Consider the following 72,089-nt stretch of genomic DNA (forward strand, 5'->3'; position numbering starts at 1 on the left):
ATCCTTTCGACCTGTTAGAGTTTGAGAAAGGTGAATTATTAACAAAACCAAAATGAACCTTCATATTTTACAACTTTATGGAAACTTTGACTTTTCTTTATACTATGTTTTATTGACAAATAATGCGACTTTTGAAAATGTAGATAATTAGCATTGTTTTAAATATCACTTTTAAGTTTGCTAACTAACAATGAGGAGGACCACCTTACCTTTCTCTGTGAAATAATCCTAACACCAAACATAACTGATCAATTAATGATGATCACATGAATGTGTGAATCTGCATAGACATTCTGAAAACAGAGATCACTAATCAGTTGAATTAGCTAAATTCAACCAATTCATATACACTGAGTGGCCAGACTATTATGATCTCTGAATGCATAATAATCTGGCCACTCAGTGTGTGTGTGTGTGTGTGTGTGTGTGTGTGTGTGTGTATTATAGGCCCGGTGCATGAATTCGTGCATGGGTGGGGTCCGGCCAGCCTGGCCAGGGGGAGGGGACATGGGCAGTTGGCAGGCCTGCCTGCTGGTTGAACTCCTGGTCTAGGGGACAATTTGCATATTAGCCTTTTGTTATATAGGATGTACACTGAGTGGCCAGATTATTATGCGTTCAGAGATCATAATAATCTGGCCACTCAGTGTATTATGCTTGACAGAGTCCTTTTAAAATTAGAGTCAGAAAGAATTTCAATAGCAAATGTTTTTCTGTAACATTAGAATATATAGTGATGCACAGCTTCTTTCTCCTCATGGCACCAGATAGCTGGACCTGAGGCTACAGGGACAGGTTGCACTGTTTTCCACAATCCCCAACGCTTCCTTTAGTGTCCTATTGGGTCTAGTTCACACACATATGCTAATTTCCTGGCAACAGTCTTCATGACTCTCTGAGTTAAGTTTTAATGTATTATATTTGAATGCAAGGTCTTCCCTATCACCAGCAACCAACCCCAACACTAAAGTGCCTGATAAATGCTGAATCATCCTTGAAAACATAGCTCAGCTGACACTTTCATTTAAAGACTTTCCTCATACCAATAGGCACGGATAAATCCCTATTTATTGGTAGTTGTACATCTAGTGTAAAGTGTTATAACTTCAGGTTCACTTGGATTCCCCACGAAATTATGAGTTTTCCAAGAGCATACTGTCATCTTTATCTCTGTCATCTCAGGACCTACCACATTAACTGAAGGATCTGTGGGTCTCAAATGTTAGTCAGGGATTAAATGGCTAGAAACTCATAGAACTGGTACTATATCCAAGTTCCCCGACTTGTGGTCCAGGTCACTTCACCTCTTATATTTTATTTCATTTTGATATTATTGGTTCCTAAATATTCGATTATGTAACCTTATGCAGAATAGCAAAGAACCCCTGTTGTGTCTCTGATCCTCTACTTTTCTCACAATATTTATGTTGTCTTTGCCTGATTCTCTGTCTTTCTTTCCCATCAGAACTGTGATTTCCTTAATGAAAATGGCCATGAAATGTTTGTCTCTACATCCCTATATTCTAGCACAATGCTTAACACAGGGTAGGGATTCAGAAATATTGGTAGAATTTAGTTTAGTTAAACTGCATTCACATTTGGAGTCCACGTATTCGACCGAATTGTGGCTATAACGTAATCAAGTGAGATAATTGTTCTTGCTGTTCACAGGGGCTGGATAGATTTTAGAAACCTCCAACAGAAGGTCTCAACAAACAGGTATAGTGAAATTCAGACAGATGGCCAGCAGTCATGCCAAGTCCATCCTTGTTTTCACTTCTTAGGTAATTATTATGGTGAGCCCTGGCATGGGTGAAGTTTGATAGCCAAAATAATCATCATTCACTAGGTTCATTTTTAGGAGAGCCAAGAAGTCAATGAATGTGATGGTTTAGCTAGTTTATAATGGGCAGTTTTATGTTGGTTGAATCAGTCAAGTGAGTTGGAGGATTTTAAAATTATTAATTTTGCTATGTTATGAATAACATTTTAGGAAAACGCATACTTTATCTGTAGAAGTACGATATACTTTGCTTTTCCCTGGCCACCATTGACACAGAAAGATGTGGTCTTGTCTGTAGAAACCAGGTACAATTTTATGCCTGTCATTTAAATGACTTTTCTATTATCTTTCAAATAATTGTAAGCATTCTGTACTTCCATCTGACTTTGTAGTTATAGAAACATTAAGAAATGTAACAACTCCTGGGGAGCTTTTAAATAAAACAGCAATACTCAGATTCCTACCCAAAAACAATTAAACCAGAGTTTCTTCAGAGTAGATTTAAAAAAACAAACAAACACAGATTTTCTGTATTAACAATAGATATGACCAGACTCTACTCTCATTTAAGCATTTTTATGCTGTTCTGTGTATGCTTTATAAATTTTGAGTTAAAGTGCTACTGGTAACACCAGATACCAGGTGTTTAATACTTTTTCTTTTTTAAAGTGATTCATGAAAAATGATAGGTTAGCTCTGCTGGTGTGGCTCAGTGGTTGGGTGCGGACCTATGAATGAGGAGGTCATGGTTGTATTCCAGATCAGGGCAAATGCAAGGGTTGAGGGCTTGATCCCCAGTGGGGGGTGTGCAGGAGACAGCCAATCAATGATTCTCTCTCATCATTGATGGTTCTGTCTCTCTCCCCCTCTCCCTTCCTCTCTGGCATCGATAAAATAAATATTTTTTAAATGATAGTTTAGGATTATACTACTGATACGTATTCAAAAACCTTCTCTATAGCCTAGATTCCTGCTAATAATTGGCACTTTTAGGTACTCCTACCTGAAAATGTTTTAAAATAGGGAAACAGCATGTCCTATTGATAATATGAAAAGACAATCAGACATTCCATCTTGTTATTTAATAATGTTAGCTTTATTATTATAATAGAATACAGTATGACATAAAATTAAGAGCTTTTGCTAAACGCTGTAAAGCAATACATGCATCTGCGATAAACAACCTCAATTCATCTTAGGTTTTATTGCCACTTCACTGCACTAATGTGCAATAAACATTCAGTGTCATCTTTAAAAATATTCCTGGTGATAAACAGGAACTGTCCTGTGTAACCGCGTAACTTTATATTCAAGGAAGACTCAACTAGTATTACATGGTTTAGCAAAGCACTGTAGAAAAGCTACATAGAATTATTTGTCTTCCATAAACTGTGTAATCAATTAATACAATAGAATATTATCCACATATACTAACAAACTAAGAAATGAGAGAAATGCCATCATTGCATAGCAGGAAGCTGACTAATAAGAAATATTCACATCTAATGAGCAAAATACAAGACCAAACGTTAGTCATGATGAGTCTGGAAGATAAAATACTTTTAATAAACACAGTAGATCGACACAGAAAAATAACGAGATAAACAGTAACACAGAAGTTAGAGCCATATTTTACTTTATTTTCTATACATGATATCTACACACGATACCAGAGGATGAACACCCTTGCTTCAGCCTTTATTGGCCTAGCTCATGGAATTCTGGCAGGACCAAATCAAACAATAAAGCACATTTAAAAAGAAAACCAGAGTTTGTTCAGGAAAACACAGTGTATTTTCCTACATCGTTGGGTAGCAGCTTTTTGAGAAAGACATAGCTCCAAACCTAGGTGTGGATCCCGACGATCTCACTTGGCAACCAGCCTGGCAGGCCTCTGCTGTGGTACCCTAATGTGGTGCTCAGACCGTGACCTGTGGATTCTGGATGCTAATTTTAAATACACCTGAAACCCTACCGGACAAAAAGGAGACTTCAAAAATACCTTCTGCATAAATATTTATCTCTAAAACATCTGGGAAGTAATGAAACCGCCTAGAACTTTCATAGGGAGTATTAATGGACCTCTTGTCGTTAAAGCCCTTACATAGTATACCTACAAATATATTGCTACAGTATAAATGAAATGTAATAACGTTACTCAATAAAAGCTATTTCCTGTACATTCTTTCATGAATTTTTATAGTTGGTGCTACATATGGGATAGCACATCGAAATAGTTGATATCAGCAAAGATAGCGATAATATACAGTTGATTTTCTCGCTCTCACTAATGCTTTTCCATTTCATTTCTATATTACAAGAGCCTAATTTAGGGAACTGTGGCAGGACTGGAGCAGATAGCAACTGATTTACTACTGTACGCCAGACAGCAGTTTGCAGTTATAAGCTTTCTCTACGTAAATAAACTTTATGCCCATATATTTGAAGTTCCACCTGATTCCTGCAAGCTGTTCTGATCTTGAATGCAGGCTCTAAAGGTATTTCCATAGCACTTAAAACATTCTAACAGCTAAGAGCGGTGAGTCTTACACACTATTTTAAGAACACAACCTTTAAAAAAAAGTAAAAAATGTACAATCTCATGCTGTATATTTACATAGATAATTTATATATTCTATTTTTGTTCACTAGTCATAAATTTCAATCTAAAGCTTTTAATGTACTGTATATAAAATACATTCAACAATTCTAGAGCTTGCAAAATATTTTTGCCCCTCTAAAACATCTTTATAATGGGAATGAAGTGATTCATGGGGCCCATGTGCTATCTGTAAATAGGCATGATGAGAAAGGGAATATTTTTTAATTATTTTATTTAATTTTCAAAATGTTTGGCTGTTATTGAGTATCTGTGTTTTTGTTAAAATGATTCTTCACCAAGTCCAGTGATGACAGCGCAGATGATAGTGAAAATAGCCTTTGTAGAGCATTTCTCTCTGTGGACAAAATGTGCTCTACAAGAAGGGACTGCTCCTCTTTGAATTTTAAAATAGCACTTAGCAACAAAATAGCATGTTAGGCATTTATAACAGGAGAATGAATGGGGGTCCTTAGCTTTGGAAACAAAAATATTGAAGTTATCCATCAGTTTAAAAAGCAACACAAAAATGTAAGCACGCCATAGTTTGTGCAATAAAGATATAGATTCTTTGAAAATTTTCTCCATTAAACATTTATAATTTTTTCTTTTAAACACCTTCACATAAAAATATTTTTGACATATATAGTATCTTCTTCGTTTAGAATATTTGGAAATATATATCTACAAATTATCTAGAGTTACAGTTGTTTTACTTTTCTTCTACTTTACCTCCTATCTCGGGAACTATGCCCCCCTTCTTCCCTTTCTCTCTTTCGTTCTGTCTCCTTCCGTTGTGATTGTGTTTGCTCTCTCGTTCTCTCTCTCAGAATCCTGTCTCTTAGCTGTATTCTCTGCTCTGCTCTGCACTGCTGGACAGGGGTCTGTTCTTGTAGGAATTATGGAGATAAGGGGACCCTCAAATTCTTTAAGACAGAGGCAATAAAGCAGATGGGAATTACTGCGTTAAGAACAGAAAGCAATTTCCATTGCAGAGGACTGAACAGCAGAATATGAATAAAAGGACCTACTTGTGTGGGGTGGGGGCTTTGAGCTGAGGCTCTCTGTTTAAATAGGTAGCCCAGTAAACCAGGTTGAAGATTCCAAATAGCAGCGGGAAGGCTATTCTTGACAGGCGGTCAATTTTGCTGACACTGTTAAAGGTTTTCTTGGGTTCTGGAGGTTTGACTTCTGGCTTCACTTCTTTGGGTTCTATGGTCGCACTTTTAGCAATGGTGGCTAAGCCAGGGTCACCCCTGGCCATGTTAGGGGTGTAGCTGGTTGCTGTTGGAGCGTAAGTGTTATTTTTCTTCATAAGAGGATCCTTCACTTTCTTTGGCTATAAAAGAAAGAGTAAAAACATTTTGGTCAGTAAACGGTGAGATAAGCACGTTTGTAAGTTGCTGAGTAAAAGTGACCTTCACTTTGGAACCTAAATCTGTGCTTTACTTAAAATCTAAGAAATGTAATTTATGACTGTATTATTGGGATAAATTAAAATTGCAGACACGCATATTCAGTCATTAGATTAACACGTTGGGAGATAAAATGTGCAGCATGCTGATTATAGCTTATAATACTATATCATATATTTGAATATTGCTAAGAGAATAGATGTTAAATGCTTTACTACAGAAAGAAATGGTAACTATGCAACAGGTGGAGATGATAGCTAATGCCACAGTGGTAATCCATTCACAATATGTATATGTATCAAAGCAATCACACTGTACACCTCAATCTTCCCCAATGACATGTGTCAACTATATCTTGATAAAGCTGGAACAATGCCGACACAGTATTTCCCCCACTTTCCTATCCAGAGCTGCGCTCTATTTCCCCGCCCGCTGAATCTAGAATGGACTTGTGACTCTGGACAGAGTAATGCTGTTGCAGTGTAGGAGCCTAATGTCCAAACGCTTTGCACCCTCAGCCTTTACCTTCCACAAACATGCCACTGCCGCACGAGGAAGGCTGGAGCAGACTACTGAGTCACAGAGAGTGTGTGAGAGGCCCAGCCAGCATCAGGCCCCAGACGTGTGAGAGAGGCCCTGCAGACGTGTGAGTGAGGCCCTGCAGACGTGTGAGCGAGGCCCTGCAGACGTGTGGGAGAGGCCCTGCAGGCGTGTGGGAGGGGCCCTGCAGACGTGTGGGAGAGGCCCTGCAGACGTGTGGGAGAGGCCCTGCAGACGTGTGAGCGAGGCCCTGCAGACGTGTGAGCGAGGCCCTGCAGACGTGTGAGCGAGGCCCTGCAGACGTGTGGGAGAGGCCCTGCAGACGTGTGGGAGAGGCCCTGCAGACGTGTGAGAGAGGCCCTGCAGACGTGTGGGAGAGGCCCTGCAGACGTGTGGGAGGGGCCCTGCAGACGTGTGAGAGAGGCCCTGCAGACGTGTGGGAGAGGCCCTGCAGACGTGTGAGCGAGGCCCTGCAGACGTGTGGGAGAGGCCCTGCAGACGTGTGGGAGAGGCCCTGCAGACGTGTGAGCGAGGCCCTGCAGACGTGTGGGAGAGGCCCTGCAGACGTGTGAGCGAGGCCCTGCAGACGTGTGGGAGAGGCCCTGCAGACGTGTGGGAGAGGCCCTGCAGACGTGTGGGAGAGGCCCTGCAGACGTGTGAGCGAGGCCCTGCAGACGTGTGGGAGAGGCCCTGCAGACGTGTGGGAGAGGCCCTGCAGACGTGTGGGAGAGGCCCTGCAGACGTGTGGGAGAGGCCCTGCAGACGTGTGAGCGAGGCCCTGCAGACGTGTGGGAGAGGCCCTGCAGACGTGTGAGCGAGGCCCTGCAGACGTGTGAGCGAGGCCCTGCAGACGTGTGAGCGAGGCCCTGCAGACGTGTGGGAGAGGCCCTGCAGACGTGTGGGAGAGGCCCTGCAGACGTGTGGGAGGGGCCCTGCAGACGTGTGGGAGAGGCCCTGCAGACGTGTGAGCGAGGCCCTGCAGACGTGTGAGCGAGGCCCTGCAGACGTGTGGGAGAGGCCCTGCAGACGTGTGAGAGAGGCCCTGCAGACGTGTGGGAGAGGCCCTGCAGACGTGTGGGAGGGGCCCTGCAGACGTGTGAGAGAGGCCCTGCAGACGTGTGGGAGAGGCCCTGCAGACGTGTGAGCGAGGCCCTGCAGACGTGTGGGAGAGGCCCTGCAGACGTGTGGGAGAGGCCCTGCAGACGTGTGGGAGAGGCCCTGCAGACGTGTGAGCGAGGCCCTGCAGACGTGTGGGAGAGGCCCTGCAGACGTGTGGGAGAGGCCCTGCAGACGTGTGGGAGAGGCCCTGCAGACGTGTGGGAGAGGCCCTGCAGACGTGTGAGCGAGGCCCTGCAGACGTGTGGGAGAGGCCCTGCAGACGTGTGGGAGAGGCCCTGCAGACGTGTGAGCGAGGCCCTGCAGACGTGTGGGAGAGGCCCTGCAGACGTGTGGGAGAGGCCCTGCAGACGTGTGGGAGAGGCCCTGCAGACGTGTGAGCGAGGCCCTGCAGACGTGTGAGCGAGGCCCTGCAGACGTGTGGGAGAGGCCCTGCAGACGTGTGGGAGAGGCCCTGCAGACGTGTGAGCGAGGCCCTGCAGACGTGTGGGAGAGGCCCTGCAGACGTGTGAGCGAGGCCCTGCAGACGTGTGAGCGAGGCCCTGCAGACGTGTGGGAGAGGCCCTGCAGACGTGTGAGAGAGGCCCTGCAGACGTGTGGGAGGGGCCCTGCAGACGTGTGGGAGAGGCCCTGCAGACGTGTGGGAGAGGCCCTGCAGACGTGTGAGCGAGGCCCTGCAGACGTGTGGGAGAGGCCCTGCAGACGTGTGGGAGAGGCCCTGCAGACGTGTGAGCGAGGCCCTGCAGACGTGTGGGAGAGGCCCTGCAGACGTGTGAGCGAGGCCCTGCAGACGTGTGAGCGAGGCCCTGCAGACGTGTGGGAGAGGCCCTGCAGACGTGTGAGAGAGGCCCTGCAGGAGTGTGGGAGGGGCCCTGCAGACGTGTGGGAGGGGCCCTGCAGACGTGTGGGAGGGGCCCTGCGGGTCTCCTCACCCTGGTGAGCCGGCAGTTACTGCAGCCTTGTGAGTGATCCCAGGTCAGATTGATGGAATCACCCCCAGGCTGTTCTCAGCCCCAAATGCTTGGTTGTTATTTTAAGACCGGAACCTTGTTGCCCGATGGTTTCTTTTTCAGCAATAAGTTCCTGAGCCAGTTCGTATTATTTGCTCCTTCTCCCCAGGTTTCAAGTAGGCAAATGATAAAACAGAATTATTAAGAATATCCAGAATTCGATTCTTGTTCATGTTAGCTGCTCATCAATGTCGTCTATGCAACAATTGACAACTGCAGCATTTCCTAGGGTTTCTGTCATGTAGACATCGCCAGAAAATTGAGTAGATCATGGTTTATAACTGTGTGGCCCAATACGGTTGCCAATAGCCACATGTGGCTACTGAGCAATAAAATGTAGCTAGTCTGATTAGATACATGCTGTAAGTATAAAATACACATAGTATTTTGAATACCTAGTGTAAAAAAAAGAATAAAATCTATCTCCTTCATCATGTTCTGTATGGTTTCCATGTTGTAAAGATAATATTTTTTATATATGGGCTTACTAAAGTATATTATTAAACTTAATTCCACTGGCTTATACTTAAAAAATAAATCTACTAGAAAATTTCAATGCACATATTTGGCTGATGCTTGCTGTGCACTTATATATCTGCTGGACAGCGATAGTCTGGAAGAGTGGTTCTCATTCTTTTGTGTACAGTAAGTTACTAGTAACATTTTTTAAAGTGCATTGTCTTGGACACAGTCTCATATTTTGATTAGGATTCCTCAAGATTTGAACCTGGTTATTGACGTTGCAGAAACTTAGCCATCGATGAGCACCTAAACTTGAACCACCAGATGCAGTACTCTCTGAATAATTTGTATTCTTAAATTATTAAATCAGGATAAATTATTACTTCCAGAAGACCTGGTGCTTTTCACTAGACACAATAATCAGGAATTTTAACAGGTAAATTTATTTATTTTCCAGCTATGTGCCCTGTCTGCTACTTTTTTTTCTCTCCAAATCCTTAAGCTATTTTGAGACTAAAAACAAATATATTATTATTTTTTCCAGTATTCCTTCATTAAAATAAGGTCACTTTCTCTAAGTATACACTCATTTTACAGTGACGGCAGAGCTGGTTAAGCTTTATGAGGAAGAACAGAAATTTCCATGATTAAGTGAAAGTGATTCTCTCTGAGTGTAATCCAAATGACTACAGGTCAGAAAGAGATTATGATTTATTTCAACACCATTAAAGAGCCAAACTGACCTTTGTTGAGTTAATTTCTTTTAAAATGAGAGTTTTAATATTATAGATACATTAAACAGCTTGTTATGCCCTTTAGATGACATGCATAATGTACTCTGGTGTTGAAGAGAGGCCAAGGGTCCAGTCCAACCAAAACTTGTTGAGTGACAGACATCCTATTAGGTAAACTGAAATAATCTTCTAAAGAAAAAGTCCATGGAGATTTCATCTCTTCCCATGTCACTTTATTATAACTCCACTACTAAAAATTCTCAAATTAAATGTTTTGTGTGTGTTTTTTTTTTTTTTGCAACATCATGTTGAATAGAATATTTAGAAATAACTGTTTGGTTTATCAGGGAATACTAATTTCTGAAAATATTGAGCTCCCCCATATTCTTAAGAAGTTGGCATTTCTTTTAGCAATTAACCATAGAAGGATGGATTGTAAGAAGGCTGCTGTATGCTCACTGGATAATGTGATGACCCTTTAGGAAAGTTCTTTTGAATTTTAAATTGCACCTTGTTAAGAGGTTGGAAATTTAACTCTCCTAGAAATATTAACCTAGTACCAGAAAAAATATATTCTTCTTCATCTCTGAATGTCAAGATGAGACCTAGATTAGAATAAGCAAATCAAACTGTCAAAGCCTGTGGGAAGATTTTTACAGAAGCATAAATAATTTATAGAAAATATCTATTTAATGAGGATGATTGATGTAAATATAGATGTATTATTACATATAGATGTATTGCAATACATACATATATACTGACTAGTATGGACTAAAGATGGATAGAGATTAAAATATTTTCTTTGAGACAAAGCACATGAAAGACTAATGTAGGGAGTCAGACTGGGATAAATAACAATCAGAACTATGAGCTCACCAATGCCTCAACCAAAATTCCATGGTCTCTATAAAAATTCCCATTCATCCAACCACTAGTCACTAACAGCTGATACTTAGGAGCCAGAATCAGAAAAATGTTGGCCTCTCACAGCTTGTAAAGAAAGTAGTAAGCTAGGAAAGCAACTCTTCCCAATGTTTGCACCCCACTTTCACTGTATGTCACCCATGTTTGCATATCACTCATTCTGAATAATTTCAGTAGAATATGTCAGTAATCCTCAGATGTACATTTAAACATTTTTCACAGCTTTGTCTCTGAGCTCTGTCTCACAATTATCAGTGTTTTATGCTAACCTGTCTCCTGGGTTGGCTCTCTCTCCTTCAGGCTGCCCTTCTGGTCTAGGACAAAGGGAGCCATGGATGACTAAGGCACATATTTGATAATAACTTTGTCTCTACCTTCTCGGCCCTCTCTCCAGCTGGTATATGCAGTCCCTGTATCTTGTCTCTTCTCTCTACTCAACCTCAGTCAAAGTTCTTGGTTTGCAAATTCAAAGAATGTTTATACTGGGCAAGAATGTTTCAAGGCAGGCTGGATTTTCAGGGACAGCTTCTGGTACACTTTGGCTATGATAGTGCATCCTATACAGAACCCTTTTGCTTTTACTTATGTAGCTCACTGGGGTGTTGAACTGACTCATCTGTTGCCGAGGGGTAAATCTAAAAGAATTTTACCTTAGCAGCATATTTTCTTTTAATTGTGTTTAACCATAGAGCTGTATTTTCAGGGACCATCACAAGAAGATAGCATTCAATGGAGTGGAATTCGGGGAAAACTGCTGAAGAGTGAATCCTCCTCGATTACTTCTAGAGGTCTTACAACCGCTGTCTCTGACTTTGCCCTTCTTCCTACCATCCCTTCTTCCTACCATCCCAAGACTCACTTGCATTTTGATATATTTTTTCCTTCAAACCTCAGAAGTAGAAATAGCCTCTCCAACTGTTTTCAAATCCACTCTAAAATAGTTCTGAGTGATATGCGCTCTCGCGCTCTCTCTCTCTCTCTCTCTCTCTCTCTCTCTCTCTCTCTCTCTCTCTCTCTCTCTCTCTCTCTCTTTCTCATCTATCTATCTATCTATCTATCTATCTATCTATCTATCTATCTATCTGTTTTTTTTGTTATTGTTAATCCTCACCCCAGCATATTTTCCCATTGTTTTCTTAGGGAGAGTAGAAGAGAGCGGGAAAGACAGAGAGAAACATTGATGTGAGAGAAACATATCGATTGGTTGCCTTCCTAACGAGCCCCCACCAGGGCCCGGGCCAGGGAAGAGCCTGCAACCAAGGTACATGCCCTTGACCAGAATCGAACCTGGAGCCCTTTGGTCCACAGGCCAATGCTCTATCCACTGAGCCAAACTGGCTAGGGCTGAGTGATATTCTTTTTTTTTTTTTTTACTTAAGTCCCTTCATTTATTTATCTTTATTTTTTTCTTTATTGATTAAGGTATTACATATGTGTCCTTATAGCCCTATTGCCCCCCCCCCGCACCTCCCCACTCATGCCCTCACCCCCCTGTTGTCTGTGTCCATTGGTTAGGCTTCTATGCATACATACAAGTCCTTTGGTTGATCTCTCCCCCTTACCCCCACCCTCCCCTACCTCCCCTCTGAGGTTTGACAGTCTGATCGATGCTTATCTGTATTTGGATCTCTTTTTGTTCATCAGTTTATGTTGTTCATTATGTTCCATAAATGAGTGAGATCATGTGATATTTATCTTTCTCTAACTGGCTTATTTCGCTTAGCATAATGCTCTCTAGTTCCATCCTTGATAGTTTTCTACATTTTTCTGTGATTTCTGTGTGTTATGACCCTTAAAGCAAACCTCTATTTTGGAAAGAGAAAATGTTTCCTGCCCTTTGTTTCACTGATAATTGGAGATAATGCATTTTGCAAACACAGTTAAATTGAGGCATTATAGTAATGATATTTATAACCAAAGGGATTAGGTTTAAAAAGTAACCAAAAGCCTATGGTTTTCAAGTTATAAAAATTATAATGCTGTGTGCCAGTTTATTTGCTCCTAATGTCAGGATTGTTAAAACTCTTCTCAGAACAATTGAAGCCATAGAAAAGTATATTTGAGTAAAAATATTAATTTTTGTCTCCTTTATCTTTTGCATCTACTCTGCACATCTGTCCACTCAACCTTCCTTTATCAAGAATGAAATTATCATAGCACTTAATCATTGATGACACAAGAATTACAATCCTCATTAACCACTCTCTGCATTCTTCATCCATTTCCTCAAGTCCAAACATGCCATCTAATATGTTTAAAAAGACATATTAGCGCTATACCACAGGGGATATTAACGCATTTACCTTTTCTGGAACCACGCTTTTGCCATCCCAGGCATAACCCCTCTTGGTAAAATAGTTTACGGTGGCAAACTCAATCAGAGCGGAGAACACAAAGGCATAGCACACTGCGATAAACCAATCCATAGCAGTTGCATAAGCCACCTTAGGGAGTGAATTCCTGGCACTGATGCTCAAAGTTGTCATGGTGAGCACAGTTGTTACTCCTGTAAAGAAAGAAATTAAGTGAGTTTGTCAATTGCTACTACACAATGGCATCGCTGGATGTCATGCTACTTGTACAGAGGGAGAGCCCAGTACCCCAGGGTATAAGTTTTCTTGTTCATCCCATTTTGATATGGAATGGGTGAGTTTTAATTTAATCCCAGTGTAGTTTTCAGTTGATGGAATGGCAATTTGAAGGGGATCCCTTCTAGAGATAAACTACTTTGCTGTTGAGCTGTTAATAAAATCGTGAACTTTTTTAAATGGGCGTCTTGAACGTGGTGTCCTGGTTAGGAAAGGAAATAATATTCCCTCACTTTCTCTCACTCTTTGAAATAGAAAGCGTAGATCACTATCTCTGATCCACAAGAAAGCTCTGAATCCTCGGCTCTGCTTGGTATTCTCCCCGTGTACCCGAAACGTGATAAACCGAGAAGATAATAGTGTATTGATGATTGATAAGTGATGATAACTAAATTATCTTTAGATAATACTTTGTTACATTATTAACTCTTCTGCTTTTATACTATTTTTTTTTTTTTTTGCTGATTTTAAAGTAGCCACGCTTTTGAAGAAATTCCTGAAATAAGTTGCATGTAACTTGCCTGAGGTTATATATTTCAGAAGGAGCAAAGCCAAAATTTAAACACATTTTGAGATTTAAATGTCCACAATCTTTCCTTTTCTGTTACTGCTACCCCAATGCTATCTTTAAGTCCGTTGTTTTTAGTTAATTTATGTAATTATATGAGCTGGTATGTAAATAATGATATCCATTAATGTTCACATAACAAATTAATATTATCAGCCTACTAAATGTCATACACCTTATAGTTAGACTATTGCAAGGTTCCTTATAAACCATTTGAGAAGTATTTAAAAATTCACCATAATCCAGTAAGGATGACTCAGGCTGCATGATGTGGGAAAATCATGACCTGTTCCAGTGACTACTCTCAACCTGACCACTTATTAGCTCCGTAACCTGAGTAAGTGAATTAACTTCCAGGGACCTCAGTCTTCATATCTGTGGAGGCTCGATTGAAACTTTATTCTCTTGACTGTCTATATCACTGTTGAGGTTCTAAGAGAGGAAAATTTCCACACAGTCATTCACAAGATTCTTTGAGGATAAAATGTAGTAATATGTACAAGCATTTTAAAGATGTAAATAAATTATTGCCATAGAAGATGCTATCTTCCAATGGGTCTAAAATTAATATCTATACTTCCCCCATTTGATGACTTTTCAGAGAATTGGTAGGAATACAGAGATATGGGGGTGGCTAATTTTTGTGAACTGCTTTAAACCATCCAGTATTTCCTAGTTTTCCATGAGTTTCAAGGTAGATCATCTTGGCAACTATTTTAGAAAGTGATAGAATTAAGAAGGAACACTGAGACTTTTATCGAGTCATAGTTATTACTTTGAACGTTGACGGCATTACAGAAAGTTCTGGGGCCTTGTCTATATTACCTAACCGACAAATGGCTTAAAGAATATCGGCTGGAAAACAGCTCTCAAATGTACATGTCAATATTAACTCGAGCAAAGAGCAAGGCAACTAAATACCAGTATCTAGAAAACAGAGCAACCCAGTTTTAAATCTCAGTTCTGTAATTGCTGAGTGACCTTGGGAAAATTGCCTCACAATTCAGAGCTTCTGCCTCATTCTTTAAAAATAATTATTTCTTTGTAAATTCATGTCAATAAGTCTAACTCAAAGGAGTGTTGTGACTATTAAATACAATACAGTAGTAGAGTGTTTAGCACTTAGCCTGATATTTAGTTAGGGCAAGATTAATTACTTATTATTATTGACAAATACAGTCCTTTTGGATAAATTCCTGCTATAGTGAATTCATTTCTTTATTTTTGTGAATTTTGGTTTATGTAAGCAGCATAAGGAATTTGGGAGTAGGTGTTCTTAAATCAAATGCATGCATAAATTAAAAGCAGGGAAGAATAGCATAAAGAGGTGTGTGTGTATTTCTGTGTGTGTGTGTGTGTGTGTGTGTGTGTGTTCTTATAATTCCTGCTATAGGGGAGGGGAAAAGAACAAAAGTGTGTTGAGCATCTCTTAAGTTCCAAGTACTAAGCCTGAAAATTTACATATTTTATTATTATCACTTAATCTTTTAAACAGTATAATTTGACATTAATTGTATTCACATTTTATTGGCAACTGAAGCTTAGAAAAACAGATTAAAACTAAAACTTGAATCTGTCTGGCAGCAAAATGCCATGACCACATTGCCTCGAAATGTGAGCATGGAAGGTAAAAGTATGATATTTAAGACATAAAACAGGCTTCAGCTTTGTTGCAGTCTGGGTTGCCTTTTGGTAAGCTGTTATAAATTACAACCCATGACCCTCTCAGGCATCTTACACAGCTCAGAGAAATACGCGGAGTTCAGACAAAGAAAGAATAGAAACATGTAGACTAAATAAATGTTAAGAGGCTGGGTCTTAGAAAGTTGTATTTGTGATTTTATTGAGCTTGAAACATTAGAAATATAAAACTTGCTAGACAGAAATACTTGCCACAGCTAAGGTTATGTATAGGTAGTTATGTTTACCAAAAAGACATGAGTTGCCTGATTGTTGAAAGTGTTAAAAGCAAGGTTTTTAAAATAAATGGATACGTATTTTTTTAAAAAAAGCAAAGTTTTTGATTTATAAAACAGTCCAAAATGTTTTAGAAAGTTTCCAAACTGGAAGGATCAGATATGTTGGGGTAAAGTGGGGAAAATGACATTAAAAAACATTTTTCACTGTAGTGCTGGATTCATTCTACATAAAATATAATGTAAGTATCTTATGTGTTCTAATTTTTTAAAAAAATTCTTGGGGGAAAAAAGGGGCTCAAATTACATATGCACACAGAAGTGAGTGTTTTCATTTCTAACAAGTAGAGTCAAAGCTGGTTAATATTGACAAATGGTGATAAGGAATGTTTGGAGTGATCGCCTTTGCTCGGTAGCTGACTCTTTCTGGATCTTGATTTAGTTGTGTTCTTAGGTTATTGTCAGAGGAAAGATATGGTGGTTTCCCACCTGGAAGCACCTTGCAACATTCAGAAGGAAATAGTCTTTTCTGGGCACTTGGGGCAGTCTTGCTTTTTTGCTGAGATAACTGATTTTCTCATACCTTGCATATTATTGGAGGATGGCATAGGGATCTTTGCATATGAATGATCCCCAATTTAGATTTTAAGCTTCTTAAGGCTTTTATTCTATAGTTAAGAGTCTTAAATATATCATTGTGCCTAGCTGATATTTCTGGAATGAACCTTGGTAACTGCACCTTTCACCAATGAACAAACAAATGATGTTGCCCATAAGAACCCCATTCCATGTCTTGTCATTGGAACAGGGTAGGCCACTGGTGGGAGTTCAGCATGTCATTAAGGGCACAGACTGTGGATATAAGGGTTTGGGTCTTCCTCCACACTCCTTCACCTTGTAGCTTCTGACCTTGAGCAGGTTACTTAATCTCCTGTTCCTTAGCCTTCTTATTTCTAACACAAGGATAATAATAGTACACAGGCTTTTAGTGTAGGTTTTTTTTCATAGAACAGAGCCTGCAATAAAAACACTCAGTAAATAATGTGTATGATTCTATTGTTCAAATTTTAAACTCCAGGTTATAACCTTCATGAGAGGAGTGGTTTATGTTAAGGTCACTGATGTATTCTGTGTCTAGCTCATAGTAGACTTCAAATAAAAATCACTGAGTGAAGGAATGAATCAATAAGTTTATGGTTATGGACTCTTTTGTTTACATCAGTCTAAAAAGTATAATTAAGATAGTATAACACTTTTTATGAAGTACAAATTTCTTAAATAATAAATTAGGGAATGACTTTTCCTATTAGTAAAAGGTTATTACCCTTTAAGCAATTTCCATTAGCTTGCCTTAACTTGAAGAACCTAGGGCATTTTAACCATTTTAGTAGAAAAAAATGCATATTTGTAATTCTTCAGAAGTGCACACTTATAGGTAAATGAAGTATTCCTGCACTGTCATATGATACGGTCATTAATGCTTTCTCCCTATGTAAGGAAACCCTGCTTTCATATATGTAAGGAAGTAGTTCTGATATTTTCTTAAATTCTAAAACAATACACAGGTGTATGATTATGCAATCTGAAAATAAGCTTTAAATATTAATGTTTCTGTGTGTGTGTGTGTGTGTGTGTGTGTGTTTTAATCTAGTATGATGCACTTTATGCCTGCATCATTCCAGTTTGTCTCCCAAAATATCAGATCAAATGTTCATTAATCCCATCGATTTACTTTCACTGAAGCAGCTTGCTATTTAGGGCAATAATTTTTAAATAATAAACAATTTATGTTGTACTAACTTCATATTTTAACGTACAATTATTTTTTCATTCTATTTGCACTATCACCTGAATAACTTGCCCTCCAAACCCTTGCATGCATGTTTTGATTGGCACTTACCAAAGACGGTCCTTGCTGGTACAGACTCTCTGTTGAGCCAGAAGGAGACTTGGGACAGAATGACGGTCATTATACATGGCAGGTATGTTTGAATAACAAAATAGCCAATCTTTCTTTTCAGGTGGAAATGAGTGGTCATAACAACATATTCTCCTAGAGGATGAAAGAGACAGTAACTTTGAGCAATTTGACCTTGAAAAAAAAAAAGTTAATCTCTGAGGTTTTCCATCAGCAACAAAGACCTGGAGGTTAAACACATTCTTTCTCCATGTGATACCTAGTTCCTGAAGAGAAAAGCTTTTATCCAGGAAAGAGGAAAAAAGACACTTTAATAACATGACAAAATGGCTCTGAGGATGAGATTGATGTGCCAAGGATGTCGCCGATAGTCTTACATCCTTATCCTGGTACATACATCTAAGACATATTTTTCATATAATATCAGAAAGACGATATGTGTCTCTACGTATATTTCATTATCATCTTTTGTTTGTTCACAGTGTGCCATTTTGGGAAAATTCTTCAAAGAATATGATTTTGGTGTTCTGAAGAGCAATTATTTGACATTATATTTGTTTTATAAACCACCTCCTTACTAAAAAATTAGAATAGGAGCATTTCAGATCTTTTAAAATCATCTTCCTAAATTAAACAAAATCTAAGTTTTGGCATAAAATATTTTAAAAAGGAAAGAAAAAGGCAGCCAAATCAAAATCATGTTGTAATAATTAAAAAAGGAAGGAAAAACACAACAAAAATGGTCTCCTAAATTGGATTAAAAGATATGTCTAGATATCAAGTGTTTATGCACTAAGCATGTCAAATATTCTTTTCCTCTAACTCAACAGTCTAGAAGAATTGTAATTCAAATATTCTTGTACATCATGTAACCCTGAGGGAATCTTGTAAGTTAGATGTGACAATATTTCTGTTACATTACAATACAAAATTAGGGGGAGTAGAAAAATAGAAGCAGGGATTTAATTTTGTAAAGCAGAATCGAGTGTTTGTGTAGACCTGGCCTCCATTCTTTGCTTTCTCAAATGTTAGTTACTTGAAGGGTAAATACCTTGCTTAACCTCTTTGACTTTTTCTCATTTGTTCAATTAAAATGATAGTGTTTACTTCATTATTCCTGAGATGCTGTGAGGATAAAATTAATTGCTAGAAGTGAGAGTATTTTTTGAACAGTGGGAGTCACTTGTAGATTTGCAGTGCAAAGATAGAAAGAGTAGAAATGTATTCTCTCCAGCTCAAGAGATAAACCACTCACTTTTTCAACAAAATTGTAGTGAGTATTGATTCCATGTACAGCTATTATTTTTTCTTCCATGTATTCAAAAGTTAGTATTTTTCTGTAAATACTACCTTTTTAAGAGGAATGAGATATTAAAAATATCATTGGCAGAGTGGTTGGTATTTTAATATCTGCTTCAAAGTATACTGAAATAGAAATGAAACAGTGACTATAGTTTTAGGCCACTTCGCCTCTTTGGGTCCGTCTTGTTATCTGAAATAGGAGTAGGTTGACCAGATAACTATAGAAGTCTCCCTTCCCCACCCTCTAGTTTTCACATTTTATGGTTACAATTATTTCTCTGAATGTCATGCACTAGGCTGAGTGGGAGCCCTCAGGTTCCTTTGATGAAGGTTAATCACCATTGTTGCTCCCCAGTCAGGGAAGACAGTTCAGTTCCTCATTTATTTTGACTGTGTAACCCTAACTCCGCAGTCGGCAAACTGTGGCTCACGAGCCACATGCGGCTCTTTGGCCCCTTGAGTGTGGCTCTTCCACAAAATACCACGGTCTGGGCAAGTCTATTTTGAAGAAGTGGCGTTAGAAGAAGTTTAAGTTTAAAAAATTTGGCTCTCAAAAGAAATTTCAATCGTTGTTCTGTTGATATTTGGCTCTGTTGACTAATGAGTTTGCTGACCACTGGCCTAACTCAATGCATCCTTAAATCACCTCATCCACAGGAAACTGGATAGAGGACTCCACAGTTTCTCTTGGTCATCCATTATAATGATAAACAATAGTCATTCATGAGGAAAAGACATTTCTGTTCAGCAAGACTCATGTACATTTCCTTTGATTAAATCTGTGTGTTGACTTAGGTAAATACGAAGACTTTGGAGTCATTGTGTGTTTTTAAAAAAGGATTACATATTATTTCATTCTTATTCTCTTCTGGCCATGAAGTTATTCTTATGACTAATGGCAATTTAATTATTTTACTTATCTGTATGTCACATTGTCATATTCTTTAATCACTTTTATAATTTTTACATGGATTCTCCTTAAATAATTAGGAAGCATACTGTGGTATGGTAGAATGGGACAAGGGCAGTGCCTGGCCTCTATTCCAAACTGCCTTTCCAATACATAAAGCAGAAAAAAACTCTTCTTCTTTATGTCATCAGGTAGCTCTCTTGTACTAACTCTATCATTAATAGTAATAGCTAATATTTATTATATAATTTTTACATGTCAGATACCTTACTACTCAGTCTGTATGCATTTTTTTTCATTTTAGTCTCAGAGTAGCTCATGATGTACAATCTCTTATCATCTCCAAATAGTACAAAAGATAAACAGAGAAAGGCCTTGCCAAAGGTCACACAGTTAATAAGGTAAAACAGCCTTTAAACCCTGATAGTGTAACTTCGGATTCCACACTCTTAAACTGTGCCTCATCACATTGTTACATGCCACACATGCCTGTCTTGCCTGTTACCGGTGTGTCAGAGTATGTGGTTGACAGTACATAATTTGCAGCTCGACCACCCAGGTTCAGATCCCCTGCCATTAGCTGTGGAAAAATAGTTAAGCCTCTCTGGGCCTCAGTTATGTCCCATATGTAAATACGGGGATAATAATAATGTCTCCATCATTCAACTATGAACTTCTTGAGAATAGGAACTGTATGTCCTTCTCCAGGCCTAAGCACAGTACATGAGAAAATAAGTAAAGGAATAAGAGAATAAATGAATGAATAACAGATAATTGTACTGGATTTGAAAGATAATTATGTGCCTTTAAAGGTTTTGCTCTGCCAGTTGAGTAAGTACATTTAAAACTATGCCTCTGACTCATTTTTTTCCCTAAAATATGATGGCAGACTCCAAGGAAGGATTGCACCTCTAAAAAACCCAAGTATTGGATTGAGCCTCATATATTTTGCTCCTGTGTTGTAGAATTGGGTATTTTGACCTGCAAGAGGTCACTGGTAGTGTGTGTGTGAGTTTGTTCCATGTGAGTGTGGATTGCAGGCAAGTGGAACCACACCTTCTAACCTTCTGAAAGATTATCTGAATTGATTCTCTCCCCACAGAGATTTTAAGGTGGAAAAAGATGTTCTTTATTTAATCATTGTCAATGTGTGTGCTCTTTCCTGCCATCATTCCTAGTCTTCTGGCAGAATCAGGGAGGTAATAGCACAGAATGTCATTTATCTTGATGTTTTCAGGGCTCCACTAGGAGATGTGAAATATGGGATTGCAGACTTTACAAAAGATCTTTGTTTCTTCCCACAGAAGTCTATCAAGGTGAAATTTTTTGTTGTTAGTCCTCACCCCAGCATATTTTTCCAGTGATTTTAAGGGAGAGTAGAAGAGAAAGGGGAAGACAGGGAGAAACATCGATGTCAGAGAAACACATCCATTGGTTGCCTCCTGCATGAGCCCCAACCAAGGCTCCTCCACAAGCTCCGGGAGGAGCCTGCAACCAAGGTACGTGCCCTTGTCCAGAATCAAACATGGGACCTTTTGGTCTGCAGGCTGATGTTCTATCCACTGAGCCAAACCGGCTAGGGCATCAAGGTGGATTTTTGATGAGCAAAAGTAGACCCAGAGGAAGTGTAACTACACTTGAGTGTCATATTGTGGAGTTGAATATGTGCATTGTACTGAACCCCTGCGTTTGAGAATTTGGTCATTATTCTCCTCACCAATACCACCAATATACATTATGGGAATGATAAGGAAAAGCTCCAATTTTGTACAGATAAGCTTGCCCCTCTCGCACAGAATGATGACTAAATTTTAATGGACCGAATTTATGAGGTCCAGACAGCTTGGGGTTGATGAGTTGGGTCACTGTCTCTCACCTATTGCCCCTCTTTGTGACTGTGCATCTTTCTGAGTAACTAGAATGCAGCTAGGCTGAATCCTTAGAAAGCCAGAGATGGAAGTGGTCTCCAAGTTAATTGGACTAAGACATCAATTTACAGACATGAGAACTGGGGCATAGAGAAGGGATACCATGACAAGTCAGTCACTGGTGCTGGGACTAGAATAAAGGCACTCCTGCTGAGTAACGTGTGTGGCTTGTATGTACTTCTATTGCACGTGTGCTGCTGCACTTGAATTACTATTTCCCTGACATCCTCCAACTCCCATTCTAATGATAATAGATGAGCAGTTTCTTGAGGAGAAGTTCTATGTCTATTATTCTGAATGCCTCTAGAAGAGTGATTATTTGGCTCCCAACTAATACAGATTAACAAAATGAAAGTTAAATCCTGCAGTAATCCTTCCTTGATTATTCTAGGCTGGATTCATTTACTTTCTATTTACTTAGTACCTCCTATATTTCAGCTACTGTAGTAAATGCTAGGGACACAAAAAAAATAGATGTAGTCCCTGCCCTCACAAAAATGTTAACCATGGCACTTACCACTCATTTTGATGGTTATAGTTTATGTGTTTGTCTTCCCTTAGACTTCATGGCAACAAGATTTCTGCCTTGTCTATCAACGACTCCCTAGTGCTTGCCATAATATCCAGCTTATAATAGCATTCCATTTCTAAAAAGTCAACACTACTCATTTTAATATATTTTCCAACATAACTTGTGAGGAGAAAAAATTTCAGTATTTTCCATATTCTGTGATATTTTTAGGACTATAGCAACAAGTACTACATATCATTTTGAGCATTCATTATATAAACATTGTAATCGATGTTTTATATTATCTCATCTTGAATGCAAAATTATAGAAGCCCCATTCTTAGAAGAGATCAAAGTTTATAATCGGATATATGGCTTTCACAAAGTCACAAGGCTTCTTTTAAGGGACAGGACCAGAAATCCAGTCCACATCTTTCTCACTACAAAGCCTAAGACCTGTCCACTATGCTACATACATTTTTAAAATTCATTATTTTTAAAATTTGTCAATTCTATGTGCATTTTTAATGTTTTTAAAGCTGAGAAACAACTTTCTCCATTTTTCAAAAGAAGGAACACAAATATTTGAGCTTTTAGGGTACCCATAGATACTTTAAGCGAAACACAAATTCTATTAAGCAGGGATTATCCTATAATCTCAGTAAGAAATATTGACCTATTTCTTAAACAGGTTAGATTGATCAGGTCCCCAATATAAAGTCTGAAATCTAAGAAAAAAAGTTTGAGAAAGAAAAAAAAGCAATCCCACCCTTTCTTATTACTAAGTTGTCTTTAGAAATTACAAATCAAAATGAAGAAATTAATTTAAAATTTTAAAAACATCCATAAAAGTAATTGTTGAGTCTTGCTACGCTTTCAGTAATTGAACATAGTTAAAAATATTGGGATTGGAGGGGGTAAATTTTACTAATTGTTAGAACCCAAATTTTATTTATAATTATATGCCCTTATGATCACAATTAAGTTAGTCACAAAATGGATACTTGTATTATTAAACTCTTATTTCTTGATACAAGTTTAAAATTTTGGATCCAGCTGTTTATTATTATCTGATCTATTTCTGAGTATTGCATTGGTAAGGTAGTTATAACTCTAAGAAGGATGACATGCCACCTATTTTTAATTCCCAAATGGAGTTATCAGTAATGTGATTATATTTCTATAGGATGTAGCTGAGGAAGACTCTTGGCTACAGATACAAATGGATTAGTAGAATGAATTGTTTTTTGATGTCCCATGTGTAATGATCACTGCTATAATTTCACCAGGATTCATTGAATCATGGCAGTAAATGGGGACTAGATGATATTAATACCTAACCTTTATTAGAGTTTTTAAAATTATTTATTGATTTTTAGAGGGAGAGAAAAATCTATCTATTATTCCATCTATTTATGCATTCATTTTCTGATTCTTGTATGTGCCCTGACCTGGGATCAAACCCATAACCTTGATGTAATGGGACAATGTTCTAACCAACCTAGCTATCAGCCTGGGCCCACTGAGAGCTTTTTATGTGCCAGGAACTATAGTATGTATTTTTAATGGAAATTTAAAAAAGAAATTTTTTCTTTCCAACTACCTTGTGAGGTGACCACGAGCCTGGCAAGGTAGAGGAGTAAGGATTTAACCCAAACATTCTTCCTTAAGAGTTCACATACCTAAATATTGTGCTATACTGATCACATAGAATCAGTTATTTATTTTGTAGATAAACACAGGACAAAGGGCATTAAATGAAAAGTCTAAGATGACAGGTCTATAGCAATTCCACTAGTTTTCAACTCAACCGTACCCCAGTGTAGTGCAGTTTTTTCTCTTTCTCTTATTGGGATTTTGAAAGACTTGCTGAATTACCACATCCTCACAAAAAAATCTTTTATGCTCCCTTCTCCATATCTGGAGTTGTCAGATGGCGCTTACCTGTGCTGGACTGAACAATTCCAGAGTCTACGGTTTGTCCGAGAAGATCATACTGGTTGAGGCGTGACCCGTCTTCTGCTACCACCACTGAGCGTGCTGGCTCCCTGGTCCACTCATAAACAACTTCTGCTCTGGTATAAGCATCTAAAGGGAAACAATGGAAAACAGTCCATGTGTCATGCCACTTTTCTTCTCCTAAGGAGTTGGTGTGTTCTATCAGCTTCATATTTTCTAGTTCATGGTTCCAGGGGCAGGCTAGGAACAGAGAGCCCATGTCCCTTAGTTTAGAAACACTAAAACACATTTCCCTGATTCATTCAGTTATCTGTTCACTCTCATAACAAATGGTCACTAAGCATCTGCAAAGGACAAAGCACTTTTCTGAAGATATAGTAGTGAGCATTAACAAGGTTCCCTGATCTTAGGAATGGGCATTGCAGTGGTGGGGCAACACCAGATAAGCTAATCAATGTATACTTTCAAGTAGTGTTAAATACAATAAAGCCATACACAACAGGTGTGAAGGGATAGAAAATGAAGGAGATAGGGCCTGTTTTAGGGACTCAGAGAGGGTCACTGAAGAAGTGACTTTTATATAAAGACATGAGAGAATGAGTCATCCTAAGTCATGGTGAAGAGTTTCTCTGGATAGATAAACTAACAAGGTTCTTCCTCCAGGGCAGGTAAAAATGTGGCATGTGTGAGAACAGACAGGAAGACCAATGTGGCTGGAGTGAAGTGCATGAGAGATGAAATAAGGGTAAGGCAGTCGCCTGCATCCAAACTATGTCAGGCTACTATGATGTTTGATATTCCTACCTATAAGGATAATTTGTGGATTAGATGAACTGATGCATATACAAATGCTTACTGTACTGCCTGGCATACAACTAACACATAATATATAATACCATTGTTAAAAATGAAACCAATAATCAGGAGAAAACATAATAGTTCTTGACATAAAACATTCATTAAAATGGGAAAAGGATGGGGAAGAGGGATTTATCACCAAAGTTCTATTTAGCTGACAGCTTGTGAAGTTTATATCCTTGGGTTTCACTATAGAATGAGACTCATAAAAAAAGAAATTTGTCTCTCCATGACTAGTGCTGTTAGGAGCCTGAAGGCCCTTTGCTATTTTCTTTGCTTGCTGTCTTCCTACACTACCACAATTTTCTCCTATGAATCATATACCTTCACTGAAATAATTGTTTAGATTGCTTGTCTAGAGAGAACAGACAGCTGGTTAGGTAAGTCCAGGAGTTGACTCAGTCCTTGTATGTACCTCCCCTGCAGGAAACCAGGAGTGCATTGTTCCCACACACTTTCTGCCCACACACTGGTCAAAAGCAGAAGGGTAGAGGAAGACCAGAGAACCTGGCTCTGGGGCCACAGTTCTCTTGGCTCCTCTAATGTGTGCCCTCATATTTAGTAGCAGAAACCCAGAAAATTATTATGAAAGAGATTAATCTATGAGACCTTCAAAAGCATTAATATATACCTAAGTTTTATGCAGTATGCAAACAGACCTATAACATCCTGAAGACTTTGATCAGGGTACATTTTTTCCCGGCTGCATCTTTTAGGTGTAAGCTTAATTATTAGGAAACAGCTAATTGTTGTCCTTTGTCAACTACCAGTATTTCCATATGATAAACAAGCTGATTTATTCTTAAGGTCAAACAAATGTCAGTAATGATAGAAAAGAAACACAATCATCTCCATTTATTGGAAAGAAATGTTATCTATTTGGTTCAAGCATCCATACTCCAGTTGTTTTTCTGTGAATACAACTTCAACAGAAATAGAATTTTCCTCTAAATAGTTAAATCCATACTTTCTAGTCCAGTAGATAGAAAATAAGTCCTTTCTCAAATAACATTAAAAAGTGCAGTCCAAGATTATTACTTATTAGTGGGGGGTGGTGGTGTCCCTCAGCCTGGCGTGCACCCTCTCCAATCTGGGACCCCTCGAAGGATGTCCTACTGCTGGTTTACAGGGATCGGGCCTAAACCGGCAGTCAGACATCCCTCTCACAATCCGGAACTGTTGGCTCCTAACCGCTCACCTGCCTGCCTGCCTGCCTGCCTGAATGACCCTAACCATTCTGCCTGCTGGCCTGCTCGCCCCCAAATGCCCCACCCCACCAGCCTGATTTCCCCCAACTGCCCCCCATGCCAGTGTGCTTGCCCCCAACTGCCTCCCCTGCCAGCCTGCTCACCCCCAACTGCCCCCCTGGCTGGCCTACTCGCCCCCTCCTTCCCTCCCCACTGGCCTGCTTGCCCCCAACTTCCCCCCTGCTATCCTGCTCACTCCAAACTGCCCCCCCTGCTGTCCTGATCACACCAACTGACCCCCACTGACAGCCTGCTTGCCCCCAACTGGCCCCCCTGCTGGTCTGCTTACCCCCAATGGCCCCACCCCCCACAGCCTGATCACCCACAACTGCCATCGCATCCTGGCCTGATCATCCACAACTGCCCTCCCCTCTTGGCCTGTGACCGCCTCTACCTTGGGTCCGCCACCATGGCTTTGTCCAGAAGAACGTCAGGAAGGTCTCCTGAAAGGTCTCCCAGTCTAATTAGCATATCACCCTTTTATTAGTATAGATAGAGGCCTGGTGCACGGGTGGAGGCCGGCTGGTTTGCCCTGAAGGGTGTCCTGGATCAGGGTGGGGGTTCCCTTGGGGCATGGGTCAGCCTGGGTGAGGGGCCTGAGGTGGTTTGCAGGCTGGCCATGCCCCCATGGGCTGAGGGTCTCTGCTGGGGGTGGAGAGGGGGGGGCATGGCCAGCCTGGGGGAGGGGCTGAGGGCTGTTTTCAAGCTGGCCACACCCCCTACAGGGTGGGGGTCCCCGCTGGGGTGCCTGGCCAGCCTGGGTGAGGGGCTGATGGCTGCTTGCAGGCTGGTCAAGCCCCCCAGTGGGAACCCTTACCCCATGGGGGTGTGGCCAGCCTGGGTGAGGGGCTGATGGCTGTTTGCAGGCTGGCCAGGCCCCCTGGCAACCCAAGCTCCCAGCCCCTCCTTTTTTTCTTTTCTTTTTTTCTGCACCTCCTTGAGTGGAGGCCAGGGCCAGCTGGAAGCAGGTATCTTGGATTTATTTATCTTCTATAATTGAAACTTTGTAGCCTTGAGTGGAGGCCAGGGCTGGCCAGGGCAGGCAGGAAGCTTGGCTTCCTCCATCACTGGGGGTAACCCAAGCCTCCTGCTCACTCCAGTTCCGTGGCTTCCACCATCTTTGTTGGGATTTATTTATCTTCTATAATTGAAACTTTGTAGACTTGAGCAGAGGCCAGGGCCAGCCAGGGCTGGCAGGAAGCTTGGCTTCCTCCATCGCCGGGGGCAACCCAAGCCTCCTGCTCACTCCAGCTCTGAGGCTGCCACCATCTTTGTTGGGTTAATTTGCATACTCGCTCTGATTGGTTGGTAGGCGTAGTGCAGGTACGATCAATTTGCATGATTCTCTTTTATTAGTGTAGATAGGTGTGGCTCAGTGGTTGAGTGTTGACCTATGAACCCAGATGTTGAGGTGCGATTGCCAGTCAGGGTACATGCCCGGGTTGTGGGCTTGATCCCCAGTGTGGGGCGTGCAGGAGGCAGCTGATTATTGATGTTTCTATCTCTCTCTCCCTCTCCCTTCCTCCCTGAAATTAATAAAAATATAAAAGAAGATTATTACTTTTATAATGCATTGCAGCAATTCACTATTTAAACTTTCTTGATGCTTTTTATAGATCTAATAAACTTAACTAATTAGAGTTCTCTCGCTTATGTAAAGACTTAGCCCTCTCATAAAAAAAAATTAAAAATGAGAATAAATGTACTCACAGCTTCCAAATTTTAGTGGGCAGGCATGGGCATCCATAGGGAAGTCCTCCAGATGCATTGGGCATTCAGCTCTCACTGTCAGCCTTATCATTTCAGGGAAAATATGGGACACAAAGAAGAGTCCTACAGGTTAGATACTTCCTGATACATACAAATGTGATATTATTACCTATAATACATTAACAAATATATTAGCAAATATATTAACAAAGCAGGGAGACAGGCACAAACTGTAGCATTATATTGAGCCGTTAGTAATCAAATGATCTAAAAAGAATTATTTATAATTATGATGATTTTTTTCCATTTTTGTTTGTTTTGAGAAAGTAGGTGACACCTGATTCTGTATGATTGGACAAGCATTGCTAATGTTTTCCAAAACAAGTATCATCAATAATCCACCTAGCAACATTAAATCCTTCAAGGATGAGACTGGATGTAAGCAAATAAATACTTGCAAATTTACCAATTCATCCTTGGTTAAGAAGAATTCATGGATAGAAAGGAAAAAAAAGAATTTCTCCTTTCCAATGAGCAGTTCTCCCTACTGCCTCCTCTAAAATAGCATCAAATGTATAAATCAAAGGAATAAGCGAAACAAGAACTGTGTCCTCAGGCTTTGTGTACTTGAGATTAACATAAGTGTTTTGTAGAGTGAACATGTGATCTCACTATATCACAACCATTGTTTTATTTAAGAAACCACTGCCTAACTGAAGCCAGGATGATGCTGTGCTTCCCTTTAGTCCATATCTCCTGGGAATGTGAATTCCATTCACGCTTTAAAAAGAGTACTTAAGAAAGGAATTTGCTGAAATAATTTTGCTCTCCTCTGGTGGAATTTTGAGGGAATTTATGGCCCAATTCCTCACACGATCTTTAGAAAATATATTTATCCATACTGATACTATTGTAATTAGCTAGTTATTAATACTAGGAAATGAGCAAAAGGAAGGCCAGACATTATAGACATTGCCATCTGGGCAGCTACAAGGTAGATTATTTCAAATTTCAAATATCAACAGATCCTGCTTGCATGATCTGGAAAGGTCTCAACACACCTGTATCTGATCCTCTATTTTCTCTCTTTTTTGATTTTTCATTTTTTAAGTCCTATTATACTTATACTAGTTGAGTCTCACATCTAAAGTGGTTCTTGAAGCATTTTTCTGTCTTTTATATTTGAATATTTTATTTGAATATTTAGTATTTATTTGAATATTAAAAATATGAAGCTAGGAATTCTGGGAGCTCTCTCCAAAGGCAAAATATCACTCTATTTCCATGCTAAACAGAATTCTCCAAGTCTAGGATTTTGCTTGTCTTTCCATACCAAAGGAATAATTGTATGGTCTGAATTACCAAGTGCTGGCCAGATCTACAAAAACAACATTTTAACAAGTCAACTGGGTATGAAACAGCTATTTCCCTTAAAAATTAGTCTTAAACATATATAAGTATTTAAAAATATTTCTATTTTCTTAAAAATGTTCAAAGTTTTATTTGAGTCATGTTTCCTTCATTCAGCCATAAATAAATGATTGGTATCTAGATGCTAGGCTCTCTGGTAATCTCAAATTGTGGGGAATGTTTATAAAGCATAAATATATACTACTCTTCAATTTAAGCAACATTTAAAATATCTATATTCTTAATCTAACTAACAATATCATTGTGAATTCATATCCCCCTTCAAAATGTATACTTCCACATGAACCTATCATTTCTAAGAATTTTGAACCTTCCTTTGTGTTTTGCCCTTCTTCATAATTAGAAAGATTTCCATACTTACACCTTGAGGTGGCTTTTAGAAATTTGATCTAGACCTTATTGGAATGCAGGAATGTATGAAGTTAATTGTAGGGAAAGGAAGTTACTCATATTGCACTAGAGCATGTGGGAGAAATGCACTGAATTACTTAATATATACTAGTATTGTAAACACTTTTTTATTTTACCTAGTCATTTTACATAACACTTAATACTTGTGTAATAGTGTAGCTAGCTTATTTCTCATAGTTGAGTAATTATTGAAGTTGAATAATAGGGGAAAAATGAAACCAGATATCCTACCATTGCCTATCAGCTTGATGATCACCTACCCACGGAAAAAAGGAAGGACAGGAAGATTCCCAAAGGGACACGGTCCTCCTTACCTCATGGTGTACAGCAAGGTACCGTCCTCCGTGATCCTCAGGAGCTTGTTGGGCATGGTCATGTTGTGCGCCACCGACTTCTTCCCGTTGTGAAAAAAGGTATCTGGAGTCCAGATCTTGCTTGCCATTAGGTTATTTAACCGGAGAACTGTCATGGGCCCTTTAAATTTTAATCTTTCATCCTTCCAGCTTTGACGGAAAAATACATCTATGGTATATTCCTAGGTAATTATGGAAAATGGCAAAGAGTTTACTGTGCTGTAATTTGCAATGCAAATAGCTTACATTGACAATGCATAATTTTTGCAACTTTAGAAGTAAAATATGAGCTCAGTGATGTTTCTAGAAGTAAACTTGTGGTGGCCTGTACATGTCAATGTCAGGTGAATCACGGGTTGGCATAATCATTTTCTGAAATATTTCTTGGATCTAGTTATCTCCTAAGATAAATGAAAATAACACCCTGCCCCCAACCCACCTCCACTACACCAGCACCTGAAGAGATAGAATATCTTGCAAATAAAAATGGAAGTCATGTTAGAAGTTATTACATATAAGAACACTTTTTAATGAGACAATTCCAATTATAAAGATAAAGCACAGTGTTTTGGAGGTCCCTCATGGTGTCTGGAGACCTCACACTCAATCCCAAATCATTCATGATTCCAATGTGAGTGTAACAATCCTATCTCCGTTTTTTGCTAAATTGAACATTTTTTATCATAGATAATGTATGTACACTTTCAACTCTACACAATGAAGATGAATATGAAAATAAGGAATCTGTTTTGCTGATAATTTGGATCTTTTCTGAAGAAACAAAGAATACAGAATATGGGTGTGTGTGTGTGTGCATTTGTGAGTGTATGTGTGTATAGGACACATGAGAAATGTGTGAAGCTCATCATCATTCACAGCCAGGGACTCTGTCTATTTGAATAAACACAGCTTTCCTTATGGCAATACCCAGAGACAAACATCTGCTAATCTGAATACAAGCAATGTGACTTACCGGCTTCTAAAATTGAAAATGGTAATATCCATCTTCCTTGCAGGATTTGCTACACTGACACTAAATTTGGAACTCAATGGTTTGAAATAAAGATGACTGGATTCTCCATTAATCTTAGCATGCTCCAAACTAGACGGAAGGTTAACTTGAAGACATCGTCCTACATTTACTTAACTCTGATGCATCAGAAAGCTGCTTCTGTTGTTTTTTTAAGTCACATCCACACCAACTTTTCAACTTGCAAACTAATGTCCGTGTCTAGGCATTTTGTGCATGAATTTAACTACCTGTCTCTTTCTCAGACTTTAAGCAAGATTGGGTAAAGCCTGAAGGTTCATTCTTGGTGCACCGTTGGCTCTGCTGGGCCTTTACTGATCACTTTATATTGGGTAGTTTACAATGCACTAAGCATAGTGTGAAATTCTGATTGAAACAAAAAGTGTAACATGATGCTAGTCTATCTTTGTAGACAAGGGAAGTTACCTTGTTTGATGGCTGGGTTTTTCTGTGTCTGGCAGTATCAGATGAAGGCACTAAGATGCATGAGATAGGAATTTACTCACCAAGAAACATTTGTTTAAGCATCTGTTAAATTCAGCAGAGGAGAAATGGTTTGATTTGGATGCTGTAAGAAAAACTCTTGGAGGAATAGGGTGGTCATACAATGGTCTCTTTGGTGAGGAGAGAAATGGCCAGGGAGCCTGCAGATTCATTCCATCAGGAAGTGATACAAAGTAGCAGTGCTAGCGGGAACGGGGGAGAGAAGGGGAGTGAGCTGTGGGTGCATTTACTCTGGGCTGTGTATGTCCTCTTCTCTGGACAACAGGCCAGTTTATGAGATCATGATGATATTGTCATTACTCAGTAATCAGCCACATATACTCTCTTCTCTGTCCAACTGAACTACTTTAGCCTAGTCAACAGTAGAGGGAATGGCCACTTGTAAATGAAAGTTCCAAGGATGTGATATGTAAACTGTCCAAGTCCTCATGAATCTAAAAACTGGGTTCATTTGTTTGCTTGCTCCAAGGATATTTTTGAAGATAAATGTTAATGTAGAATAAACTGAAAATATATTTGTTATCAAATCTTTGACAAGATCTATACCAAAGTCAGTGATTTCTAAAATAAGTCTTGAAAAAATTCTCACATTTACATGGATATCATGTTTACCGCCAGCTTTACTTACCTGTGCTAATAACAGACAATGAAATCCCCAAGTTCATTTAAGATACTCTCTTTTCAAATGTTGTACTGGTCACACACACACACACACACACACACACAGACACACACACGTAGCAAAATTAATTGGATACGTTTTCATTTCTATTTCTCCTCTGTTAGAAGTGAAAATGAAAACTGAAATAAGAGGAGTTGATAAAGATCAGCTCCTGCCTACTCGAGGGTCAATATTTGGTCTCCTGTGTCCTGAGAACTGCCCCTGCAGTACTGACATGGTAGCAGCAGGTGATGCCAGCAGCACCTTGTAGAGCATGACCTTGCCCCCAGTAACAGTTCATTAGGCCAAGTTAGGCCAGCACCCCTTCTTCCGGAAACTGTAACAAGAGGACGGAGAGGGCAGAGCCATACTATAACGGTTACAGAAATAAATGCTAAACCTGCTAACTAGAGCTGAATTGTCTGTGCCCGCTGAAAGGCCTTAGGCCATTTTCTTACCTTCTCTAAACCTTGGTTTCCCAATCAATAATAAGGATGACAGCAGCACTTGTTTTCACTTGCTCTTTTGATAAGTTAGTTACTGTGAGTAAACAGTTTGTCTGGAACCTAGGAAGCTCTCAGTAAATGTTAGAAGTTATTATACGTCTCCTACTTTATTATTTTTTATGAACATATATTTATAATGGATTTTTATGTAGCTGGGAATGAAAAATTGCTATTTCTTTGAAATGGTGTTAGGGCGGAAAACAAGAAGGTAATCATAACCAAGCAAAGTGAGGACAGAGGCAAAAGAGAGGACTCCACAGAAGGTTGTCTGAACAAATAGGAAGCAGTGGTGAAGAATTTGTTCAGGGATCACAGTTCCAGCCCCCGCCACTCAGGTGAAAGGTCTCTCCAAGTTACCTTGTTCAACAGAGTAGGTCCCTCAAAAATGTAAGGCTTGTTCTGAAGACTGGGCAAAACGTCTTGTGTTCCTAAATAAGTACTGTAATGAAGTGTTCCCGCTTGCACCATTTATGACCATCTGTGTGTGCTTTGGCGTACTACATTGTAAGCACCGTGGAAAGCAGGGCTCTGTGGCTGTGCTGCCTGGATATTTCTGTCAGAACCTAGTGCCCTGAGAATGTGCTGTTTGATTGCTAATTAATGGTTTTTAAAACAAAGTTAAGGAGTTGTCCTAATTTTGTTTTCTATTCCAGTTGAAGTCAGATGCTTAGGGAGCTGTGGAGCCTCTAGGGACAGACAGTCTGAGGTCAAGTTGCTCCCTAGCTGGGTCACTTTCCTCCTTTGGAAAATGTGGATAATAAGAATACTTAGCTAAAATATTAAAATACTTACCTAAAATAAGAATTAGATGAGATATGGTCTATAAAACCTTTAGCATGGTGCCTACCATATCGTAAGTATCCAATAATGTTGAGTGTCATAATGGCTATTATTAATTAGATACTTCATCAGTTCCCACTTTAAAAACTAGGAAGCTTTTCCTGTCTTAAAAATAGCTTTGTCATTCTGCCTTCTAATTCTGACAGTTTCTAAATCATGCTGCTCTGTCTTATGCATAATTCTACTATAACATGATTTACATGATTAATCTTCTCAACGTGGCCGGGTACCATCTCCACTAGCAACTTAGCAGATCAGTTGCAGACCTATGGCTAGTGTGGTTACAGAACAATTCAAACGTTGTGCGGCTCCAGGTATTTAGGCAATAGGGAGTATCAGTGGCCTAGACTCTCTTCCCCTTCTTCCTATCTAATATTTGACCAAAGGCCAGGCTTGGAAAGTAATTTATGATAATCATGGGGCTAATGGTTTATTAAAAACCCTACTGTGGCCCTGACAGGTTTGGCTCAGTGGATAGAGCGTCGGCCTGCGGACTGAAGGGTCCCGGGTTCGATTCCGGTCAAGGGCATGTACCTTGGTTGCGGGCACATCCCCAGTGGGAGGTGTGCAGGAGGCAGCTGATCAATGTTTCTCTCTCATCGATGTTTCTGACTCTCTATCCCTCTCTCTTCCTCTCTGTGAAAAATCAATAAAATATATTAAAAAAAAAAACCCTACTGTGTACCTCTGGTCTAAGACCAAAAAATAGATATCATTGGTTCCTTAAGTCACAGTTAATCTGAAGCAATAACTCAAAGGCATGCCAACTATTTTTCAAGAGGAAAGTTTTTGATTCCCTAGGGCTTTATTCATTACTATGTCTTTACAACACCTATTGAGCATCTACTCTTTGTTAGGCATCATACGAGGAGCTGGAGAAAGAATAGCCATTTATTATTATTATTATTATTATTATTATTATTATTAACTAGAGGCCCGGTGCACGAAATTTGTGCACAGGTGCAGAGGTGGGGAGGATGTCCCTCAGCCCAGTCTTCACCATCTCCAATCTGGGACACCATGAGGGATGTCTGACTGCCCATGAAGGATGTCCGACTGCCTAAATGGGCCGTCGGATATCCCTCTCACAGCCCAGGACTGCTAGCTCCCAACTGCTCGCCTGCCTGCCTTCCTGATTACTCCTAACCGCTTCTGCCTGCCAGCCTGATCACCCCCTAACCACTCCCCTGCCAGCCTGATTGATGCCTAACTGCTCCCTTGCCAGCCTGTTTGCCCCTAACTGCCCTCCCCTGCAGGCCTGGTCACCCCTAACTGCCCTCCCCTGCAGGCCTGGTCACCCCTAACTGCCCTCCCCTGCAGGCTTGGTCCCCCCCAACTGCTCTCTCTTGCAGGACTGGATCCCCCCCAACTGCCCTTTCCTGCAGGCTCGGTCACCCCTAACTGCTCTCCCCTGTAGGCTTGATCGCCCCCAACTGCCCTCCCTTGCAGGCCTGGTCCCTCCCAACTGCCCTCCCCTGCTGGCCTGATTGCCCACAACTGCCCTCCCTTGCAGACCTGGTCCCTCCCAACAGCCCTCCCCTGCTGGCCATCTTGTGGTGGCCATCTTGTGTCCACATGGGGGCAGCCATCTTATGTGTTGGAGTGATGGTCAATCTGCATATTACTCTTTTATTAGATAGGATTATTGCCTGAGGATGATGTCTGTAATGTTTCACTTCCTCTCTTGATGTTTCCATTGATCAGAAGAGCACAGATCCAGTATAAATCATTTGAATGCTCTCCATTCCCTAATACTATTCTATTTGGGGAGGGGAGGAAAGAGAACTAATTTAATTTGATGGGTGAATTCGGAAGGAAAAATCAATCTTGCCAATCATAGCCTCTTCCTCTTGAATTTTCCATTTTGGATGGTGACTGTTCATAAGACTCACAAAGTTTTCTGTGCATCTCTATGCTAGAAAGTTCACATGGACAGTCTATACCCCAGCAGAGGGAGGCCAACACTGCCTGTTGACTAGGTGGGTTAATCTGGCTGGTCCTGGGGTTTACTCTCAGAAAACCCTCTTTTCAGCAGATAAAAGCCACCTTCTGCAATAGCATTGTTAGTAATAAAGGTGATTTTGTCATATTTCATATCCCTTACTCATTGTCTTATTTCTCAAAAGATTCAGAACTCAAGTTGGGAAAATGGTGATATTTATTAAGTCCTTTGAGACCTTAATTTTTAAAGATAATATATACTTTTAAACCTATTCCAATTAAGTAATAATTCAACACTTTTGGTAAGCTAGCAGCACACTGATACTGTGAGGAATGTGAAACTGTATCTTTAGTAGTTTTGCATCACTTTAGGAAAATAAGACATTTTATAAGAAAAATAACTCTACAAAGCAGTGCTCTATGTGAGGTTAAATTGTATTTTACAGTCAGTAAATGTAATTAAAATGCTGAAAAGGAAAGTTATTTTGATATTGGATTAATTAAAACATTTTTTTTCATAAAGCATTTGGGTCTTGATTTGGGCCTTTGTGGAAATACAGGATTTAGATGGGTATAGAATAGAGGAAATTTCCATGTAGGGTACATAAGGAGTTCAGAGGCAAAAATAATAATTATTATTTATTGAGTACTATCAGTAGACACTTCAGTTGCGTATCTCATTTAAAATTCCTAACAATCTGAACAATAAAGATTTATTTTAAAAAATCCTAACAATCCTATCTAATAAAAGAGTAATATGCAAATTAACCATCACTCCGCTACACCCACAAGCCATGCCCACAAGCCACGCCCACAAGCCAATCAGGGGCGAATATGCAAATAAACCCAACCAAAATGGCTATGGTCACAGAGAGCAGGAGGGAGGCTTGGGTCTCCCCAGCAATGGAGGAAGCCAAGCTTTCCGCCTGCCCTTGCCGGCCTAGGCCTCCGCTTAAGGCTACAAAGTTTCAATGATAGAAGATACATAAATCCAAACAGAAATGGCGGCAGCCACGGAGCTGGAGAGAGCAGGAGGCTAGGGTTGCCCCAGCGATGGAGGAAGCCAAGCTTTCCGCACACCCTGGCCAGCCCAGGCCTCCGCTTAAGGATACAAAGTTTTAATTATAGAAGATACATAAATCCCAATAGAAATGGCTGCCGCCACAGAGCAAGCAGAAGGCTTGGCTCCGCTCCAGGCTACAAAGTTTCAATTGTAGAAGATAAATAAACCCCAGATACCAGGGCCTCTGCTTGGGTCGCCAGGGGGCATGGCCGGCCTGAAAACCACCACAGGCCCCTCGCCCAGGCCACCCCACAGCCCAAGGGAACCCCCAACCTTATCCAGGACACCCTTCAGGGCAAACCAGCTGGCCCCCACCCATGCACCAGGCCTCTATCCTATTTAATAAAAGAGTAATATGCAGATTGACCATCACTCTAACACACAAGATGGCTGCCCCCATGTGGACACAAGATGGCCAGCAGGGGAGGGCAGTTGGGAGGGACCAGGCCTGCAAGCTAGGGCAGTTGGGGGCAATCAAGCCTGCAGGGGAGGGCAGTTAGGTGTGACCAAGCCGGCAGAGGAGGGAAGTTGGGGGCGACCAGGCCTGCAGGGAAAGGCAGTTGGGCGGGACCCAGTCCTGCAAGGGAGAGCAGTTGGGGGGGACCAGGCCTGCAGGGGAGGGCAGTTAGGAGTGACCAGGCCTGCAGGGGAGAGCAGTTGGGGGGGACCAGGCCTACAGGGGAGGGCAGTTAGGGGTGACCAGGTCTGCAGGGGAGGGCATTTAGGGGTGACCAGGCCTGCAGGGGAGGGCAGTTAGGGGCAAACAGGCTGGCAAGGGAGCAGTTAGGCATCAATCAGGTTGGCAGGGGAGTGGTTAGGGGTTGATCAGGCTGGCAGGCAGAAGCGGTTAGGGGCAATCAGGAAGGCAGGCAGGCGAGCAGTTGGGAGCCAGCAGTCCTGGATTGTGAGAGGGATGCAGATTGGAGAGGGTGCAGGTTGGGCTGAGGGACACCTCCCCATGTAAGAATTTCGTGCACTGGGCCTCTAGTCTTATAATAATAGGTAATAATAATAACATACCCACTATAAGTTTAAGTGATTTGCCCAAGGTCATGCTGTTGATAGTGAGGAGATTTGCATTCAACCAGCCTGAATCCTAGAGCCAGTCCTGCTAACCCCCACGTTGTATTTGTCTCACACAAATGATTAAATAATCAATATGTAGAACAAGTGGGGACATGTTAGTAAAATCATTTATGGATAGTATGGAATACAAGCAGAGGAGTTTAAATTTGACCTTAAACATGACTGAGATCTATGAAATCTTCTTAGTTAGAAAAGTAGCATGAGAGAATGGTGTTGTGTGAAGATGGCGTTCCCACCTGGAAGAATCACAATAGGTCCTCAGAGAGCAATCAATATAGCAATTACTGTATCACACAGTATTTCAACAAGCGGTCTACAGACTGACCACAGTGGCAAAATGTTTTGCTGGAGTAACAAGTCCACAATTATGGCTAGCTTTTATATTTCTGTTTCTTCCAGAGTAATAATGGCTGACATTTGTTTAGTGCTTTTTATACACCAAGAATTTTAAGTGCTTTTCATGTATTAATTCACTTAACACTTGTGATAACCCCATGAGGTATTATTATTATTACTTCCCTCTTACACATGAAGAAACTGAGGCAGAAATATATTACCCAAGGAACTATCCTTATAAGTGGAGGAGCTGGGATCATGAACCCAGACATTCTGGTTCAGAAATCTTATTGTCACCCACCACTCTGCTGTCTCTCATGTGCTCCACTGACCCTAATTTGCAACAGTTGGTACATTTCATAACCTGTTTTAAGATCTAAATTATCCTGAGTCCGCATCTCCCAGTGTTTGACTCACAGAGCATTAGGTCTATAGACTGTCAACAGGTATTACATGAAGAAAAAGGATTTAAGGTAAATACAATTGGAAGATACTAGATTATATGACTTTAAGCAGTTTCCTTACTGCAGGACTTGTCAGAGCTTTTACTCTGCCAACGTGGGTGCACTGTAAGTTTCACACTTTGGGAAATGCTGGTCTCAGTTGATATTTTCTATAACTTTTATTCTGAGTCATCTGAGTTACTATGGAGTCAGGACTTTTACATTAATATGGCATTTCAAAGATAATATTCAATTAATAGATCTTGGAAATGTTCATAATGATGTATCTTCATGGCCTCTTTGTGACTTTTTTTTTTTTTTTTTTTTTTTGCTTACATAGGAGCTTGGCTGTTAGGACTTTGGAAACATTATTTAATACCTGCAGAGCTCTATGGTGCACCAGTGCCCATCAGATGGAAGAGAAATGCATGTTAAACATTGGGGTTGGGAAAAGAAAGAACAGGTATGCATTCATTTTATTCACACTCTTGATAACAATTTAATGAATGCCTTTTGTAATGAAACAAAATATTTCTTACTAGTATATTTTAACTATTTCTCTGTCTAATTCTGGTCAAATATGCATTAAGATTTTATATTCATTTCCCCTTTTTAGCCAAAAAGTTCAGAAATGGCAATATTTATGGCTATAATATTGCTGGCTACTCAGAAACCTAGAATCCTCCTAACTGAAATGGAAGATAACTTACACTCACACTATTTGGATTACAGAACATAAACCAAGGCAAGGCTGTCACTTCAGGGATGGAAATAAAGAAGGCTGCAGTGATTGATAATCATAAATAGTCTTGGCCAGAGAAGTAAATGGGTATTTTCTATTATGTAAATATTATGTATACATTTTATATTATATATTATGCACATAGACACAAAGCTATAGTCAAGTTATTTCAAGTTGTTCCCTAAATACTTAGTATATATTTTTCTTTCAAAAGTAAATTTAGAAAACATCCCAAGAGAGCAAAAAAAAAAAAAAATGCAGTGTCACTCACCATATCGTGGTCTGAAACCGGTCCGAAACTGGTGACGAAGATGTCAGTCTTCACTTCAGTTACGCGCTCTGATGAAGCAGAAAATTGGGACAGTGAATGTCTATCAACAGCCCTTATTAGATCTCACCGCTACACACTTACACCCAAATGGGAAATTTATTGGCTTTGATTAGCTATTTCTAAAATTGGTCCACTGTGTAGTCCTGATAATTTACTGCTTACACATGAAATTTCACAGTTAATATTTTTCAATGGAGAACAGAGCCTAAATATGCTACTTTGGGAGGTGGAAACTTTATGGAGAAGTCAGCTACTGCTTAATGAATTCTTCAAGAATGGACACACTTTCCTAAATGATACAAGGCCATTTCACATTGCAATAAAAAGGTGTTAGCATATGGCTATGGCTTAAGCGTCTATATTCTTACACAGCTTGCCAGATCCGTTAGGTATTTAGCTACTCTTGGTAAGTATATACTGTATGGTAGCAAGCTTTATTAACTCTTTATGGACTCAAGCGTACGCTTTATAAACTATTGCTGTCACTAAATCATAACTGAATTACCCAAATTAGTCCCTGGAAAAACCTGACAACTCATATAAATATCTTCAATTTTGAGGATAAGAACATATTATGGCACAGAAAAGTTCATTTAATAGATTCAATTTCCAGTTCAATATGATTTTATTGTATTGGTCTATGAGCATATATATCAACCAGTAAAACATATTTATTGTAGTTTTCTAACAACTCAACACAGACATTTTTAAGGAAACACATTCACTTGCACAAAAAATAGAAAAATGTTTCTTTCATAAAAGGAAACAATTTGTTGAGAGGTGAGAATGAAAAACAGATGACTTTGTAATTTCCAGCTTTAGCTCTGAGAAATAACACCCCAGTATATTAAGCAATTTATTTTATTTATTGGGACATGCATCTCTGGCATAGGACATTAAAATGGTGATCCAATATATGTGATAATAAATTTTTTGAATATCAATTTTATCCCTCGGCAATTCCCTTGTACACAGTCAATACTCTCTGAGCAAATTTCTCTCAAAGAAGTCATGTTATACAATGCACATAATGTGTACCTCCCAATATAAAATAATTTGAAGGTGGAGATAGCCCCTTCAATAACCAATACAATATTTTTGGCTTCTTTTTGTTTGTTTGTTTTTGCAAACAATTTCGTTTGTTCCAAAATGCATAAAGAGATGGTTGACATAAGAATTATCTGGGGTTTACCTTTTAAAATTTTCAAAATGGAGGATATAGGCTGAGACAAAAAAAAATAGATTTGTGTTTTTAGAACTCACTTGGGACGTCAGTTTTAATATTCTGCACCAACTGTGCAGCTTTAGAAGAAAGAACAGCTGTCAGCAATAAATCTCAGCTATATTAGCCATTTGCCCCTTATATGGGTTCCATGCTTGTAAGCCCCTTCCAGCAGTCATTTGTTTCCAAGGTTGAGTTTAGGTTCTCTCCAGATTATAAACTATGAGATTTATGGTGAACATCTCAAAAATCTGAGTGACATTTATGGCATTAAAATTATATTCACTTTTATGTTTGTAGCAGGGATCTGCCGTTAAATGCATGATAATTTGAGAAATATATGAAGGCCTGTCTGCACTGGGCAGTGCTGGAAGGTGTGGGGCAGCTCTCCTGGACTCCTTTATCACGATTACCTACATCATGAGGACAGGGAGGGTAACATTTCTGCTCTGCAGGGTATTTCCCCAAGGTAGCTAGCTTTACAAAAATTAGCTTACCAGATGTTTTGGGAGCAGCCAATCTGTTTTATCCAGCATGATACAATGCTCTTAAGCAGTGAGGTATTCACTTGACAAATATATGTGCTGTTTCCCTCTGATGTTTTTAGCTTTCTAGTAGTTACTGGGCTACATAAGTGACAAATTAAAAGGCCCAGAAGCCTCTTTGTAAAGATCACCGTACCATTCAAAGAGAACATAAAACATGGTTAAGTTTGCATACGTTTATTGCCAGACATAATTGTTACTGTGCATGTAGGGATTAGGCATAAATGGAAAACAGGTCATATCAATGGCCATAACCACATTTTAAAGTCTATTTATTACTTTATCTATCCTTGCCCCTAAGTGTATTTACCATACCAGTTCATCATCTGCCAGTACTTCTTATTTTCTGCCAGCCATCTCCCTCTGAGGTTTCCCAAAACTCACCACTGTACTATTATTCCAAGGCAGATACCTGACCAAGAGCCTCACCACATGAGTCTCTGAAATGACCTTTTCACCATGCACTATCATGGAGTACCACCATCCACATAAATCCACTATTAATATCTTGATGTATTCCCTTATATTTTTTTCTATTCAAATATGTACTTAATGATTATCCTCAAATCGCATTCTCACTCAGTTGAGTTCAGTGTCGGTAAACAAGGGATAGACACCTTTGACCACAAGTATGTCTCTCACTGTAGCTCACCAGGAAGTCCCTAAGTGGCCCCTGAAGTGATTCTTCTTTAAGGCAGAGAAATCTGGAGTGCAAAGTTTTAAGATAGCCAGAGGATTGTTGCAAATGAACTTCAGCCAAATTGTAATTAGTGGTTGGTTAACTTGCTTTTTTGGTAAAGAAATGGTGGTCTAGAATCAAGACCTCTTCGGGTTCAGGATCAGGCTTCAATGGAAGATGTGCTCATATGCATACTCTTTGAGATTTAGGGGAATGGTTGAGGAATATTCTTTTCCCCAAAGCTGGGAAAATTTAGTCATGTCTTCCTTTCCCCTTCAGGTTGAAATCGCCATGGGGTGGGAGGAGGGGATCTATCTATGTAAATTATTTATTATTTAAGGAATACTAGAACATTAGTATCTAAATCATCTGCTCTAGTGCCAGACTTTATTGACTTAGTGCTAGAGACTCAAAGCCTTTCTCTGGATCACATGAGGAAAAGACAATAAATTTTTATCCTTCCAAATACTCTAGTTAAGAGCATGCAACATGAGTCAGGAACTTCTAATGAAGGTCAGCTAGAATGTTTATACACCTAGCCAAAGTTAAACATAAATGAACCCCTTTATGTAACTAGAAAATAGTCTGAAAATGAAAATCATTTAAAATAACTTGTTTGGAAGACATGTTGAAAGAGCAGATTAATCAGCATATTTTTTCAATCAAATATTTTCTTCATAATAATCCTTCACTGTCCAATGTAAAAAACAACAACAAAATTATTTAAATGCATACACATGTTCAAGTTTTCAAGGGAGTAACGTGGAATAGACGCAGGGTCCTCAAACTTTTTAAAAAGGGGGCCAGTTCACTGTCCCTCAGACCGTTGGAGGGCCGTAATATAGTTTAAAAAAAAACTATGAACAAATTCTTATGCACACTGCGGGCCCGGGACAAGTCGGCTGCTAAGCAGGACAGGCAGCGGCACCCGGCGGGCCAGATAAATGTCCTTGGCGGGCTGCATGTGGCCCGAGGGCCGTAGTTTATGGAACCCTGGTAGAGTTATGTAAAACAGAATTATGATGATGATGATTGCTCTTCTTACAATGATTGGGGAATATCTTCAAGTAGTTCAACAATGTAAATGAAGATTTTGTTGATAAATAAATCAATTCAAGTAAGTCTTTTAATAAGCACAAACTGCAAAGATACATTTATAAATATATCACATATACCCACATACAAATGCACACATATATGTATACATATATACACACTATATTATATACTCTAACTGCTAGACCACAGAAGATCTGTTCTTACTTGGGATGTCTTACAATGTTGATAACCTGCTGATAAGTATTGAAATAACAGATGTTTTGCAGTGATAATTCAAAAAGATGATTAGTGCTTGAGGCAAAAATGAGAAAAGCAGTGGAGTATAGTAAGCAGTAAGCACAGTGGATTCTGAGTCAAAAGACTCAGATTTTAACTGTGATTTTCCTGGAGAACAAGCTGCATGATTTTAGGTACTATCCTTTAATCCCTCTGAGCATCCGTGACTCTTAATAATGAAATTCTCATCTCAAGAAATAATACCTGCACAGCTGACTGCATTGTATTGGAGTGAGGGTTAAATAAGATTGTGATGCCAAAAACACTTTGAGATGAATTTGTTGGGTATATTAAATTCGTCAGCAAATGTGTGTGTAGCATTTTCTGTGTCAGGCAGGTAACAGTAACATATTGGTGAGCAAAAGTGCGAATGTTCTTCTTCTTCTGTAGCATATCTCATAGTCTTTGAGAAAATATGTTTTAGATAGATTAGAAACAGATTAGACAAATAGGCATTTTATATATATATATATTTATGTATAAATACACAAATTATACTAATAAATTTCAGATTACTGGGAATTCTCTGAAAGAATGTCTTTTGAAGAGAGGACTGTAAACTACGAAAGATGAGAAAATGTCAGGGAGAGGCAGATCCAGGGAAAAACGTTTCAAGGAGAGGAAAGAACAAGATTCAAAGTAAGTGTGTTATGTTTAGGAAACAGAAAGTTTGCCCTCGCTGGAGTACTCAGTACGTTGAGCATAGTTCCATGCACCTAAGGGATCCAGGTTTGATTCCAGGTCAGGGCACATACCCAGGTTGCAGGTTTGATCCCCAAACTGGGTGTATGGGGGAGGCAACTGGTTGACATTTTTCTCAATGTTTCTCTCTCCCCGCCCCCTTCTCCCTTCCTCTCGCTCTAAAAAAACAAAACAAAACAAAGGTTAATATGTCCGGAGCCTGGTGTTGCTGATGATCATGATATAAGATGACACTCTAGTGGCAAGTAGGCCCACACCTAAAGATCTCTGTGCATTTCACTAAGCAGTTGACCTTTATTCTAATGCAAAAAGAAACCTTTGGGTAATGAAGTGAAATTATGTCAGTTGCAGTTTAAGAAGATGGCTTAATACTGTGTGAATAATGCATTGCAAGAGTGTTCAAAAGGGGGTTGGGGAGGCAATCAACACTGAAAAATTATAGGTGGTGTTTTATTAGTAATGCCTATCACAACAACTTATTTACTAAGGCATTGGCCATAGTGTCACTGGAAATGCTGTCTACTGCGGCAGAGTATTCACGACGCCGTGTGCCAAGGACTTGTACCTTACGAAGGAGGTCTACTGCCTTCTCTAAGCTTCTTTGTGGTCTGTCAGTCCACGGAGGCAGTCACTATGTGGAGACTAACTGGACTCACATTAGTCATCAGAATAAAGTGTATCTTTTAAGTTTTACTTTGAAATGGTCCTGTTTGGACATTGAAAATATCCTGGACTCCCTACATCAGTATCAATGTATGCTCCTGGATTGGGCAATGTTTCTGCTCCCTGCCAATCTTTCTGGAACATCCTTCATTTTCATCCCTTAATGTGTTAGACTAGTTGGCAGCTTTCCCTAGTTGGTATGTAGTGCTACTTAATTTTGTATGTGTTTAGCTGCTAAAGATGCAGAGAGGGTGGGACTCCCACTTCAAGGTCTCTAAATAGTTCCTCATCTTTTGTTGCCTTTGCATTTCACGAACTCAGGTGATACAAGCAACTCCCAGGGTGGGGGAGGACAAAAGTAAATTTTACTGTGGCAGACATTTATCTCAATTCCACTGGGAAATTTCCTTCTTTGCTCCTTACATTATGGGCAGTTTCTCTAGAGAGAGGGCTAACAGTTAGGAAAAAATATGGTTGCTGTATTGGAGGAATGGGTTTCTTTTCCTCTATGTTAGGTCTTGATTGTGTAACCTGCAGTCACTTTGAGGTAAGATACTTCTTTTTTTCCCATTTTAGTTATATGAGAATAATAACACAACAATCTTGGAGGGAGGCGGCATCCACTTAGGACTCTGTCCTCTGATGTTTTCTGAAGTGGCAGCATTCCTGATGATTAATAATGAGATTGTCATCTCAAAAGGACTCCTACATTATTTTTCAAATAATTCAGATTTTACCTGAAAAAATATAGCATCTATAGAAAAGATTTATTTTAAAAAATCAACATTGTTTCTAGAAAGAAGATGGGAAATGGTAACTAAATGAAAGGTCAAAATAACTGCACAAAAAATCACGTGCATCCTGTACTAGTCATCTGGCCTTTACAAGGAGAGCATAGCCTCGGTGGCTACATTTTATCTTAGGAAATTCTTGGCTCTGCGCTGGTAGACAGTTTCTACACACCAGGAAAAGATGAGAGTAGAAAGTTCCGAATCGTGCTGGTACATCCCTTTGGGTATTTGGTTGGATTCATTAGACGGGCTGGCTTCACGAGCTGACGGGCGATGTCAGCCAGCAAAGGCTAAGAGGTGCTCTCTGTTCATTTTAACAGTTCCTCTTGGGTTTTGGTAACTGCCTTTTCACTGAAATTCAACTGAATTATGGGATGTCTGGATATACAATTTCTGTGAAAATAGATTGCATTATGCCTAAGTCTGAGCATCTGCTACACACCTTGCATTGAAAGCACCAGATAAAACTACAGCAAATTCAAAACGAAGAATTCAAGAATAGAATTTCAACAGATTACACTCAAAGCCATTATCTGGGACAGTAAATATAATAACAATAACAAATATTGGATAAAGCTAAGTTTTTAAAATTTGTTTTTGGTATTGTATTTCAGAATCTTTTTTATTTTATCAAAAACTATTCCATTGTGACAGAAATATATTTTGTCTTCTAACCTTTTGGAATTCTAGCTTTTTCACATAAATATAAAACATGTGTTTTAACTTTAGTTAAACATGAATTAAAATGATTGCCTATAATCTCAACATCACACAGGGTGCGAAAAATAACAAAAGATCACATGGATATCAGATATCTTATAATCTTGAGCTAGAACAAGACTGAAATTTTTTATAATGTATTAAACTGTACTGCTTTCTATATCCCTTAGTAATCTAAACTTCACAAAGTCACATACAATTTCAAATTGAAGTTAATCCAATTTTTCCCCAGAGCATTTAATTTTGCAACTTCACATATTTTGACATAAAGACACATATGTAAGCCAAGATCCCAACCTAATTCCCCAAGGATCCAATGCCACCTGGCCAGCTGCACGCATATCCAGCCCAGTCAACTTACGTAGTTGGAGATGTTTAAATCTCAAAGCAGAAGTCTCTTATAATAATTGGGCTAAAAGAAGTCTGAAAGGTCTTATACAGACATAAATAAATCCAAAATTAGTGAAATTATATAAGTAAGGAGAAAGTCTGCTTTGAGGCAAAGAGTGTTTGTTAAATAACGTGTTAGTGCTAAAATACCTTAAGAGAAAACTCTAGTTATACTGTTTGCCAATATTTAACTAACTGATACCTCCAATTAAGTAAAATATAAAACAAAACGAAACCTAAAATCTATAACACAGAAAAAAGAAGAAAATATTAACTGAATATCTGTTAAGTAGGGAGAAATAAAGCCCATTCTTCTACCTATATTCCTGCCCACCAGTTCACTTCTATCTACTCCCATCCACCTGGGTTTGTCACCTGATGGTGCATCTCTTTTCTTTGCCTTCTTTCTCTGTATGGTTTGATGATGAAATCTTGGAGAGGTATCCATCATCCTATACATTATTTATTGAGATTAAACTTAAGGCAGTATTTAGAAATTATAACACTATTTTTAGGAAATACCATTAGTAGGGAGGGGGGTGAAAAGTTCTGCAATTCCTTTAACATGTGACTCAACCAAGATCTCACTACTTTGGCTCTATCCTGGTTGAGTTCCATTTAAAAAATGGCTTTTGCCCTAATCTGTTTTCTAAGGAGTGAAATAAAATTGTGTATCGAAGCCAAGGTCTTTTGTGTGAGAATGAACCGGTGAACAGGAGGAAGGTGAGCCCTCACCCTGGTGGCAAGCCCCAGACACTAAACTGGATGTCATTAACCTGGCTCACCCTGGGATTTTGTCATATCATCAGTAAAGTGTCACCTGTATATATGGTGGGGCAAACGGGAAGGTAAAGGTGTCACTGGAAGGGCATTGCTTGTCATTAAAAACCCAAACATCTTTTCTTCTGAATTAAACGTTAGATCTATGTTATGGGTTCTATCTGCAACCCCCTTACCAGAGTGCAGGAGGCCACTCTGATGGTGCCTGAACTGCAACCAGATGGGTACGATTCAAAGGGAGCATTATGTAATTTTTTTAGAAAGTTGGAGAGAATTCAGGTTTCTTTAGTTTATTATAATCACAGTCAATAAGGAGGAACTTGGGAAAATGAATATCAGAAAAGTGTGTAGTTTGGTCCTGATTTGAAATGAACAGAGGAATCCTGACTCATCCAGGAACTCCTCATAATGCTGATCCTTCTCCTTTAACGTGTCTTCATGTTGCTCTCCTTCCCCTTCACTACCCCCTCACTTCTCTCTCTACTCTCTCCTTATTTTTAATATCCTTTTTTGCTCTCCTTTCTTCTCTAACCTGTACTTCCCTGTCTCACCATTCTTTCTGGCTTTTGCCTTCACCCTTTTCCCAACCATTGTATTCTTCTATACTGTCCATGCTTTAGGTCAGTACAGAAGGTCAAGAGCCTTTCAAAAACATTCTTCAGGCCCTGGTTGCAAGAGGGAAGCAGAGCTCCACACCCTCCCCTCAAAGACAGGGATTTTAAATGAGAACAAATTCCACAATTACTGACAATTTTGATTTGTATTTTTCTGGCTACTGATTGTATTTCAATTCAGGTTCACTTAAAGGTTTCTTCATTTACTTTGTACTTAAAATATGAACAAAAGTCAACTTATGTTTCTCTTTGTGTTCCTAAATAGAGTATATGAAATCATTAGAATTCCACACATTTTATTCTTTTTTTATCTCTTTTATCTCAAACACAAAGCCCCTTCCAGTATATCTTGTTTATATATTATCCTTTTATTTTCATTTTCTCAGTATTGCTCTTGGTCTTGAAAAGGTAACCTTGTTAAATAGTGTTATAATATCTGCAGATTGATTTCTGTCATCTGGATGCACCAAGTTAACTATTTTGTTTCTTAGTTATTGGACCCTGGGTATATCTCCACAGAGTAATGCTAAACCTTCTGATGCAGTGTGTGTTTTTTTTGGGGGGGGGAAAAACAGGTCATAATGAATTTGCACACACAGAGTTTCTTACATTAGTCTCAAGTCTCAGCTTGTCACATTTTCATATTTTCTGAGGGCATTCGGAACAAAATATCCCTGCCTTCTGCACAATGTGTTGTTATTTTTATAAAACCAGACTTTTGACATAATAATGAAGAGAGGGAGCCCCTTTTTCTTGCAAGAGTAGATTATCCCAGCTGTGATAATAAACCTGCTAAGAGGAATCTTTTACTCCCTTATAAGTCATTGACAGTCTCAAATATTTCCTCTACATATTTTCATCTGAAAGCAAATGGATTTTTTAAAATAATTCTTTATTGTTGAAAGTATTACATATGTAATACTTTTTCCCCACATGGATAATATTTTTAAATGGTCCATTTTTATAATGGAAATCTACTGGAATACATAACCTACCAGAAATCAATAGTAAAGAAATGAAATTAAGTAATTTTACAGAGAAATATATTTTAGATCATTTCAGTTTATGGCATCCAGACATAATGGTGTTAACATTTTTCTCTAATTCTGTAGCTGATTATGGTTTTTTTTTATCTAAAGTCTGCATTTAATACTATGAAGAGTAGTTTTCAAAAGACAGACCTTCTCAAAATGTACTTAAAATTTTTAATGACTCAACTCTGAAGATTTTTGTAATAAACATATACCATTATATCCTTTAAGGCTAAAAAAATGCACTCCAAAAAATTATAAAAATTAAGTTAGTCATTATTATTGAAGTTTTTTCCAAAGTCTCATATCCATTAGATTGAATTTCAATACCTTACAGAATGATACATAAAATAGAAATGAAGGGAAACATTTGAGCTACTTTTTAATATTTTAATGTTTATTATATCCTCAAAATCACTTTTAAGGAATCATAAATATCAGAAAAATTATCTTTAACAAAGATTAAAGGACATTATTCTTTTCAATTTTCCTGAGTCCTTGAATTTGCTATTATAACAGCAAATTTTATCCATTTCAATTAAGTAGAATATACATTGTCTATAGTCAACTACCTATTTCTCTTCTTTATTTTTTTTCTTTATTGATTAAGGTATTACATATGTATTCTTATCCCCACAATGACCCCACACCCCACTCCCATTCATGCCCTCACCACGCTGGTTTCTGTGTCCACTGGTTAGGCTTATATGCATTCATACAAGTCATTTGGTTGATCTTTCCCTCTTACCCCCACCTTACCCTACTTTCCCTCTGAGGTTTGACGGTCTGATCAATGCTTCTCTGTCTCTGGATCTGCTTTTGTTTTATTTGAGGGGACTAATAGACAATAAAAGTAAATTCTATCAAAATAGTATTGTTGCTTTATGAATTAATATTGTTGTTTTTGCTAACAGAAAGGGTGTGTGAATATGTGTGTGTGTGTGTGTGTGTGTGTGTGTGTAAAATTCTTTAACAAACTTAATACTTTGCACAGAGCTTAGAAAGAATACTCATTCACGTGTAAAATTATTAAATGGGATTTCTTAAACTGGAATAAAGACCTGGTTTTCTAGATGTCTTTTAAAAATTCTGCTGGTTTTATAAGGATTGAAATCATAGAACTGGAAAGAGAATCAGTAAAGAAATTAGATGCATGCCCATCAGCACGTTAAAAAGTCTTGCTTTTCAAAAGTTATGTTACTATCCTGAGTGTTTCTGCTTTTCATACTTTCCTTCCCTACCTGCAGTCTTTCTAATTTATTTCAAATGTTCTGAATCAGGAAATAGTTTTCCTAAAACCAATTCAGATGCTTAGATACACACAGACGTTACATTAATACATCGCACACACCATTATACGCTCCATTTTGTGACCCACACATTTTGTTCCATAAGATTTTTTTCTAAGGACATAGTAAAGGAAAACTCGGTGGGATACAAACCCCAAGGAATTTGAACAGCAAGTTCTAGAATGAATGTTTGGAATTGGTAAGAAAGGATCCCTGGTAAAATCTGTGATATATTTGACTTGTGTCTTTGACAAAGCAGTTTCCCTCCCACCCCCGAGAATTTAATGGCATTTGGCAGCGTCAAAATAGACCCATGATCCACATTCAGGTGAAGACATTAACCAAAGTATTTTAAAAATTAAGTCTAAATCCATGCTGCCATTCAGTTTTGAATTCTTAAGCTTCTTATTGTTTACATATCTTCACTGTCTAAATGAAGAAGAGATGACTTTCTTAATATTTCTATTTAATTTTAATATTGTTATTAAATAGTTTCTATAAATTCTTCGGAAAAGGTACAGCATCAGTAATAGTTGGGAATCCTAGATTCTAACCTTGGTTTCTTGTGCGACTTGGGATGTTAATTTATTTCTTTGCTTCACTTGTTTTACTCTGAGATCAATATTTTGTTTTGGCTTCATTAGTCTTTGTTTAACTACAAAAGATAGGTGATTATCTTATTCAAGGGTTAGTCAAGTAAGTGTGTAATGTCTAATGCTATTTACTTTTATTGTTATAAATATTGTGTTATTAAGTCTATCTTCTTCCTAAGCAAAATTTTATTTGTATAAGCAATTAAATTCAATTGGTTATAATAAAAAGTTACTAATATAACCAACTAGCAATATCAATACAAAGAAAAACACACTTTTACTTCAGAAAATAAGGGTTTAAGTTTTGAATGCATGGTTTATAAAAATCGCTACCATCTATCTTATTCACCTTTTATCTCAGAGGTGGTGTTAATCTAATGCAAAATAGTGGATCAATGAGTAATATTCCAAAAGTAATGTTTAGAGCAATAGATTTAGAGATATTCTACTTGAATTCAGTGCAGGCACAGCAATGCCGAATGAAATAGCTGTATTCTTCAGGCTGGAAGGAAGAATATTAACCCCCATTTTTCCCTTGTCTAGTAAAAGTAACATATCTTTAATGTTATTATAAGTTTGTATCTGCCTTTTACTACATATGCATATGTACATGGAACTTCCCTAGTAAATTCAATATTGAGCAATCTATTAAAAATAGAGTTAGTTATTTAACTACATGCTGCCATTTTTATTACGTTACCATTTAGAGGGAAAGCCAGGCTTTAAAAGTAAGGGTTTAATGTTGTTCTCTAAAATGAAAACAATAATGTGACCCACCTCCCAATCCTGGTCTTAGGCGATTGTCATAACCATCTAGGAGTCGGTCCAAAATCCTGGTAAAGACTGTGGTATTGTCTTTAAGTTCATCTTGTATTGAGGGTTGTCCATAGCTGAAAAAAAGCATAATAGGAGGTGATAACTAAATGATAACATTTCTACTAAAACGTTTTCCCCAGATTTTCCTACTTTCCTTCCATTGAATCTTAATTTGAAAATTCCTTCTGGTGTAGTGAAAAAAACAAGTCTTATTTTAATTCCTACCATTTTCTCACAGTCGTTCTCATGGGTGATAAGCTCTTTATTCTAATATTTCTAACCATGGAAGGAAAATTATCAGGAAATGAGTTTCTTCTCTTTACATTCATAGTTCTCAGCACATAAACGCAATGCTGTAATGTGTGTTTTTCTGGGCAAACAAGAAGGTTAATGCATATTGGGGGAGAAATTTTGGGAGGCTTCTTCCCAAATAAAAAAAATATATATTTATGAGCTACCAAGATAATTAATAGTTTTATTTTCATTTCTTTAACATGGAACATAAGCTAAAATTTCACCTCCTAACATCCCTTTCTTTATCTACTTCATGTACATACATGTGTGTTTTGCTTTTTTTTCTTTTTCTTTTTTATCCTCACCTGAGGATATTTTTCCATTGATTTTCAGAGTGAGTGGGAGAGAGAGGGAAAGACACATCAATTGGTTGCCTCTTGCACTCACCCCAGCCAGGGCCTGGGCCCGGGAGGGGCCTGCAACTGAGGTATGTGTCCTTGACCTGAATCAAACCCGAATCAAACCTGGGACCCTTTAGTCTGCAGGCAGATCCTCCATCCACTGAGCCAAACCAGCTGGGGCTGTGCTGTTTTTTTGATGTTCTTTCAAGATAATACAGATGAGATAAATAGATAAAACGTGTTTCTAAGTATAATTATATTTTTACATCATTGAGTAGTTTCCATTCATCTGAAGGTTTATGAACCTATTTAGGTAGTTTTATAATTTGTTTATTCAAGCCTCTAATTAATTGACTCTTTGTCATTTCTGGTCATATAAATAAAAAAAATACCTTGAAAAAGATATGGTCCAATATTCTTAATTTATGGTTTACTAAACTGTAGTGTAGGATTGGTGTTTTGTTTAAGAAAAGACAGCTACTTGTGAGCAGAGCTTAAAATAGGACCCAATTTTCTTCACATTTTAGTCTAAAACTTTATTTCTATTCTTCTATAGTGAAGTACTTGTTTATACTTAAATCTTTATAGTTGAAGGTGTAATTATTCTTTACCATTGCTAGTCTTTGAGTTTCAACCACATGGTGACTGCAATTCAAATATTGTGTATTTCTTACATCAATCACATTATTATATTATCTGTGCTCCTTGAATCATATTTTATGTAATGATTAGGATGACACCTCCAAAATCCTGTGAGAGGGAAGTCTTCTAATTTAGGATGGATCACAGTCACTGCTATGTTTCAATGATAACTCTGACCTTGAGTAAAAACAATGTGAATTAGAGTATAAAGGAGGAAACTTCCACAAAATAACACTTTCATATTTTCTGTTTAACATGCTTTGGCTTGAATCTTGTGTGTTTATATTACTGATCAATCTAAAAAACAAGTAGTAACGTATGAAACTAGGAACCACTTATTTTACAGGAGCAAGATATATAACCAAAATATCATTTAAAAAACAAACATGATTGTTTAATTAAATTTATATCAGCAAAATGTAATGGCTATTTTTTCTGATAAGTTTTAATTTGATAACGTTATAATAACTAAATGCAATTCACAATAATCAATGCATAGAATATACCTCTATTAAATGATCTTTGGTTCTCCTAAATTCAACATTAATATCATGCAGATTAAGGGTTTACTCTCCTTTGGTAAAATTAAACATCTTAGTAGTTTTTTAAATCAAATTTTTAATGAGCTCTGTGTCTTCCAGCATGTCTCATTAGTCGATGATAGCAGTAAAGCAAAAATAGTTTTCTGACTGCAATTATTTACAAAAACTCTGTCACAATACCAAATGTCAAATGTATCTTTCAAGGATATTAGAAGGTCATCCTGATAAAAATGGGAAAGAAATGTTAGCACACCTTATGTTGTGAGAGGGCCAGATCAAGTAATTAAAGGAAGAAAGCAATAAAATGAGAAGGGGGAAAGATGAGACGGGTGACATGACAGGGCACAATTAGATTGTTACCATGATTCTTAGAATATGGAGTTAGTTATCTATTACTTTTACCTGTATTCCTTTTTTTTTTTTACAGCTTATATCACATTCAGGAAATGTTTTTCCCCCTGTTTTAACCTATAAATGTTGTATTCACCAATTTTTTTTGCATTGGAATACAAATGCCAATAGATATGTATCCCCACACTCCCAGAAAACCAGTTCTGTTATTGCAATTGGAATGGTAACCTGATTTTTAAATGTGATTTTATAAACAGGTATTCTTTCTTTATTTCTAATTCACTATGCCCCATTGTAATTGTCAGAGAATAGCCCTAGGATAAATATAATTGATTTGCTATTAAACACTCATGCCGATGTAGTTTCCTAAACTAAATATATAATTTGGTGAGAAATGTCAGTTACAGTACCTGATTTTGATTGCATATGAGCCACTAGATAATAAAACACTGTGCACTACCTCCATCTACAGGTCATTACAATAGTAACACTTCATGTAATTTTTCAAAAGCAGTGAAGAACATTTAACTCCTCAGATTAAGAGTATCTGGCAATAAAGCATTTCCTGTTCATCTGGTAGTCATTATTTACCACACAAAATAGCAAAAATAAAAGCAACTTCTCAATTTTAAAAATCCTCCTAAATTTATATCTTCCCAGGCTATTCTCTCCCTCTGCCTTACGCATAAGGGCTCACTTTCCATTACATTTTGAAGAATCTTAGATTTTTATAATACGTCTAAGACTTTCTCATGGGCCACAGGAATAGACTACATAAGAAATATAAAAGTAGATAAAGAATCATCTGAAATATTTGGTTATTTATGTCATTGCTACTATAATATCTTTATATGCTCGGTTGGGTCATTAGCAAACATTTTGAATATGGTTAAGCATATTATTAAATTTGTCTTATAACTTGTCTCCATAGTAGTTATGCTTAAATGAAGAATTTCAATTTTATCTGATATTCTCAAATATTTCTCTGGCATATTTTACCTCTACTGGTTATATAAGTAATGTTTTCAAAACATATGTATATGCTTTTATAGAGACTTATGACTTTCAAATTACAAATATTATTTTGAACTTTTCACTACCATATAGTCATAAGTTTATCTATGATTTTATAACTGGTTAAAGATTTTCTTGTTAAAAAATCAACTCACATAGTATGCAGACATTAACTGAGGTAGCTTTTCTATGAATAAGAAACCGCTGGTTTTGTTCAGTTACAGATGAACTGTGAAAAAAAGTTCAACTTAAGACTTAAATGTTGAATTAAGACATTCGTAATAAAAACATAATAAGTGTATTCTAACTAACATACAAATAAGATGATTATTTTTTCATACTGCTCTTCTTTATGCTTAACTGGAATTTTATTGCAGTTAAGTTTTTTGAATTCCCTTAGTCATGAATTCATCCAAGGGCAATTCTCTTCCCACTGAAAGAATAAAATGAAAAGTTACAGAAATTCTCATGCAGAAGTAAAATAAAGCGTCCCCACCTTCTTCCAGTCAGTGTGCCCAGAAGGAGGGTCCAGGCCCAAAGAGAGTCAGGGAGACGCAGGCTTTTCTTCTTCATCGCGGGCTTGTGCAGCTGAAAAGTAGAACAAGTAGAGATCAATGTCTCTTGTAAGAAACATCAGGTTATAACCACTAGGGCTGACTGAGGCAGTTCAGATGAATGCTTTGAAGTCAGGAAATGACCTCACTGGGCTATGACACCTCATTGGAAGCAATGGAAACCTGGACCTTCCATTCTCCACTGTCCCTTCCATTTCTCCATTCAGAACTATATCAGTATCTTAATTTCTCCTGTAAAAGAATACAAGTTGAAATGCTTTCAGGTTACAATATTGCTTAACATAAAAACTGTGAGTTGTTTTTTCTCTCTAGGTTTGATACTTCCTATATAGTTTGCATTACTCTCTTCTTGGGTTTTTTTGTTGTTTTTTGTTTTTTGTTTTTTTTAATCATCTGAGAAATCTGACCTTTCTGATTCGCGTTCCCGCAACTGAACTATGCATTGAAATGTTTAAGCTGGTGTCTGTCACAGAGAGAGAATATTTGGGGACCGGAATGGGGAAGATTACAATGCTTTCATGACTGAATTCATCTTTGCATTCTGGATGTGCCTTGATTTCAGAAGCAACTGTACTTATATTTTTCAAAAACAAAAAACAAAAAACCCAGCAACATACGAAACACACTGTTGAATGTCAAAGTCGTGCTTGTATTTTCTGCCTGTGATTGCCTTGTTAAATATGCTCACTAGTGCTTCGGCGAGGCTAAAGGACACACTTCACCGTCAAGCCATGTGCTGATCTCCCTCGCACACGCATACCACACTCGCATCAGTGCACGCAAACATGCCCACACATATCTTTCAAGCCCTCTCGTATTCTGCCAGGTTGCTGTTAGAAAATGTTTCATCTCCAACAGATGGAAGCTGAGTGCTTTGCTTTGCATAAATAAGGAACTCTTTTTTCTCTCGTAGGTAAAGTGTAATCAATCACCATCTGATTGTTGAATTTAGACTTCGTAGTGGGATGCTGGGGAAATGGAGTACGGAAGGCTTAGATAATTTTTTGAAAGTATAGTCTATTTGTGGAGTCATTTTTTAAAAAGCACTGCACTACCTAGTTAAGGAGCAGATATGGCAACACTTGATTTAATGTGCTATAATTCATCCCAGTCATAATATGAGAAATGTTCAAGGTATTTGTTAGCACTTTCCTAAATGTATAACAAATCTTTGGAAACCTATTTTTCACTAAGCACTCTATAATTTAATGCAGTATGCCTTTAAATACAGCTACCAAATGCTTTCCACACTCTCTGGGATCATTTATATCAGCAAAAACCATTACAAACAGGCATGTAAGCAATACAACATAATGTGTTTAGAGTGAAATGGTCTAGAGATAAGAACTGTGAGCTTCATAGTTTTTTACTTAATTTACTGTCTGGCTCTGACACAGATGATTGTATATGACAGGAAATATTAGATAAATTATATTATGTTAAAATATTGCATCTAAATTACATGACTATAATTCATCCTTTTATTAATCTTTGACAGCTGTTCTGAAGGAAAAACAGTTTCTCTTACCCTATCAATACTTGTCGGTTTTTCTTTTTTAAAAATTCCTGAAAGGGTAAATGAAACGAAACAAAACCCCAAGGCAAGGTCCCACAGCTTCTTGTGCTCGAACATTTTGGAAAGAGGAAAACAAGCCTGCCATGGCCCTGGAGTTGCTCAGTGAGAAAGTTTCTTGCAAATACAAGCATAATAGTTTAAAAGAAACGTTAAGCTGCCTCCTTCCCCCTGTTCCACCTGCCACCTCCCCCCACCAAACACACACTCCAAACACCCATATGCCATGTCACCCATGTCCGTCCAACGACAAGTTGAGTTGTCTGTGTGAGGAATCAGAGCCCCCCTACACCAGAGGGCATTTCAGCAGCGTGTCCACTGGAAAGGGGAGAAGAGGCATTTTGCAGCTGGAAGGAGAGGATGGCTTCCCTGGCCAGGATGGAGCACTGAGACAGGTTTTGTGTCCCAGCCTTCTTAACTTTAGGCTGTGCCCACCCACCGAAGCCCCTCCCCACCTCATCCCAGCTCCCTCCTGGGGAGGCGGGGGGGTGGGATGGAAAACAACAACAACCACAACGCGACCAAAACAACAGGTCACCACCCACCCTGTGGGATACAGTCAAACCTGCTTAAGAAAGGCGGAAAGAGAAACGGAGTGAAAAAGAACATGCCCCTGGACCGCTGCGGTTTTCCGCTTGAAAGAAAAACATGCCTTTATTCTACCTGCGGTGGGAGCGGGCTCGGTCCGGGTCCCCCTGGCTCCCGCGTCTGGTCTGCCTGGAGCAGTCCGGTCTCTCCCGCTAGGCAAAGCCGCGGAGCGAGCTCTGCGTGCTGTGGTCGGAAGCAGCACCTACCTCAGGCCCCCCGTGGGCACCGATCGATTGCTCCAGACCCGGGCAAAGTGTGTGCGAGAGGAAACCGTGGGGAGCCCGGAGCAGCCGGAGTCCGTGGCGAGTCCGGCGGCGGCGAGCGGAGGGGCGTCTGCGCCCAGCCTCTCACTCACTCGGTCTGAGCCATCATGGACTCTGCGTGCTCCTCTGCCGAGGATTTCACACCCAGATTGGCTCCCCCAAATCCAATCCGCGGCTCTACAACAAAAGATTTCTCTTTACCGAGACAGTAGTAATACGTCCCAGGGCAAACCGGATGTGAAATAGGCGGTGACTTCATGCCAGAGAGATTTTATTTTAGAAAGGAAGGTGGTACCAGTCTCTGGATCTGGAGACCAATCCGCCCATTTTTTTTTTTTTTTTTTTATATGCAGCACAATTTAACTTGCACCGCTTTGGCCCTAATCTCCTTCCTGAGCTACAGACTCAGATCCTTCCACCATCAGATTGCTGCGAGCTTTCCCTGTTTGTGGGGAGTCCAGATGGGGGAGGGAAGGGTAGACAGGGGGAGAGACCTAGGACCCACATTCAGATTTTTTTTTTCCACTTTCAATTTAGGAGCACGCTATGTTAACGTGTGCCCGTTAAAAACAAAGCTGATCAGGGTAACTGTTCCGCCTTTGATCAAAATTGTAATCAGTGCATGCAGATGAATGAATGCAAGCCGAGGAACAGGGAGATGCAGGGCTGCACATGTGGCGCACGCTCCCCTCTCCTCCATCTCCCGCACACGCACTCCCACACACATGTCTGAGTGCCCGTCTTGCAGAGTCACGGATGGTGAGGAATGGCCGGAAGAGAGTTGTGGACAGTAGGGGACCGGCTACAGGGTTTAGAGAATCTTTCGCACTTTCCCCGGTTGTGAGCGCTTTCCAACCCACCTGAATCTGTAGCTTAGATAGAGGACAGCAAGGGTACGCTCGGAACAGGGTTTTAACCTTTGGATGCAATTGTTTGTTTACTTGGTGATGGAGAAAACACAGGCTCCTTAAATGTGGACTGTGCTGGGTCCCTAAGACAAGGAGTATTTAACTTTAAATACATCGCCCAGATCATTTCTAGGTTTGAGATTCACATCTCCATTCCCAGAATCTTCCCTTTGCCTCCAATTCCATCATTCTAGGGATTAGGAAAACGGGAGAGGGGGAGGAGAGATGAACAAAAAGATGTTTAGAAGTCAGGACCAAACCCCCTTCTGCTTGTTTACCTCTGCCCTCTTCTGTTACCCGCCCTGGTGGCTCTCCACCCACGAGTAATTATACATTTAGGGAAGGAGGGTGTGTTTCAATCGCAGTCTCACTAAATTTCTAAGGATTCAGGGAAGGAAGGCTGTAGTTCTCTCCTTGGATTTTGTGAATGGGTGTTTGTAGCAGAGAGGAGGTGGGTGCTGTCTTCCTGGGATGCTTACTGAAAGGACCCAAAGCGCTGGGAGCTGTTCCTTCAGCACTTTAGCCAGAACTAGGTAGAAAAGATGGGGTGCCTACACTTAAGGCTTCTGGTAAATAAACTCTGAACTTCCAACTTTGGTGAGCTCCTAGCCATTTTTTTCCCCCAAGAGGACTTCTAGCAGAGGAGATACTTCTGATAGGGGCAGGGCTTGGCTAAGCAAAGGAAACACCAGTCCATACCACTCATAGGTTTGGATTCTACAAGTGTTCCTTGATTTTGTGCTGCAACACAATCATCTTCCATGATGAAAACTTAAGGCAGGTGATGGAAATGACAAGGAATATAGCATTAAAGACCACATTCACAGTTGGGTTTGGTTGTCTTCTGAGTTTTCAAAGGGAAATGTTAACAGGAATTTATTTCAGAAATAAATCTTTGAGGAAGGGAGAATTGAAGACCAGCTTATGATACCCTATTTCTGGGCAGGAGTTGCCTACCCTGTTGAGACTTAACAAATGTTCATATATTCTTCAAGATACCCATTAAAGAAACATCATAACTTCCCTATGTTACATGACCCAATTTTTATTTAATTTGTTTGTCCATTAATTTAGTTATTTAATGAGCAGTTCTGAGACTAAAACTCACTTTAGTAAGGTTTGAAACCTGAGGTTAACAATAAGAAAACATTGTGTGGTGTTTATCTTACCTGATAATATATAATGCAATTCCATAGTTTTGTTTTGACTCAACAAAGACTGATAGTCCTAAAAATGTGATCTTTTAGTGTATTTTTCTCTTAGTTGAATTGTTGCAGCTTCTTTTACTCTCCTCTGCAAATTGAGAATAACTTTATTTCCTATACCTAATGAATGCAACCAAATCACCATGCTGATGATGTTTTTATGAGCACAGCCACTGACACTTGATCATTTGAACAGTAATCTCTGAGAACAAATCCAATCACATCTTGCTTCAGACTGTAAGAGTCCTGTCACTATCCAATAGGAATCAATTGCAGAGCAACTCCATATATTTTCAAACAGGTGTTTATAAATAACTATTGGGTATATCTTAAAATACAGCACACATATGAAAATGAAAATGTCAATAATATTATTTTCTATTTCAAAAACTAAAGGTAGTTTTTACCAGATGATGAACGTGTAACTTGTTTTTGGGATATGTATGTTTTTAATAAGTAAATTTAATAACCTGTGGGTGTTTAAAATTTGATAATCTGACCATTTGAAAAAACAGCAATTGCAACTATAAATTATGATTGTGTTTATTATTTCCCATCTAAGGTATTATTACCATTTGCACATAATACCAGAGAGAATAAAATATAAGAAATTAATGAAAGGAAATAATTTACTTTATATTGTCTTGTTAATTTGACCCCTTAGATAATTGTTGAAATTATTTTTATTTTTTACCTAGGGGAATGAATCTCTTCAAAGTGTGTGTGAATCTGATTGAAGTTTTGAAGTAACAATAACCATAATGTCCAATATTCTTAAAATGTTTACTTGGTGCAAATAATATGCTAATCAGTTTGCATACATCATGCCATTTAATTCTGAAAACATGACTGTGAGAGAGAGTCTTAATATCCCCATTTTACAAATTATTCAATACATTTTGAATAATAGAGAGCATCAGACTTGCCCAAGGTCCCACAGCTGGTGCATGTTCATGTTGGAATGCAAACCCAGATCTTCCGACTTCAAGGCTTATTCTCTTAACCACATGTCTATGTTACTTTATTTCCTTACTCTGTGGTAGTGAGCTCAAGTTAAAATCTATCTTATTTATCTTATGTCTATCATTGACCTGTCTGTCACATAAAATATTCCTCTGAGTATTTATTCACCCCGAGACTTTTTATTTTAATGATCTAGTACATCCAACTGCAATGTAATAGGCTTACTTTAGTATTTCAGAGGCTTCTGCTGTTTTCCTCCTGCCTTACTGGGCCAGCTGCAAAGGCCTTCCAAACAGGCACTAGTTCTGGGCGGAAGGGATTTGAGGTCAAACCTAGGACCAGGGATCCTGGGGAGGCCTAATAGCTCTATTTCTAGTGTTGCAGTCTGGTACATTTTGCTTTTTCTGTCAATTTTAAATGGCAGGGAGCCCTGACCTAATTGAAGAAGTGGCACTGATTCTTTTCAACAGAAATGTTTTTACTTTTTTCAACTAAATGTGAACCCAAATGAGGAAAAAAAAAAATAGTAAGAGTGTTCTCATTAATTCAGTGTGGCTTTTTATCATTGACAAAATAAATTGGAGTGAGGGAAAAGAAGATACAAGTAAAAATGATAAAAAAAATATCAAATAAGCTTCAGCTGAAATCTAGAATGAAGTGGTCATTTTCAAAGTAATTGCATGGCTCAGCTATATACACTGAAATTATATTTTAATGTTAGCATACTGTGAAACGTGGTTATCAGTTTGCAACAATAAGCATACAGGTTACAATTAAACGTGATTTCCCTACATTTGTGTATATATAGTTAAATTTTATATAGGATATTTACATTCACTAAACTAGCCCTTTTTTCTAATTTCCCAGTATAAAATAAAGACCATTTTATTAATGAGCTATTCTAGCACATCCAAAAGGCTAGCCCTTCATTTATAATTGGTATTGAAATAAAGGTTTAGTTTGGGGAAAGGAAAAGACTATGATGTACGTAAATGAGTAATTTTGAACCTTAACCTAGATACTTTTTTTTTTCATCTGGATTACTTAGACAAATTCTTTTGTCCAACCTGGAAGGCTAGTTTAATATCTCAGCATAGTGAGAGGCATGGTAGGTATCATGAAAACAAAATCAAATTTCCCCCCAAATACTTGAGTCCTAAATATTTGGCACTCCAAAGGGACTTAGAAATAGCCGCATCCACTTTGACAGATCACAGAGACTGTGCAGTTTTTCTGTGATCTTTGCCGAGGGAGAACCCAGGTTAGCCTGGCTCATTGAATGCTCATCCATGGACATATGTCTGACGTCACTTACACCTAATAGCTGTATGTTACTGAAATTTTCTGAAGCTCATGTTTTAAAATGTGGTAACAGAACCTCCTTCGCTGGTGATGGCATAACATGGGAAAAAATAATCCTCTTGTGTGACTCCTAAGAGGTGTCCAATGAATGCCATTTTCCTTCTCTTTTATCTGAACATAGAGTCATTATGTTTTAGCATTTTGGTGCATTGTCAATAGTATGCTCATGTAACTCATAATACTGATTATATTGTCCCTATTTTACATAAGATTTAACTGAAACATAAAATATTCAGTTGTCAGACAAGGTACTATGACAAGCTAACTCCCACGCCACTTTAATCCTAGGCCTGTGTTTTTATTTATAAGGTATTCAGAGAAAAAGGTCACTTTTCACTATACCTGCCCTAGGCATAGAGTATTTTACACACACTCCAAGCCAAGGAGATTTGAAGAGCCTTTGCTCCATGGAAGATCCACCCACAGCACATGTTCATACCACAGCTACTACAGCCAGCCATGGACGCCCCCAGAGTACATTTTACATTATTTTTCCATAAGATCTAAGAAGGACCCAACCAATACCCATAAATACAAGTCATATACATTACTTAATAGTCATATAAGTAGGACACTATTTAATTTTCTTCTGTGGCTGTTTTCATTTATCAGCAACTCATGTGTAACCCAGATTCACCCATTTTCCTTCAAAGTCTTCTCACTTTGTCAAACCCATCAACCCAGGCAGGAAAATACAGATTTATTTAGAGTTAAGAGGAGTTATAATATGCTGATAGTTGAAAGACATTTTAGAATATCAAAGAAAATATCAATAATTTTACCCAGCCAGTGTGGAACAATGGTTGAGCATTGACCCATAAACCAAGAGGTCACTGGTTTGATTCCTGGCCAGGACACATCCTGGGGTTGCAGGCTTGATCCCCAGTAGGGAGGCATGCAGGGGGCAGCCAATCAGTGATTTTCTCTCATCATTGATGTTTCTACCTCTCTCCCTCTCCCGTTTTCTCTGAAATCAATAAAAAATATAACAATATCAATAATTTTCAAAATGACTCTAGATACCATTAGCAAGTTGAAGAGTGTAATGTAGTAAGTCAGGAGGGCATAGGGAAGCAGATATTGTTAATTAAAATGTCACAGTTTTAGATGTTATATGTGTAGATGTTATATCCTATATGAGTTGACATAGGAAGCATGTACTCTCTATTTTTGTGGGGAAATGAAGACATTCAGGATGTGTGTGTGTGTGTGTGTGTGTGTGTGTGTGTGTACATAGTCTCTTTAAATTCCTTTAAACCATTAGAATCCTTATCTACCCCTATTTTTCTTCATTAAGGTGAACATAATGAATAGATATTTAATCAGTATCATTATTGTTTAGCATGCAGACTGAAAAATAAAGATCTGAGTTGGGGACTCAACTTAGATTACTTATCAGAAATAATAATAATAAATAGGCATGTTGATACCCAGAAACTGCATTTTGTATATGCAGAGCCTTCTGGCATGATTAGGCCTATGCCTTGTTTAGAATATTGAGGATTTTAATGTGGCCTAGTTATCCTGTTGGGCAGCTGCGTTTACATATTTGTTTGAATTTTTAAAACACAAAAAGTGACACAAACAGTAAAGCAGCATTTAAAAAATCATTCAGCCTTCCCTGAATGGCTGTAGTATTTGTGGAAAGGATATGAAATGGAAGGATTTACTAGAACAAAGATCAAGAATTAAGACACTAATGCCCCATCTGTTCAATAGTTCCCACTTCTTGGTGTTCACAATAATTGTGTTCTGTGGAATAAAATGAAAATGAGTTTGTGGCTGTGAATGCATTTTTATTATGATTATTTATAAATATATTTAAATGTGACTAATGTCCTTGTGTTAAATGTAGGAAATAGAACTAATTCAATTTTTTTTACTATAATTTAAAACTAAAAAAAAAAATCTCTCAACCTAACCCATTTCCAATTTTCATTTTAATAACATTCACTAAGATTTTTATTAGAGAAAAATTTACAGCCTCCATTTTAATTACATCTGTGAGATTAGGCATGGGTAGGGAGGAACTGATGAATTTTAAAGATGAGTGATGATCACTTTTGAGTAATTTTATTTATGAAACTAGAAGCCCCAAAAATCTTTGAAATATAGACTTTCTCCCATGAGAACTCTAGGTTTGGGCCAGAAAGCACTGCAATGGATGAGTAAATCGGTACAACGTAAGAAACTATATAGCACAGAACCAACTTAACATACAGAATCAAGATGACAAAGATATACTTAGGTGTCCTACACTTCGGTGCTTCTAAGATGACAGTGCTTAGGTGCCTTGGGAAGATGTAAAGTGTGATTCTGAAGGCAATTGAGTGAGCTTACTATTTGTCACTACTCATATTTGGTGTTAGAATTTAAACATAAAGTAGACAATTTTAAATTTTCATTTAAGGAGATAAGAGAATGAACTCCAAAATACCATTTCTTCCCCATACGAAAGGGATTATCTCCTATTTAATACCTATAATATACCAGACACTGTAGTGTGTGTGTTTTTTCACATGACTTTCGCAATTGCATTCTCACAATAATGCTGTTTACAGATAGAGAGCCTAGGTTCAAAACAAATAAGAGATTTTCTCAGAGACACATGGCTTATAAATCGGCCTTGATTTTAACCTTGGCATAGATCTCCGTGGCTTCAAAAACTTGTGATTATAAGGCAATGACTGTAAATCTCCGTGTAGGGCAGGAGAAGCACTGTCATGAGAGCTGATGAAAACAGTTCTGATCACAAATAGTTACACAATGAAATGCAGGTCTTATGAATTAGAAAGTTTTTAGTGATTAGTATAGGTCAGTGGTCGGCAAACTCATTAGTCAACAGAGCAGCAAGCCACATGTGGCTCGAGAGCCGCAGTTTGCCGACCACTGGTATAGGTAATCAGAGTAACACACTTAAGAAAGTAGAATTTGGAGTCAGATATTTTCTTTTTCTGGCAATCACTTACTGTTTGGCCACCTAACTGTCCTGAACTTCAGTTTCATTATTTTTCACAGAGGACTAATAATTTAATTTTACATCAAATATTAATGAGCTAATACTTGCAAAGTAGATAACATATTAAAATATATCCACTAATTGATAACTATGGTAATTATTGATATAATTTTTACATTGTTAACGGTCTGTGAAAACATACAACTTTTCCTAGAACATTTCTTAGCTTTCCTAATTTTGAAATTAAGTTTTTGTACATCACAACCAATTATGTTGTGGCTTTGCAGTGGAACCAACTCACTTAGCCAAAACTTATCAAATACCAGGCTGACCATTTGGTTCCTTTGATCATATAGTTATAGCCTTAATCAAGAAAGCTTTGGCCTTTGCAAAGAAAGCGAATTCATTATCTCATAGAAATTCAACTTAGCAGGTTGTAGGACATAAAACATAAAATGTTTAAGGCTGAAGCAACTGCAAGACTCAACCCTAACCCTACGACTGGAGGCAAGAAATTCTGTCTCCATCCAACTTCTGCTCAGCTATTTTAGCATTAAGACAGTATGTTTAGTGAAAATATAGGATAGCTTAATATTGAAATCAGACAAAGTGGAATATAAAATAAATGGGATGAAAATTAATGAATACGAGTTTAAGGAAAATATCTCCCCTTTCTCTGTCTTACCCTTTTCTGACAATTGGAGTAGATATTGCTAAAGGAGGAAGCAGTTCAGAAACTCTAGAAAGGAACATTGAAAGACAAGCCATTATTATGGTTTCGGCAAATTCTGAAATTGAAAAGCCACTTTTCCTGGACAAAGAAAAATCAGGGAAAAGCCTTGTGGAGACCCATTTTTATACAGTGCTTTTTCTTTTACTTACTCACGTGGGAATACTGTAGCAGGGACGTTCATTCCATGATGAACCAAGTGAATCATACTAGTGTTCTGAAATACAAATTAAACACAAATGTCAGCTCTTATTAAATTGAAAAATCATACAAAACATCCTGTTTTGTTTTATGAATCTTTAATAGACCAATTTGAGTGTGCTTATATTTCTTCTACACTATCAAAGTGGAACACAGCCAGAATTTAAAAACAATGTCTGAAAAGCAACTTAACTAGACTAATGTTCTGTGCTTATCCTTCATTATTAGCTCTGTGAACCATATTAAAATACTACAGTTACTTTTTGGGTGACCTTGAGAGACTCTTACCTCTAGGAAAACTAGCTATTTCAGGAATTGAACTGCCCTAAGTTAGTCTGACAGCCATATGTTTAAATCATGATTTCAGCGCCTGGAGAAATTTTTGTCAGGCTCCCAAGCAAGTCAGCAAATTCAGGAGAATTGCCCTGTGGCTTTAGAAGAACATGTTTGGGGAAGGTCAGTCAAGGTTCAGAAAGCCTTGGCTGAAGGAGGACACAAATACAAGCCCTGTTCCCAGACAGAACAGCATCTATCTCATATATAAGTATTATACTTATATATATACTTATGGAATGCCCCATAAATTATGAAAAAAAATCCATTACAAAATGTGGCCTCCTCTCCTCACATCTCCTAAAATCAATGTGTAATTTGGCCCAGAGCAACATGTAAGAACAAAAGAAAATAAAAATAAAAATAGAAGAGCTTATGAGGCACCAGGAAAATGTAAGAAGGGGAGAAAAAAAAATATTTCAGGACTAAATTTGTTTAAAACTTACAGTAACTTCTGAACTATAATGCATGGGCACAGGTAGGAGAAAGTGTAAGATTTGAAATTATAGTCCCAAAATTCTTTTATCATTCTTCGCTTTGAAGTATCATTCTTAGGCTAAAGTTGCTAAAATCACTTACCTTTTGAAACACATTGATTAAGACAGTGGTCGACAAACTCATTAGTCAACAGAGCCAAATATCAACAGTTCAACGATTGAAATTTTTTTTGAGAGCCAAATTTTTTAAACTTAAACTTCTTCTAACGCCACTTCTTCAAAATAGACTCGCCCAGGCCGTGGTATTTTGTGGAAGAGCCACACTCAAGGGGCCAAAGAGCCGCATGTGGCTCGCGACCCACAGTTTGCCGACCACTGGATTAAGACATAAAGAAAAGTATAGTCTTCACAGCTCAGCACATCAAATATCATGGAAAAATAAAAATTTTATGAAATCTAAAAACATGACTCTTGGACAATAGTAAGTAGTTATTTGTTCATGCCGCTGGTATTTGAGGAGCCCTCAGTAACCATGCTTTGTTCAAATAATTATTTCCGTCTAGTTTCCAATTCAAACTCCAAATTTGAGATTCTCTCATTTAACAGCATTCTCTAACTCTATCAGGGACACACCATACTCAAGCCTTGGGTTTCACTTTCCTATGCCCATTTGCAGAATTCATGTCTGTATATATTTCTGCTTTGGAATTTCAAAAATTTATTTCATACAAAATCTTTACAAATGTGGTGAATAATCTGCTCAGATTGATTTTTTAGAATTGGTTAAGTCAATTCAGATGTCCCTCTGTAGGAAGAAATGTGAATAAAGACATAAAAAAATGGGGGTGAGGGAACCTGGGCATGGGGATTGTACGACCAGATGTAAAAATATGCATGCAGAAATGATAATAAACAGACTCAATAGTTCTGGTCCAGAAATACCTGTACAGAAATACGAGCAATGAAGAGCCCAGAAACAGATCCATGCATATATGAGGAATTTTATAAGAAAAGGTGGAATTCCAAATCATTGTGAAGTAACTTTTATTTAATACGTGGAACAGGACTATGAGTCGTACAGTAAAAGAGAACTAAACAAATGAATAAAAAACCTTAAAATTAGATTTGAACTTCCAAATATAAAAAAAATGGATTCCTGGTAAAGAAAGAAATCTTTAAACACTACTATATATCAACTAAGTCAATACTAAAAGACAACTCACAGGAAAATGGATAAAGAGGATGAAGTTGTCCTTTTATAAGGAGATTCTGCTAGCAGAAACATGAGAGCAGGCATCAAACTCTAATTGTGATCAAGTAAATGCTAACTAAAACAGTGTAATGCCATGGTAATCAGAGTGAAAAAAATTAAAGAATTTAACTTTCTTTTTATTGAATGTATAGGTTGCAAAGGGAGAACTCAATAAAACATCACCTACATGGTGCATCGTATACCCTTGGCCCCAGGCAAAGTCTCTTTCCATCCCCATTTTCTCCCCCTTTGCCCACCTCCACCTAACTCCACACCTCTTTCCCTCTGTCTGTCAGTACGCTGTTGTCTGTGTCTTTTTGTTTAATCCCTTTACCTTCTTTCATCCGGTCCCCCATCCTCCTTCATCTCTGACAACTGTCAATCTGTTCCATGTAGCCACGCCTCTGTTTCTATTTTGTTAGACAGTTTATTTATTTAATGTTCATCTCAGTTGCTGGTAATAAAATTGGTAGCAATCTGTTAGTATATATTAAATGATAAATATATACAAAATTTCAATTTGTAATTCTATTTGTAGGAATGCATTCTGTAGATATTTTAATGCAAGTAGGGAAGGGTGTATATATAGTTGAAGTTTTAATGTAGGATCAACTATCTGTAAATGCCTCTAAAATTAGAGGCATCTTAAAAGTTCAAAAACAGAAGGGTAGCTGAATAAATTTTGGTATACTTACACATATAATTATGTGTATGTAGTGTTTTAAAAGATATATCCATGGACATAAGAAGGTACTTGCAATGTATTGCTCAGTCAGAAAGCAAACACCTAAATAGTATGATCCCTCTGGTAACCACCATACTATTATCTGTGCCTGTGAGGTTTTGTTTGTTTGTTTTTCTTGGGTTTTTTGTTTTTGTTTTTTTTTTTATTTGGGGGTCGGGGCAGTAAAGGATAAAGGGAGTCAAATATATGGTGATGGAAGAAGATTTGACTTTGGATAGTGGGCACACAATATAAGATACAGATGATGTATTACAGAATTGTACACTTGAAACCTATATAATTTTATTAGCCAGTCACCCCTAAACAGAGATCACACCTTTCTATTTTATCCTTTCCATATAATATGATTTTTTTTAGTGAGTTTGCACCTCTTTTGTAAAAGTGTTTATAAAACAGTAACAAAAAGAGAAAAAAAGCAAAGGATTTTATTTCGATTCCTGGGTATAGAAGAAAAGAATCAGTGACGCTGGAGTTCAGCTAAAACCTCAGAAGTCTGACTCTCAGTTTACAGAGCCAGGTTTGTTGTTATAATTATCACCCAGAAAGAGTTGGAGTCTCAGAATTGCTGAGATTTCATTCACTTCTCTCGGAAGTCGAGGAGGAAGTGGCAGCATAGTGCTAGAAGCTCATACTCACCTTCCCCATTTCCTAATTATATAGTCCTCCAGGAGTAACACTTCCCTGCAGAAAAGAGACACTCAGTTCAGAATCTCAGGCACTGCTCCAAAAAATGGGCATATAGGCTGACCATAAACTCAAAAACAAATGATTGAAAAATAGAGGCTTTCAATCAACTGAGCAGACATGGCTGAGTATGAAAGACTCCCTGGTGCATGCTATAAATACCAGATCGTTTTCACAGTATTACCCAGAGTGCAGACTTACAGCCACTTTTTGTGTGTGTGTGTGCTTTCAGGCAGAATTCATTTTGTGCTTGCTAAAAACCCTAGGGAGCATATGTTTAAGTATGTTAGCACCGCATTGATGGGAGCCGAAGTTTTTCACCTACTTCTCTGTCTGTAGACTTTGGAACTCTTCACCAATCATATAAATCTCATAGGCTATTGTTAAGTGAATCTGCTCGTAAGTTTTGTTTTTCAGTTTTGCACAACAGTTATGTAAGCAAACAGCTATAAGACCCTATCAAGCATGATCTTTCCTCTCATTTGGAAACTTGTGGTTTGTGTCTGTGTGCTTGTGTTTGCTTCCTTCCACATGGCCTCAGCTAGGAGAATAGGTTTTAAAACATGTAGTAAATTTAAGCCCTCACCAGTGGCTCAGTTGGCTGGAGCTTCATCCCATCCACCAAAAGGTTTCAGGCTCCATTTTCAGGGCACATACCCAGGTTGTGGGTTTGATCTCAGGTTGGGGCACATACATAGGTAACCAATCAATGTTTTTGTCTCACATCAATGTTTCTCACTCTCTCTAGTCAATAAAAACAGATCCTTGGGTGAGGATTTAAAACACACACACACACACACACAAAAAAAAAAAAAAAAAACCCACAACAACACAAAAAACAGGGAGTAAATTTAAATGTCTCAGGTTTCCCTGTTTTCACCCCTAAAAATATACTATCATACATTCACTGGTTATGGGGGCACTAAAAAAACACAGTTAACCCTCTTTGTCAAGAAAAAAGTATAAATTGCATCATTTGGACAAAGAAAGACAATTTTTCCACATCTGAATATACATTGCAAATTGGGCACCTATTTTCCATAAGTTAAAAGCACAGCTTTTGGTCTAAAGGATGAAAAGATCAGGCTCAATCTTTGATAAATATATCTGCAGGATTTTGTTGAAACACTTCTAAGTTTAAAAAACTCTGATCATTGCATTTTATTATCGAGTTATGGCAGATGAGTTTAGCATTTTTATCCCTTTATTTATATATTGACCACCTTCTATGTGGCAGGGAATTGTTCTAGGTACAAGGAATATAGTACTGACTATGAGTGACCGATTCCCTCCTTCTGGCTCCATGCCTATTCGTGAGCAGAGACAAATATAAATAAGTGAATAAATACATTCTAAAATCTCAGGTGGTTATGCACGTTATGAAGCAGAATGAAAAGGATAATGTGATTAGGGGCAGCATCTTTCATTAGGGAGGTCAGGGAAGGCCTTCCTAAAGGAGTGACACATGGTCTGAGGTCTGCCATGTAGTTTGGGGGAAAGAACATTTCAGGAGGATGGAGAAAGAGAGAGTGAGAACAAGAGGAGGAGAAAGAAGGAGCAAGGAGGAGGGGAGAGGGAGAGGGAGAGAGAGAATGAGAAGAGACAGAGGCTTGAACGAGAGGAATAAAAGCAGTGTTGCTGGAATATGAGTGAGAAGAAATGAGATACTGGATAAATTTAGCACTTAGTGCAGGGGCTGGATCATATTGGAAATACTGTAGTCAGCTGGGATAAATGCTGTCTCTTTTCCTTTGTGAGGTTAAATTGGATCACTTGTGTGGGATCCCTTAACACGACCCACGTGGTTCAGAACCCACTCAGGGTCCGGTTTCTGGAGGAAGCCACACACTAAAATGAAGAGAGAGACTAGAAAAGAGTTAATTTGGGAAAATAGGGGGCCAGGCAGGAGTCAACCTCTAGTGGGAAGACTACCGCCAGGCTCTGGCCTTGCTATCCCTTTTATTGAGGCTATGGGATACACCCATTACCCTTAAGCAGCTTTGGGAAACACCCATAGCCCTTAAGCAGGTAATAAGGGGATTATCATATCAGTAAGGATTTACATGATTACAAGATGGAGAAGTTGCTTCAGTTACCATTGTCTCAATTAGATAGGGAGTGGTTGGCTCTGACCTTTCAGAGCTTCAAGGTTGACCAGCCTCTTTCTATTAGTGAGACAATGATTGGTTTCCGGCAACTTGCTGCATTTCTTCAAAAACTATGAGTATTCTAAATATGAGGAACACATTTGTGCTCTAGAATTCAGGTGTATGGATTT

At 38.6% G+C, this 72,089-nt stretch overlaps 1 protein-coding gene across 2 annotated transcripts; it reads right to left on the reverse strand.

Moving 5' to 3' along the window:
- Positions 1 to 2,854: 2,854 nt before the first annotated feature.
- Positions 2,855 to 58,684, reverse strand: GABRA1 (gamma-aminobutyric acid type A receptor subunit alpha1). Of its 2 annotated transcripts, none has more exons than XM_080675012.1 (10): positions 57,976 to 58,684; positions 55,530 to 55,621; positions 51,811 to 51,923; positions 39,620 to 39,687; positions 30,158 to 30,378; positions 28,002 to 28,084; positions 24,172 to 24,315; positions 17,559 to 17,711; positions 12,890 to 13,092; positions 2,855 to 5,721 (listed from the first exon to the last, which is right to left on the reverse strand). In XM_080675012.1, exons 2-10 carry the CDS (start codon positions 55,604 to 55,606, stop codon positions 5,410 to 5,412), a joined length of 1,374 nt encoding a protein of 457 aa, XP_080531138.1. In that variant the 5' UTR covers positions 55,607 to 55,621; positions 57,976 to 58,684; the 3' UTR covers positions 2,855 to 5,409. The 2 variants fall into 2 exon arrangements, with proteins under 2 accessions (XP_080531138.1, XP_080531139.1); XM_080675013.1 differs by having other exon boundaries at positions 57,845 to 58,148.
- Between the last annotated feature and the right edge of the window lie 13,405 nt (positions 58,685 to 72,089).

This window comes from Plecotus auritus (assembly GCF_963455305.1).
Source record: "Plecotus auritus genome assembly, chromosome: 6".
In the NCBI taxonomy this organism is placed as follows: domain Eukaryota; kingdom Metazoa; phylum Chordata; class Mammalia; order Chiroptera; family Vespertilionidae; genus Plecotus; species Plecotus auritus.

Coding starts and splice junctions, on each gene's coding strand:
- GABRA1 (XM_080675012.1), bottom strand. CDS start 55,606: ATGAAGAAGAAAAGCCTGCGTCTCCCTGACTCTCTTTGGGCCTGGACC. Junction 39,688..51,810: donor CCTAAGACCAGGATTGGGAG/GTGGGTCACATT, acceptor CTGCTTCATCAG/AGCGCGTAACTGAAGTGAAG. Junction 30,379..39,619: donor CGGTTTCAGACCACGATATG/GTGAGTGACACT, acceptor ATAATTACCTAG/GAATATACCATAGATGTATT.